This window comes from Amblyraja radiata, chromosome 1, assembly GCF_010909765.2.
Source record: "Amblyraja radiata isolate CabotCenter1 chromosome 1, sAmbRad1.1.pri, whole genome shotgun sequence".
Taxonomy (NCBI): Eukaryota; Metazoa; Chordata; class Chondrichthyes; order Rajiformes; family Rajidae; genus Amblyraja; species Amblyraja radiata.
In genome coordinates, this window is record NC_045956.1 from 42,733,369 (window position 1) to 42,805,457 (window position 72,089).

Consider the following 72,089-nt stretch of genomic DNA (forward strand, 5'->3'; position numbering starts at 1 on the left):
ATGTATACCACAATGACATGCAGCAAAATTATAATACAGTATCTCAACTCTTTTTACACATTGCAATGAATGCAATTTCTATTATTTCTTTCCACCCAAACAAAAATGTGGTTGGAATATTCAGCGTATGATCAACCTTGGTGAGACCTAGCGCAGGCTTGGCGATCGTTTCGCACAACACCTCCACTCAGTTCGCAATAACCAACCTGATCTCCCGGTGGCTCAACACTTCAACTCCCCTTCCCATTCCGAATCCGACCTTCCTGTCCTGGGCCTCCTCCATGGCCGGAGGCAGTGAGGCCCACCGCATATTGGAGGAACAGCACCTCATATTTGCTTGGGTAGTTTACACCCCAGCGGTATGAACATTGGCTTCTCTAATTTCAGGTAGTCCTTGCTTTCTCCTTCCTTCTCCTCCCATTCCCAGCTCGCCCACAGCTTACTGTCTCCGCCTCTTCCTTTCATTTTCGTGTCACCCCCCCCCGACATCAATCTGAAGAAGGGTCTCGACCCAAAACGTCGTCTATTCCTTCGCATAATAGATGCTGCCTTACCCGCTAGTATTCTCCATTTTTTTTGTCTACCAATGGGATCCCACCACAGGCCACATTTTCCCATCTCCTCCCCTGTCTGCTTTCCGCAGAGACCGCTCCCCCCGTAACTCCCTGGTCAATTCATTCCTTCCCACCCAAACCACCCCTTCTCCGGGCACTTTCGCTTGCAACACTTAAATGCTACACTTGTCGCTTTACCTCCCCCCTTGATTCCATTCAAGGACCCAAGCAGTCTTTCCAGGTGCAGCAGAGGTTCACCTGCACCTCCTCCAACCTCATCTATTGCATCCACTGCTCTAGGTTTCAGCTGCTCTACATCGGTGAGACCAAGCGTAGGCTTGGCGATCGCTTCGCCCAACACCTCCGCTCGGTCTGCAATAACAGATCTGATAAACAGATGCAATAATCAGTCTGATCTCCCGGTGGCTCAGCACTTCAACTCCCCCTCCCATTCCAAATCCGACCTTTCTGTCCTGGGCCTCTTCCATGGCCAGAGTGAGGCCCACCGTATATTGGAGGAGCAGCACCTCATATTTCGCTTGGGCAGTTTACACCCCAGCGGTATGAACATTGACTTCTTCAATGTCAGGTAATCTCTGCTTTCTCCTCCCCTTCCCAGCTCTCCTTCAGCCCACTGTCTCCACCTCTTCCTTTCTTCTTCTCCTCCCCCCCACCCTCACATCAGTCTGAAGAAGGGTCTCAACCCGAAACGTTGCCTATTTCCTTCGCACCATAGAAACATAGCAACATGGAAACATAGAAAATAGGTGCAGGAATGCATTCGGCCCTTCGAGCCAGCAACGCCATTCATTGTGATCATGGCCGATCGTCCCCTATCAATAACCTGTGCCTGCCTTCTCCCCATATCCCTTGATTCCACTAGCCCCTAGAGCTATATCTAACTCTCTCTTAAATCCATCCAGTGACTTGGCCTCCACCGCCCCCTGTGGCAGGGAATTCCTTAAATTCACAACTCCCTGGCTGAACATTTTTTTTCTCACCTCAGTCTTAAATTACCTCAACTTTATTCTAAGACTGTGGCCCCTGGTTCTGGCCTCGCCCCACATTGGGAACATTTTTCCTGCATCTAGCTTGTCCAGTCCTTTTATAATTTTATATGTTTCTATATGATCCCCCCCATCCCAGTTATAACGGGTGACTTCAATCTACATATAGATTGGGTGAATCAAATTGGCAAGGGTGCTTAGGAAGAGGATTTCTTGGAATGTATGCGGGATAGTTTTCTAAACCAACATGTAGTGGAACCAATGAGAGAGCAGGCCATTCTAGACTGGGTATTCAGTAATGAGGAAGGGTTAGTTAGCAGTCTTGTTGTGCGTGGCCCCTTAGGCAAGAGTGACCATAATATGGTTGAGTTCTTCATTAGGATGGAGAGTGACATTGTTAATTGAGAAACAAGGGTCCTGAACTTAAAGAAAGGTAGCTTTGAGTGTATGAGACGTGAATTGGCCTAGATAGACTGGCAATTGATTCTTAAAGGGTTGACGGTGGATGTGCAATGGAAGGCATTTAAAGACTGCACGGATGAGCTACAACAATTGTTCATCCCAGTTTGGCAAAAGAGTCCAGCAGAGGAGGACAAAGGGCTTAATTAGGACAGGGAAAATAGATTATGAAAGAAAACTGGCAGGGAACATAAAAACTGACTGCAAATGTTTTTATAGATATGTGAAGAGAAAAAGATTAGTTAAAACAAATGTAGGTCCCTTGCAGTCAGAAACAGGTGAATTGATCATGGGGAACAAGGACATGGCAGACCAATTGAATAACTACTTTGGTTCTGTCTAACATAAATAATCTGCCAGAAATAGCAGGGGACCGGGGATCAAATGAGATGGAGGAACTGAGTGAAATCCAGGTTAGCCGGGAAGTGGTGTTAGGTAAATTGAATGGATTAAAGACCGATAAATCCCCAGGGCCAGATAGGTTGCATCCCAGAGTACTTAAGGAAGTAGCCCCAGAAATAGTGGATGCATTAGTGATAATTTTTCAAAACTCTTTAGATTCTGGAGTAGTTCCTGAGGATTGGAGGCTAGTTAATGTAACCCCACTTTTTAAAAAGGGAGGGAGAGAGAAAACAGGGAATTACAGACCAGTTAGTCTAACATCGGTAGTGGGGAAACTGCTAGAGTCAGTTATTAAAGATGGGATAGCAGCACATTTGGAAAGTGGTCTAATCATTGGACAAAGTCAGCATGGATTTATGAAAGGTAAATCATGTCTGACGAATCTTATAGAATTTTTCGAGGATGTAACTAGTAGAGTGGATAAAGGAGAACCAGTGGATGTGTTATATCTGGACAAATAGAAAGCTTTCGACAAGGTCCCACATAAGAGATTAGTATACAAACTTAAAGCACATGGTATTGGGGGTTCAGTATTGATGTGGATAGAGAATGGCTGGCAGACAGGAAGCAAAGAGTAGGAGTAAACGGGTTCTTTTCACAATGGCAGGCAGTGACTAGTGGGGTACCGCAAGGCTCAGTGCTGGGACCCCAGCTATTTACAATATCTATTAATGATTTGGACGAGGGAATTGAATGCAACATCTCCACGTTTGCGGATGGCATGAAGCTGGGGGGCAGTGTTAGCTGTGAGGAGGATGCTAGGAGGCTGCAAGATGACTTGGATAGGCTGGGTGAGTGGGCAAATGCATGGCAGATGCAGTATAATGTGGATAAATGTGAGGTTATCCGCTTTGGTGGCAAAAACAGGAAAGTAGACTATTATCTGAATGGTGGCCGATTAGGAAAAGGGGGGATGCAACGAGACCTGGGTGTCATGGTACACCAGTCATTGAAAGTAGGCATGCAGGTGCAGCAGGCAGTGAAGAAAGCGAATGGTATGTTAGCATTCATAGCAAAAGGATTTGAGTATAAGAGCAGGGAGGTTCTACTGCAGTTGTACAGGGTCTTGGTGAGACCACACCTGTAGTATTGCATACAGTTTTGGTCTCCTAATCTGAGGAAAGACATTCTTGCCATAGAGGGAGTACAGAGAAGGTTCACCAGACTAATTCCTGGGATGTCAGGACTTTCGTATGAAGAAAGACTGGATAGACCCGGCTTGTACTCGTTAGAATTTAGACGATTGAGGGGGGATCTTATAGAAACTTACAATATTCTTAAGGGGTTGGACAGGCTAGATGCAGGAAGATTGTTCCCGATGTTGGGGAAGTCCAGAACAAGGGGTCACAGTTTAAGGATAAGGGGGAAATCTTTTAGGACCGAGATGAGTAAAACATTTTTCACACAGAGAGTGGTGAATCTCTGGAATTCTCTGCCACAGAAGGTAGTTGAGGCCAGTTCATTGGTTATATTTAAGAGGGAGTTAGATGTGGCCCTAGTGGCTAAAGGGATCAGGGGGTATGGAGAGAAGGCAGGTACAGGATGCTGAATTGGATGATCAGCCATGATCATATTGAATGGCGGTGCAGGCTCGAAGGGCCGAATGGCCTACTCCTGCAACTATTTTCTATGTTTCTATGTTTCTATCCTTCTAAACTCCAGTGAATACAAGCCAAGTCTTTTCAATCTTTCCTCATATGACAGTCCCGCCATCCCAGGGATCAATCTCGTGAACCTACGCTGCAGTGCCTCAATCACAAGGATGTCCTTCCTCAAATAGGAGACCAAAACTGTACACAATACTCCAGATGTGGTCTCAACAGTGCCCTATACAACTGCAGAAGAACCTCTTTACTCCTATACTGAAATCCTCTTGTTATGAAGGCCAACATTCCATTAGCTTTCTTCACTGCCTGCTATATCTGTAAGCCAACTTTCAGTGACCAGTGTACAAGGACGCCCAGGTCTCACTGCACCTCCCCCTTACCTAACCTAACCTCAATGAGATAATAATCTGCCCCATTGTTTTTGCCGCCAAAGTGGATAAACTCACATTTATCTATATTAAACTGCATCTTCCACGCATCTGCCCACTCACTCGACCTGTCCAGGTCACCCTGCAACCTCCTAACAACATTCTCTTCACAGTTCACACTACCACCCAGCTTTGTGTCATCCGCAAACTTGCTAGTGTTGCTCCTAATTCCCTGTTCCAAATCATTAATATATATGGTAAATCATTAATATATATGGTAAATTCGGCCCCAACACTGAGCCTTGTGGCACTCCACTCGCCACTGCTTGCCATTCTGAAAAGGACCCGTTCAATTCTACTTTTTGCTTCCGGTCTGCCAACCAATTTTCTATCCATGTCAACATCCTACCCCCAATACCATGTGCTCTAATTTTAGTCAGCAGTCTCCCGTGCGGGATCTTATCAAAGGCTTTCTGAAAGTCTAGTTACATTATATCCACTGGCACCCCTTCATCCATTTTTCTTGTCACATCCTCAAAAAATTCCAGAAGATAAGTCAAGCATGATTTCCCTTTCATAAATCCATGTTGACTTGAACTAATCCTTTTACTGCTATCCAAATGCCCCATTATTACCTCTTTAATAATTGACTCCAGCATCTTTCCCACCACCGAAGTCAGGCTAACTGGTCTGTAATTCTCTGTTTTCTCTCTCGCACCTTTCTTGAAAAGTGGGATAACATTAGCTATCCTCCAATCCATAGAAACTGATCCTGAATCTATTGAACATTGGAAAATGATCACCAATGTGTCCACTATTTCTAGAGCCACCTCCCTGAGGACCCTGGGATGCAGACCATCAGGCCCTGGGGATTTATCATCCTTCAGTCCCATTAGCCTAACCAATACTATTTCTCGCCTAATGAAAATTTCTTTCAGTTCCTCTGCCCCCTCAGATCCTCTGTCCTCCAGTACATCTGGGAGATTGTTTGTGTCTTCCTTAGTGAAGACAGATCCGAAGTACTTATTCAACTCTTCTGCCATTTCCTTGTTGCCCATAATAATTTCACCCGTGTCTGCCTTCAAGGGACCCACATTTGACTTTGCTCCTCTTTTTCCCTTAACATATCTAAAGAAGCTTTTACTGTCCTTCTTTATATGCCTGGCCAGCTTCCCTTCGTACTTCATCTTTTCAGTCCGTATTACCCGTTTTGTTTCCTTCTGTTGTCCTATGAAAGTTTCCCAATCTGTCTTCTGGCTACTCTTTCCTGTGTTATACATCTTTTCTTTTAGTTTTATTCTATCCCTAACATCTCTTGTCAGCCACGGTTGCCTCCTACTCCCCTTAGAAACTTTCTTCCTTTTTGGAATGAAATGATCCTGCGTCTTCCAGATTATGCCCAGAAATTCCTGCCATTGCTATTCCACCATCATTCCTGCTAGGATCCCTTTCCAGTCTACCTTGGACAACTCCCCTCTCATGCCTTCATAGTCCCCTTTGTTCAACTGCATCACTGACAATTCCGATTTAATGTTCTCCTTCTCAAATTGCAGATTAAAACTAATCATATTATGATCACTACCTCCAAGCGGTTCCTTTACCTCGAGTTCTCTTATCATATCTGCTTCATTAGACAACACTAAATCCAGAATTGCCTTTTCTCTGGTCGGCTCCATTACAATCTGCTCTAAGAATCCATCTCGGAGGCATCTTCAAACTCTCTTTCTTGGGGTCCTGAACAAACCTGATTTTCCCAGTCTACCTGCATATTGAAATCCCCCATCACCATAGTGGCATTACCTTTGTTACATGCCAGTTTTAACTCCTACTGCAACTTACACCCTACATCCGGGCTACTATTTGGGGGTCTGTAGATAACACCAATTAGTGTCTTCTTGCCTTTCCATTTCCTCAACTCAATCCACAGTGACTCTACCTCGTCAGTCCCTATGTTTTCCCTCACAAGGGACTGAATTCCAGAGCTACCCAGCCTCCTCTGCCCACCTGCCTGTCCTTTCTATAGGATGTATAACCCTGAATATTAACTTCCCAGGCCCGATCCTCCTGCAGCCACATCTCAGAAATCCCCACAATGTCATATCTGCCAACCTTTAACTGAGCCTCAACCTCATCTACTTTATTTCTTATACTTCGCGCATTCATATACAATACTTTTAATTCCTTAAGCATCTTCTTTTCAGATCGATCCCTATTGCACTTGGCCATACTCTCCTATCCCTTTGTGAGCTTCCTTTCCCATTAATTCTGGGGTCATTAACTATCCCTTTACCCTCTTTCCCTTTAACTCCATCCTCGACTATCCCATTTGACACCCCACTCCCCTTATTCAGTTTAAAACCACCCGTGTAGCAGTGGCAAACCTACCTGCCAGAATGCTGGTCCCCACCTGTTAAGATGCAATCCGTCCCTTTTGTACAGTTCCCCCTTACTCCAAAACAGATTCCGGTGATCTAAGAATCTAAATCCCTGCCCTCTGCACCAGTTCCTCAGCCACACATTCAGGTCCCGTATCTCCCTGTTCCTGCTCTCATCAGCACGAGGAACTGGAAGCAAACCGGAGATAACCACTCTGGAGGTCCTGCTTTTCAGCATTTTTCTGAGCTCTCTAAAGTCGATGCTACCTCACCCACAGAGTTTCTCCAGCATTTTTGTCTACCCATTCACACAAGTTCTGTTATCCCACTTTCCTCATCCACTCCCTACACATTAGGGGCAATTTTACAGAGACAAGTTAACCAACAAAGTCAATGCGTCTTTGGGATGTGGGACGAAACCCACACGCTTGCAGGGTGAATGTGCAAACACAGACAATGCCCGAGGTCAGGATCAAACACAGGTCTCTGGCGTGTGAGGCAGCCAGTCTACCAGCTGTGCCACTATATTTTGTTTTCCAACACACAAAAAATCATACGTTGATAACATTGGTTACTAAAAAAATGAAAATATCCATTTTCAGTTTTAAATCTCCAAGTGACACTATGTCCCTCTTTACAGCTACTGTATGTTTTAATTACGTTCAAGACTATGGGGCAGTACATTGGCCATAAAGTTGCTGCCTAAAAGTGCCAGAGACTCGGAATTGATCCTGAATACGGGTGCTGTCTATACAGAGTTTGCTCCTTTTCCCTTTGATCGCATGGGTTTTCTCCAGGTGCTCTTGTTTCTTTCTACATTCCAAAGGTGTGCAGGAACCTATTTCAGACCCAACCCAAAACGTAATATTTTCCTGTTGTCCAGAGATTCTATCTAACCTGTTGAGTTACTCCAGCTTTTTGTGTCTATCTTCAGTTTAAACCAGCATCTGCAGTTCCTTCCTACACACACAATACTATACGATAGAACTTTATTAATCCCAGGAGGGAAATTGTGTAAGTGTGTGTGTGTGGGTATATACACCAACACACACACATATATATATTTATATAGTTATATATTCATATATAAATATACACCGTTTTGTTTTCTCATTTATAACATTGTTTACAGTACTACCATATAATAACAATTACAGCACGGAAACAGGCCATCTCGACCCCTCTAGTCCGTGCCGAACACATAGTCTCCCCTAGTCCCATATACCTGCGCTCAGACCATAACCCTCCATTCCTTTCCCATCCATATAACTATCCAATTTATTTTTAAATGATAAAAACGAACCTGCCTCCACCACCTTCACTGGAAGCTCATTCCACACAGCTACCACTCTCTGAGTAAAGAAGTTCCCCCTCATGTTACCCCTAAACTTCAGTCCCTTAATTCTCAAGTCATGTCCCCTTGTTTGAATCTTCCCTACTCTCAGTGGGAAAAGCTTTTCCACGTCAACTCTGTCTATCCCTCTCATCATTTTAAAAACCTCTATCAAGTCCCCCCTTAACCTTCTGCGCTCCAAAGAATAAAGCCCTAACTTGTTCAACCTTTCTCTGTAACTTAGTTGCTGAAACCCAGGCAACATTCTAGTAAATCTCCTCTGCACTCTCTCTATTTTGTTGACATCCTTCCTATAATTAGGCGACCAAAATTGTACACCATACTCCAGAATTGGCCTCACCAATGCCTTGTACAATTTTAACATTACATCCCAACTTCTATACTCAATGCTCTGATTTATAAAGGCCAGCACACCAAAAGCTTTCTTTACCACCCTATCTACATGAGATTCCACTTTCATGGAACTGTGCACAGTTATTCCCAGATCCCTCTGTTCACCTACATTCTTCAATTCCCTACCATTTACCATGTACGTCCTATTTTGATTTGTCCTGCCAAGATGTAGCACCTCACACTTATCAGCATTAAACTCCATCTGCCATCTTTCAGCCCACTCTTCCAACTGGCATAAATCTCTCTGTAGACTTTGAAACTCTTCTTCATTACCCGCAACCCCACCTATCTTAGTATCATCTGCATACTTACTAATCCAATTTACCACACCATCGTCCAGATCATTGATGTACATGACAAACAACAGTGGACCCAACACAGATCCCTGTGGCACCCCACTCGTCACTGGCCTCCAACCTGACAAACAACCATCCACCATTACTCTCTGGCATCTCCCATTCAGCCACTGTTGAATCCATCTTGCTACTCCACCATTAATACCCAACCATTGAACCTTCTTAACCAACCTTCCATGAGGAACCTTGTCAAAGGCCTTACTGAAGTCCATATACACAACATCCACTGCTTTACCCTCATCAATTTCCCGAGTAACATCTTCAAAAAATTCAAGAAGATTAGTTAAACATGACCTTCCAGGCACAAATCCATGTTGACTGTTCCTAATCAGACCCTGTTTATCCAGATGCTTATATATATTATCTCTAAGTATTCTTTCCATTAATTTGCCCACCACTGACGTCAAACTAATAGGTCTATAATTGCTAGGTTTACTCTTAGACCCCTTTTTAAACAATGGCACAACATGCGCAGTACGCCAATCCTCCGGCACTATTCCCGTTTCTAATGACATTTGAAATATTTCTGCCATAGCCCCTGCTATTTCTACACTAACTTCCCTCAATGTCCTAGGGAATATCCTGTCCGGACCTGGAGACTTATCCACTTTTATATTTCTCAAAAGTGTCAGTACTTCCTCTTCTTTGATCCTCATAGTTTCCATAGCTACTCTACTTGTTTCCCTTACCTCACATAATTCAATATCCTTCTCCTTGGTGAATACCGAAGAAAAGAAACTGTTCAATATCTCCCCCATCTCTTTTGGCTCTGCAGATAGTTGGCCACTCTGACTCTCTAATGGACCAATTTTATCCCTCGTTATCCTTTTGCTATTAATATAGCGGTAGAAACCCTTCGGATTTACTTTTACTTTACTTGCCAAAGCAACCTCATATCTTCTTTTAGCTTTTCTAATTTCTTTCTTAAGATTCTTTTTACATTCTTTATACTCCTCAAGCACCTCATTTACTCCATGCTGCCTATAACTATTGTAGATATCCCTCTTTTTCCGAACCAAGTGTCCAATTTCCCTTGAAAACCATGGCTCTTTACAATTTTTACGATTTCCTTTCAACCGAACAGGGACATAAAGATTCTGTACTCTTAAAATTTCACCTTTAAATGTACTCCATTTCTCTTCCACATTTTCCCCATAAAACAAACTGTCCCAATTTACTCCTTTTAAATCCTTTCGCATCTCCTCAAAGTTAGCCTTTCTCCAATCAAAAATCTCAACCCTAGGTCCAGTTTTGTCCCTCTCCATAATTATATTGAAACTAATGGTATTGTGATCACTGGACCCGAACTGTTCCCCAACGCATACCTCTGCCACCTGACCCATCTCATTTCCTAACAGGAGGTCCAGTACCGCCCCTTCTCTAGTAGGTACTTCTATGTATTGTTGCAAAAAACTATCCTGCACACATTTTACAAACTCCAACCCATCCAGCCCATTTACAGAATGTGTTTCCCAGTCTATGTGTGGAAAATTGAAATCTCCCACAATCACTACCTTGTGCTTACTACTAATATCTGCAATCTCCTTACATATTTGCTCTTCCAATTCTCGCTCCCCATTTGGCGGTCTATAATACACCCCTATAAGTGTTGCTACCCCTTTCCCATTTCTCAGTTCCACCCAAATAGCCTCCCTAGACGAGCCCTCTAATCTATCCTGCCAAAGCACTGCTGTAATATCTTCCCTGATAAGCAATGCAACACCTCCCCCTCTTGCCCCTCCAATTCTATCACACCTGAAGCAACGAAATCCTGGAATATTTAGTTTCCAATCACAGCCCTCCTGCAACCATGTTTCACTGATCGCCACAACATCATACTTCCAGGTGTCAATCCAGGCTCTAAGTTCATCCACTTTTCTTACAATGCTCCTAGCATTAAAATATACACATTTAAGAAACCCACCCTCTCTTATTCTCTGATTATTTTCTTTTTCTTCTCTCTCCCCTACATTTTGGGTCAGAGTGCTACCATTCTCTGCCCCCTGCTTCACACACTGACTGCTAGCTTTCCCAATTTGAGTCCCTCCCCCCAACCATACTAGTTTAAAGTCTCCCCAGTAGCCTTTGCAAATCTCCCCGCCAGGATATTGGTCTATGTTTACTATGTTTACATATTCTGTTGTGCTGCTGCAAGTAAGGATCTCATTGTTCCAACTGGGACGTGAGAGAATAAAACACTCTTGACTCTTGACTTACTCCACTAATGTGTGGGATAGAACTAGTGTACGGGTGATCGGTGCTCGGCGTGGACTCGGTGGGCCGAAGAGCCTGTTTCCACGCTGTATCTTTAAATTAAACTAAAAACACTAAAACCAGAGAGAGTCGAAAGAAGGGTCTCTACCCGAAATGTCACCCAATTTCTTCTAGTCGAGTTGCTGGCTCCATGGAGTTCCCCCGCACAATTAAAGCATGGAATAGTCTTCACCCTACCATAGTTACCCAACCAGACGCAACTAAATTTAAGGTACCTCTTTTTTCCACAAGCACCCTTTTTTGTTTAAGTCCAAGTCAAGTCAAGAGAGTTTTATTGTCATGTATCCCAGATCGGACAATGAAATTCTTGTTTTCTGCCGCACAACAGAATATGTAAACATAATACAGAACAGGATACAAGGATACAAAGGATACAAAGGACATTTATTATCACATACACCAATTGGTGTAGTGAAATTTGACTTGCCATGCAGCACACAGATAAAGATAAGACACAACGTTAAAGAATTTAACAATAAACATAAAAACATCCCCCCACAATGGTTCCCACTGTGAGGGAAGGCACAAAGTCCAGTCCCCATCCCCATGTCCACCCATAGTCGGGCTTATTGAGGCCTCCGCAGTCGCCGCTACGGGGGCCGATGATAGTGCTCTCAGCGGCTTGGGATGTCTGGAACGGCCGCCTCCTTACCGGAGACCACGGCTTCCGAAGCCAACAGTTCCACCACTGGCGATCTCTCTGACCAGGTAGGGACCCTGTAAAGCATTTCCCCCACCCACACATAAAAAAGGCTAGAACTCCGAAAACAAAAACTCAATTAACTAAATATTAAAAAAAGAGAAGAAAAAACGGATAGCTGCAGGCTGGGCAGCAATACCCGTACAGGACGGCGCCCCCAAAGATAAAAGTTCAGTGTGTTTATATCCCATAGACCATATATATACACAATAAATAAACAGATAAAATGCAATAGGCTGTTATTGTTCAGCCCTTCACCACCTCCAGTTTAAATTCCTTTTAGAATATCTATGGAGGACCAGGAAACCATAAGCAAGAGTTACTCCAGGGAGTTACTCCAGATCCAGAGTCAGGGAACGATTCTGCGTTGGTTTTCAGCGGTCGCGGCGAGGCAGCGGCCGGATAGCAATGGCGGCCAGATCTCCCACAATTCAAAGCGAGGGAGAAAGTGCCCAGCGCCGACCAGTTGCTGTGGTGCATGCGCAAGGTGGCCGATGATGTGCTGGCTGTGGTTGTGCGCATTTGCAGGGGGGAGGATGTGCTGGCCGTAACAGTGCGCATGTGCAAGGCTGCCTGCCGTGCCAGCGAATGAGGAGCGAGCGGAGAGCGGAGACCCGGCAGCCCGGATACGGATGGCGGACGGAGACGGAGAGTGTCAGACAGAGAGAGAGGGATAGAGAGGGGGGCCCGCCCAGAGTTGAACGGCAGGTGTCCTGCCTTAGCCGGAGGCCCCCTAGCTTTCGAGGCCCTGGACTTCAGCCTATGAAGCCTAGTGGTAAATCTGGCTCTGCGAGGCCCCCCTAGATCTTGAGGCCCTAAGTTTAAGCTTGTCAAGTTTATACGTAAATCCGGCCCTGAGTAGAAGCATAAATGGCAGTGGTGTTCATGAAGTATTTAATTGGGCATGTGAATATTGAAGGAGTGGAGTAATATGAATCAACCGCAGGCAGATTGGATTAGTTGTATTTGGCATGGTGTTTGGCACAGACATCATGGGCTGAAGGGCCTGTGCTGTATTTCCTATGTTTTTTTACCTTTCCTGGCACGTCTCAGATTAGCTAAATTTTAATGCAGGCATTTAAACTGCGAATAATGGTGGAAAATGATAGACATCACCAGCAGGAAAATGTGGCTTGCAGAGCTGGGATTATTGACTGGAGTTTCCCTTGAACGTCTCCATTCTTCTTCATGTCCCCTACCAGCGCATTGGTACAAGATTGGGGGAGATGCTGTTTACAAGTTCACAAGTTCACAAGTTATAGGAGTAGAATTAGGCCATTCGGCCCATCAAGTCTCCTCCGCCATTCAATCATGGCAGATCTCTGCCTGCTAATCCCATTTTCCTGCCTTCTCCCCACAACCGTCTATCGCATTTGTCTATCACTGCCTTAAAAAGATCCACTGACGGCCTCCACAGCCCTCTGTGGCAATGAGTTCCACAGATTAACTCCCCTCTGAATAAAGAAGTTCCTTCTCGCCTCCTTTCCAATGGAGTGCCCTTTAATTCTGAGTCTCTGGTCTGAGACTCTCCCACTAGTGGAAACATCAACTCTATCAATGCCTTTCATTATTCTGTAAGTTTCAATGAGGTCCCCGCTCAAACTTCTAAACTCCAGCGAGTATAGGCTCAGTGCTGTCAAACGCTCATCATATGCTAACCCACTCATTCCTGGGATCATTCTTGTAAACCCCGTCTGGACCCGCTCCAGAGCCAGCACATCCTTCCTTGGATATGAGGCCCAAATTTGTTCACAGCACTCTAAATGCAGTTTGTTTCTGCACTGTACCCTGGATCAGGTGGTGTGGATGTGACCCTGAGTAAGGCCTTAATGCGGCATTTATCATTGTTGTTAATTAGGCGATAGGTCATTTGCTCTCTCCATAGATACTGACCTGGTGAATATATCCATCAATTTCTGTTTTTATTTATTATTATTATTGTTTTGTTCATGGCTGAAACAGTACAGCAAAGGTTGAGAACAAGGATTTGAAAGATAATTCTATTTTATATTCATAGAGATGAGATCAGTTAAATGACTCCCATCCATATTCAGTGAAATATGTAGTTGTTGCAAAGGGATTTATTTTTTTCTGTTCTGGAAAATTAAATAATCTCTTACGTGTGATGTATACTTTCAGTATGTGCTGCATGATCTGGGAGCCATTATTGACGTGCATTAATAGTGTTTTACTGCATGAAGCATTTATCTTTATGGAGGAGAAATGTTTAATGACTGCAGATAGACACAAAATGCTGGAATAACTCAGCAGGATAGCAGCATCTTTGGAGAGAAGGAATGGGTGACATTTTGCATCAAGACCATTCTCCAGACTGAATGTCACAGTGAAAGGGAAACGAGAGATATAGAAGATGATGTAGAGAGATAAAGAACAATGAATGAATGATATGCAAAAAAGTAATTATGATAAAGGAAACAGGCCATTGTTAGCTGTTTGTAGGGTGAAAATGTGAAGCTTGTGTGATTTGGGTGTTGGAAGGATAGAGAGAGAGGGAATGCCAGGGTATCCTTGAAGTTAGAGACATCAACATTCATACCACTGTGATGTAAACTGCCCAAGTGAAATGTGTGAAGCTGTTCCTCCAATTTGCATTTAGCCTCACTCTGACAATGGAGGAGACCTAGGACAGAAATATCAGTGTAGGAATGGGAAGGAGAATTAAGGAGTTTAGCAACTGGGAGATCAGGTTGGTTCAGGCAGCTGAAGGAAGGTGTTCAGCAAAACAATCGCCCAGTCTGCGATTGGTCTCACCGATGTGTAAGCCCACATCTTAAAAAACGGATACAGGATATGAGGTGGGAGGAGGTGCAAGTGAACATCTGCCTAACCTGAAAGGACTGTCGGGGTCCCTGGACAGAGTCGAGGGAGGAGGTGTAGGGACAGGTGTTGCATCTTCTGCAGTTGCAGGGGAAGGCACTTAGGGAGCGGGTGGTTAGGGTGGGAAAGGATGAGTTAACCAGGTAGTTGCAGAGGGAATGGTCTCTGTGGAAGACAGAAAGGGGTGGAGATGGGAAGATGTGAGTAGTGGTGGGATCCCGTCGGAGGTGGCGAAAATTTTGGAGGATTATATGTTGTATGCGACGGCTGATTGGGTGAAAGGTAAGGACCAGGGGGACTCTGTTGCGACTAGGGAGGGGGGGGGAGCAAGGGCAGAGTTGCAGGGTACCGAGGAGACATGAGTAAGGGCTTACCTATGATGGGAGGGGGGAACCCCTGTTCCTAAAAGAATTAGGACATCTCGGACGTCCTGGTATGGAACACCTCATCTTGGGCGCAGATGTGCCATAGACGGAGAAATAGAGAGTAGGGGATAGAGTCTTTGGAGGAAGCAGGGTGGGAATAAGTGTAATTGAGATGGTTGTGAGAGTCAGTGTGTTTGTAATAGACATATCGCTAGTCTATTTCCTGTGATGGAGAATGTGAGGTCAAGACTGTACCAGGTATAGATAGAAGGTAGTCACAAAATGCTGGCGTAACTCAGTGGATCAGGCAGCATCTCTGAAGAGAAGGAATAGGTGATGTTTCAGGTTGAGACCCTTCTTCATACCATTCTAGAAGATTTGGATATGTTTTTCTTTCAACATTCTGGATGTCTTCAATAGGTGTTACTTTGGGAACAACATAAAACGATCCTTGACTTCCTCATCGCCAGACCTCAATCAGTGCAGATTAGTAACAACATCTCTTTGGTGGTGGAGGGACATAGAATCTTTTAAAATCCTGGGCGTTAACATCTCATATGACCTGTCCTGAGCCCAACACATAGATGTAATTTTGAAGAAGACATACAGTACATTCAGAAAGTATTCAGACCCCTTCACTTTTTCCACATTTTGTTATGTTACAGCCTTATTCTAAAATGTATTAAATTCTTTTTTTTTTATCATCAACAATACCCCATAATAAAAAAGTGAAAACAGGTGTTTAGAAATTTTTGCAAAGTAATTAGAAATAAATAACTGAAATAACTAATTTACATCAGTCCCTTTACTCTGAACTATGTTGAGACACCTTTGGCAGTGATTACAGACTCAGATTACAGACAGAACGGAGCTGCAGTTGCCGACTTTGAGGGAACCCCTGTTCGTTACGGAACTGGAGCTGCCGTCTGTGAGGGAATCCCCGTTCCAGCGCAGGTCCGCAGAAACAGCAGGTACAGCAAGTACAGTACCTGGAAACAAAGGGGAAGCGTCCATTGTGTCCGGAAACGTGGCCGTCGGGCAGGACTTCAGGTCAGAATGAAGCGCAGGGGACTTCGGCTCCCTCTCCCAACTATCCTACTGGCTAATGTACAGTCCCTCGAAAACAAAGTGGAGGACTTAAGGGCAAGACTGCTTTATCAAAGGGAGCTGAGGGAATGCTCTGTGTTCTGTTTCACAGAGACATGGCTCACCCCCAGCTCCCCAGACTCAGCGGTCCAGCCTGAAGGGTTCTCCATCCACCGCATGGACCGTACCCTGGCATCTGGGAAAGGGAGAGGAGGGGGCGTCTGCCTCATGGTCAACTCTGCGTGGTGTTCCGACGTGGCAGTCCTGTCCAACTCCTGCTCTCCACACCTTGAACATCTGGCGGTGAAGTGCCGTCCCTTCTACCTCCCGAGAGAATTCACCTCCGTTATCCTGACCGCGGTCTACATCCCACCCCAGGCAGACGTCCGTCTGGCACTGGAGGAGCTGCATGCCGTGGTCAACAAACACCAGACGTCTTACCCCGAGGCATTTACCACCATTGCTGGGGACTTCAATAAGGCGAACCTCAAGAAATCACTCCCCAACTTCCACCAACATGTCTCCTGCTGCACCAGAGGACCTAACACCCTCGACCACTGCTACACCACCATCAAGAATGCCTATCGTTCTATCCCTCGCCCTCACTTCGGTAAGGCCAACCAAGTGCTGCTTCTTCCTGCCTACAAGCAGCAATTAAAGAGCGCACCCCCAGAAGTGAGGACAGCACAGAGCTGGTCGGGGGGGGGGGCAGAAGAACAACTCCAGGACTGTTTGGAGTCTGTAGACTGGGCAATGTTCAAGGACTCGGCAACAGACTTGAACGAATATGCTTCAGTCGTTACAGACTTCATAAAGAAATGTGTGGAGGACTGCATCCCTACAAAAACCTTCCGAGTGTTTCCCAATCAGAAACCTTGGATGAACTATGAGATCCGTACTCTCCTGAAGTCCAGACACAGGGCATTCACATCCAACGATACAGTGGCCTACATGAAGACCAGACACGACCTTGGTAAGGCCATCAAAAAGGCCAAAAGGGACTTCTGCTCCAAACTGGAGGACGAGACAGATGTTCGGCAGCTGTGGCAGGGTCTGAATGCAATCACCTCCTACAAGGCAAAACCAGGAGGCAGCTCGAATGCCGGTGTAACATCACTCCCTGACGAGCTCAATGCGTTTTACGCACGCTTTGACAGGGAGAATACTGATGTGCCTTCCCGATCCCCCATTCGCTGTGATGGCATTTCAGTCTCAGTCACAGAGGCCGATGTCAGGAAATCCTTCAGAGGGGTGAACCCCCGAAAAGCACCTGGACCTGATGGTATACCCGGCCGTGTTCTAAAAACCTGTGCGGACCAACTGGCGGGAGTTTTTACGGACATTTTCAACCTCTCACTTCTGAGGTCTGAGGTCCCCACCTGCTTTAAAAGGGCATCAATTATACCGGTGCCCAAGAAGAGTAAGGTGACGTGCCTCAATGACTATCGACCAGTGGCACTAACGCCGGTGGTGATGAAGTGCTTTGAGAGGTTGATCATGGAGCAAATCAACTCCTACATCGACAAAAACCTGGACCCACTGCAGTTCGCATACCGCCACAACAGATCAACGGTGGATGCGATCTCGCTGGCCCTCCACTCCGCACTGGACCACTTGGACAACAAAAACTCATATGTCAGGCTGTTATTCATTGATTACAGCTCGGCATTTAACACAATCATCCCCTCCAAACTGGTTACCAAACTCGCAGAACTGGGTCTCTGCGCATCCCTCTGCAACTGGATCCTCGACTTCCTCGTCCACAGACCACAGTCTGTTCGTATTGGTGGAAATGTGTCAGCCTCAATAACAATCAGCACGGGAGCACCTCAAGGCTGCGTGCTCAGCCCCCTGCTGTACTCACTCTATACCCATGACTGCGTAGCGAACCACAGTGCGAACTCCATCATCAAGTTCGCTGATGACACCACTATTGTGGGGCGTATCACTGATGGGGATGAGTCAGAGTACAGAAGAGAGATCGAGCAACTGTCCATATGGTGCCAGCGCAATAACCTGGCCCTGAACACCAGCAAAACCAAGGAACTGATTGTGGACTTTGGAAGGAGTAGGAGGGGGACCCACAGCCCCATTTATATCAACGGGTCGATGGTTGAAAGGGTCAAGAACTTCAAATTCCTGGGGGTGCACATCTCTGAAGATCTTTCCTGGTCCGAGAACACGAACGCAATTATCAAAAAAGCTCATCAGCGCCTCTACTTCCTGAGAAGATTACGGAGAGTCGGATTGTCAAGGAAGACTCTCTCTAACTTCTACAGGTGCACAGTCGAGAGCATACTGACTGGTTGCATCGTGGCTTGGTTCGGAAATTTGAGCGCCCTGGAGAGGAAAAGATTACAAAAAGTAGTAAACACTGCCCAGTCCATCATCGGCTCTGACCTTCCTTCCATCGAGGGGATTTATCGCAGTCGCTGCCTCAAAAAGGCTGGCAGTATCATCAAAGACCCACACCATCCTGGCCACACACTGATCTCCCTGCTACCTTCAGGTAGAAGGTACAGGAGCCTGAAGACTGCAACAACCAGGTTCAGGAATAGCTACTTCCCCTCAGCCATCAGGTTATTAAACCTGGCTCGGACAAAACTCTGATTATTAGCAACCACTTTCTGTTATTTGCACTACCAGTTTATTTATTCATGTGTGTATATATTTATATCATGGTATATGGACACATTTATCTGTTTTGTAGTAAATGCCTACTATTTTCTGTGTGCTTAAGCAAAGCAAGAATTTCATTGTCCTATACAGGGACACATGACAATAAACTCACTTGAACTTGAACTTGAACTTGAAGTCTTCTTAGGTATGATGTTACAAGCTTGGCACACCTGTATTTGGGTAATTTCTCCCATTCTTCTCTGCAGATCCTCTCAAGCTCTGTCAGGTTGGATGGGGAGCGTCGATGCACAGCTATTTTCAGTTCCCTCCAGAGATATTCAATCGGGTTCAAATCCGGACTCTGGCTGGACCACTCAAGGACATTCACAGACTTGTCCTGAAGCCACTCCTGCATTGTCTTGGCTGAATGCTTAAGATCATTGTCCTGTTAGAAGGCGAATCTCTGCCCCATTCTGAGGTCATGAATGCTCTGGAGCACATTGCTCCGTTCATCTTTCCCTCGATCCTGACTAGGTTCCCAGTTCCTGCCGCTGAAAAACATCCCCACAGCATGTTGCTGCCACCACCATGCTTCATCGTAGGTATGGTATTGGCCAGGTGATGAGCAGTGCCTGGTTTCCTCCAGACGTGACACTTGGCATTCAAGCCAAAGAGTTCAATCTTGGTTTCATCAGATAATCATGTTTAGGTGCCTTTTGGCAAACTCCAAGTGGGCTGTCATGTGCCTTTTACTGAGGAGTGGCTTCTGTCTGGCCATTCTACCATAAAGGCCTGATTGGTGGAGTGTTGCAGATATAGTTGTCCTTCTGGAAGTTTCTCCCATCTCCACAGAGGAACTCAGTGACCATTGGGTTCTTAGTCACCTCCCTGATCAAGGCCCTTCTCTCCCGATTGTTCAGTTTGGCCGGGCAGCCAGCTCTATGAAGAGTCCTGGTTATTTCAAAGTTCTTCCATTTAAGAATGACGGAGGCCACTGTGCTCTTCGGGACCTGCAATGCTGCAGAAATTGTTTTATACCCTTCCCCAGATCTGTGTCTCGACACAATCCTATCTCTGAGGTCTAGCAACAATTCCTTCATCTTCATGGCTTGGTTTTTGCTCTGACATACACTGTCAACTGTGGGACCTTATATAGACAGGTGTGTGCCTTTTCAAATCATGTACAATCAATTTAATTTACCACTGGTGGACTCCAATCAAGTTGTAGAAACATCTCAAGGATAATCAATGGAAAAAGGATGCACCAAAGCTCAATTTTGATTGTCAAAGCAAAGGGTCTGAATACTTATGTAAATGTAATATTTCAGTTATTTCTTTTTAATTACTTTGCAAAAATTTCTCAAAACCTGTTTTCACTTTTTTATTTTGAGGTATTGTGTGTAGATTGATGATAAAAACAAAGAATTTAATCAATTTTAGAATAAAGCTATAACGTTACAAAATGTGGAAAAAGTGAAGGGGCCTGAATACTTTCTGAATGCACTATACTTGTGCCTCTACTTCCTTGGAATTTTAGAGATTTGACATGCTATTTAGAAACAATTTTCTACAGATGCACTGTAGAAAGTGTACTGGCTGGTTACATTGTAGCCTGGTACAGGATTCCAATGCACAGGAACACAAGAGGATGCAGAGAGTGGCGGACTCAGCTCAGTCCAATACGGACAGGTACAGCATCTTCAATATTGACAGCATCAATAGATGAGGCACTGCCTTAAGAAAATAGCATCTATCATCAAGGATCTCCACCATGTTGGCCGTGCCCTCTTCTCACTGCTACCATTGCTGGAGACGCAGATGTCTGAAGTGCTACACCACCAGATTCAGAAACAGCCACTTCCCTACAACCATCAAATTCTTGAACTGGCCTGATTCCTCCTCAGCGATGGAACACTACCGACTACGTCTTGCACTACCGTAAACTTGTTTTCTAATTGTGTTTTATGCACAAATGTTTTGCTTTTTGCAGTCTTTTTTCTTTTCACTGCTTTGTATAATTATACATAATTTATGTAAAATGTATGTTTTCATGTGTTGTCTGTGGTGATGCTGTAAGCAAAAGTTCCATTGTATTATACCTCTCTGTGCTTGTGCACATGACAGTCGACTTGATCTGACATATAATTACAAACTTGATTCGACGCACTTGCAAAATACTTCAGAACATTTAAGATCTCTCTTACAAACTTTAAGCACATAAGATAACATACTTTGAAAACATCAATTGAATGTCCATGAATATATTTTACAAGATAAAATGGATATCCTCTTTACAATTTAGACTTTGGAGATGCAGCATGGAAACAGACCTTCGGCCCACCGAATCCTCGTTGATCACCGATCACGCCTACAGTGGCACTTTCCTACACATTATGGACTATTTACAACTTACAGACGTCAATTATTCTACAAACCTGTACATCTTTGGAGTGTGGGAGGAAAAGCGGGGCACCCAGATAAAACCTACACGGTCACAGGAAGAGCACACAAACTCCATACAGACAGCATCTATAGTCTGGCATTGTAAGGCATCAACTCTTCCACTGTGCTGCCTGGTACTCCACAGAAATTGTCAATAAACATGCTTTTTGATATATAGACAGGATCAAATATCCTCATTTTGAAAACAATCTATGCTTAAAAATAGAATGATATAAACAAGTAACATTGAAACCTTAAGAGAAGCAAGAATTGTAAATATCTTATGAATAATTTTCAATCAAGCAATATTATCACATGCTTTATTTTATCTAAAATTAATGCAATGTGCATGTCAACATCTGAGTGATATAAGAAAGTCATAAAAGTACTGAAAACAATGTAGGTTATTTAATCCTTTGAGTTTGTTCTACCATTGCGATGTAAAGCGCCTTGAGTATTAGAAAGGCGCTATATAAATCCCATCCATTATTATTATTATTACCATTCAATTACATTATGACTGATTAGTCGAGGCACTATAAAATGACTATACCATATGATGTATTCAAAATCAAAAAAGCAAAGGCATTATGAACATAGACCAATCGATGGTTATCTAGATATAATTGACGGAATGAATATATTATCAGTATGTATTAAAAAAAGTTGGTGATTTAAAAAAAAGCTACAAAAGCATTTGAAATTAGCCTTTTGAGTAGAGTACAACATTTGTTGTATTGTTAACAGTGAGGTTTTGACATTTACCATTATTCTGAGTAATGTCATACATTTATTACAAGGAATAAATGGAAGAGGACAAAGCTGAGCAACTCGACTGATCAACTTAATGTGGAGAAAGTTAACAGGTGAGAATCTGTGGCAATAAACCAATCATTTAGCTTTAGTTCAGTTTAGCAATACAGCTTGGAAACATGCCTTTCGGGCCCACTGATTCTAGGCCAACCAGAAATCCCCATATATTAACACTATCGACAATTTACAATTTTACCAAGCCAATTAACCTACAAACCTGTCTTTGGAGTATGGGAAGAAAGAGTCACAGCGAAAACCCACACAGGTCATGGGGAGAACGTACAAACTCCATACAGACAGCACCAGGATTGAATCCTGGTCTCTGTAAGGCAGCAACTCTACCGCTGCGTTACCTTGCTGCATCATTCACTGGTCATCGCTGACTGAGGAGAAAGGTTGGATTTGTAATTATGCTCCTAGAGCTAACCTCCCTTTGTCTAGTTCAGTAAAACACTGAGGCAAGCACTGGACCACTAAACTATTTTATGAAACAATAATGAACTCCCTATACAATACCTAACTGCCACGGGTCCGATCCTTGTCTCTGCATGTCCAAGCCCTTCAGCCTCGTGCAAGCAGATATATCCAAAAGGTTACGCAGTCATAAGCGCCCTTCCAGGAAATCGACAACAATCCCAGTGGGGGTCACCTTTTATAGGTCATCGGACCCTGTGGGGCAGAACTACATTGGGGTGGCAGCCCCTACAAACCAATCACAGATATTGATTACATTAAAGTGTTATTGATAGTTCCCCAATGCAATTATTAAGTGCCCCATTACAATGTTTCTACAGAAGCTTCTGGAAAAAAGTCAACTAACTAAGTAATGCAACATTTTCCCAGGGAATATAAACAATTCAACCAAGGCATCACACTTCAGCTAATCATCAAACAGCACCACAAACACCTTGCAACATTATTAACAGTATGTGCAAACCTTCTGCAGTCGGTCAATCATGATAATGCATCTGCAACACATCTGAGCTTCTCTGCAAAGTCCTCATACATTTTAACAATTGAGAGGACATCTGTACCTCACCTTATCTGACATATCAATCTAGGACCTCGACTCTCCGCACTGGCTCGCAGCTTGTAGCTTTACACAGAAAAAGACCAAGCAGACCTGGCAGATGCAAATATCCTCCATTTTATAATAACTCTAATTTAGTCAATATTAACAGATTCACCCTGAATAATTCTATTGGTGAGAAAATGTTCAGAAAAGCTATTTCCAATAATTAATGTGAGAGGGTACTAGCAAGACGGTATTGTCTGGCTTAAGTGCCATTATATACTTAAAGAAAGGTAACTTTGAGGGTATGAGACGTGAATTGGCCAAGATTGACTGGCAATTAATTCTAAAAGGGTTGACGGTGGATATGCAATGGAAGACATTTAAAGACTGCATGGATGAACTACAAAAATTGTTCATCCCAGTTTGGCAAAAGAATAAATCAGGGAAGGTAGTGCATCCGTGGATAACAAGGGAAATCAGGGATAGTATCAAAGCGAAGGATGATGCGTACAAATTAGCCAGAAAAAGCAGCATACCGGAGGACTGGGAGAAATTCAGAGACCAGCAGAGGAGGACAAAGGGCTTAATTAGGAAAGGAAAAATAGATTATGAAAGAAAACTGGCAGGGAACATCAAAACTGACTGCAAAAGTTTTTATAGGTATGTGAAAAGAAAGAGATTAGTTAAAACAAATGTAGGTCCCTTGCAGTCAGAAACGGGTGAGTTGATCATGGGGAACAAGGATATGGCGGACCAATTGAATAACTACTTTGGTTCCGTTTTCACTAAGGAAGACATAAATAATCTGCCGGAAATAGCAGGGGACCACGGGTCAAAGGAGTTGGAGGAATTGAGTGAAATCCAGGTTAGCCGGGAAGTGGTGTTGGGTAAATTGAATGGATTAAAGGCCGATAAATCCCCAGGGCCAGATAGGCTGCTTCCCAGAGTACTTAAGGAAGTAGCTCCAGAAATAGTGGATGCATTAGTAATAATCTTTCAAAACTCTTTAGATTCTGGAGTAGTTCCTGAGGATTGGCGGGTAGCAAACGTAACCCCACTTTTTAAGAAGGGAGGGAGAGAGAAAACGGGGAATTACAGACCAGTTAGTCTATCGGTAGTGGGGAAACTGCTAGAGTCAGTTATTAAAGATGGGATAGCAGCACATTTGGAAAGTGGTGAAATCATTGGACAAAGTCAGCATGGATTTACAAAAGGTAAATCATGTCTGACGAATCTTATAGAATTTTTCGAGGATGTAACTAGTAGCGTGGATAGGGGAGAACCAGTGGATGTGGTGTATCTGGACTTCCAGAAGGCTTTCGACAAGGTCCCACATAAGAGATTAGTTTACAAACTTAAAGCACACGGCATTGGGGGTTCAGTATTGATGTGGATAGAGAACTGGCTGGCAAACAGGAAGCAAAGAGTAGGAGTAAACGGGTCCTTTTCACAATGGCAGGCAGTGACTAGTGGGGTACCGCAAGGCTCAGTGCTGGGACCCCAGCAATTTACAATATATATTAATGATCTGGATGAGGGAATTGAAGGCAATATCTCCAAGTTTGCGGATGACACTAAGCTGGGGGGGCAGTGTTAGCTGTGAGGAGGATGCTAGGAGACTGCAAGGTGACTTGGATAGGCTGGGTGAGTGGGCAAATGTTTGGCAGATGCAGTATAATGTGGATAAATGTGAGGTTATCCATTTTGGTGGCAAAAACAGGAAAGCAGACTATTATCTAAATGGTGGCCGACTAGGAAAAGGGGAGATGCAGCGAGACCTGGGTGTCATGGTACACCAGTCATTGAAAGTGGGCATGCAGGTGCAGCAGGCAGTGAAGAAAGCGAATGGTATGTTAGCTTTCATAGCAAAAGGATTTGAGTATAGGAGCAGGGAGGTTCTACTGCAGTTGTACAGGGTCTTGGTGAGACCACACCTGGAGTATTGCGTACAGTTTTGGTCTCCAAATCTGAGGAAGGACATTATTGCCATAGAGGGAGTGCAGAGAAGGTTCACCAGACTGATTCCTGGGATGTCAGGACTGTCTTATGAAGAAAGACTGGATAGACTTGGTTTATACTCTCTAGAATTTAGGAGATTGAGAGGGGATCTTATAGAAACTTACAAAATTCTTAAGGGGTTGGACAGGCTAGATGCAGGAAGATTGCTCCCGATGTTGGGGAAGTCCAGGACAAGGGGTCACAGCTTAAGGATAAGGGGGAAATCCTTTAAAACCGAGATGAGAAGAACTTTTTTCACACAGAGAGTGGTGAATCTCTGGAACTCCCTGCCACAGAGGGTAGTCGAGGCCAGTTCATTGGCTATATTTAAGAGGGAGTTAGATGTGGCCCTTGTGGCTAAGGGGATCAGAGGGTATGGAGAGAAGGCAGGTACGGGATACTGAGTTGGATGATCAGCCATGATCATATTGAATGGCGGTGCAGGCTCGAAGGGCCGAATGGCCTACTCCTGCACCTAATTTCTATGTTTCTATGTTTCTATAGGGAGGCCAAACAAAGCCTGCCTAGAAATTAGGTGTAAATTTGACAGACACCGAAATTGCAGATGCTGGAACCTTGTGTAGAACACAAGGTGCTGGATTAACACAGCAGGTCAGGCAGCATCTTTGGTGGCTAAGGATAGACAATGTTTCAGTTTAGGACACTTCTTCAGCCCAGTCTCGACCTAAGAAAAGTCCCAACTCAACATTTTGCCTATCCATATATTCCAGAGATGCTGCCTGAGCTGCTGAGATACACCAACACGTTGTGTTCTATGCAAAATTTGGATAGCAGATAAAGCAATGCTTCTGCCCAAGACAATGTGCCCTGTCGTGTCAAACTTACCAAAAACGATAACAAAATAGAAACACACAGTACGGGGCGGCACGGTGGTGCAGTGGTAGAGTTGCTGCCGTTCAGTGCCAGAAACCTGGGTTCGATCCTGATTACAGGTGCTGGCTGTGTGGAGTTTGTAAGCTCTCCCTGTGACCTGTGTGGCTTTTCTCCGGAAGCTCCGGTTTCCTTCCACACTTCAAAGACATAGAGGTTTGTAGGTTAATTGGCTTCTGTATAATTGTAAATTGTCCCTAGTGTGAGGAGGACAGTGCCAGTGGATGGGGATCGCCACTGGTCGGCGTGGGCTCAGTGGCCGAAGAGCCTGTTTCCAAGCTGTATCTCTAAACTAAACTAAGCTAAAAGTAAGTCAGGCAGCATCTCTAGAAAGAGAACACGTATCCACGCTCTACAGACTCGGGGCAGAGGCCAATGAACCTACAAACTGACATGTCTTTGCGATGTAAGAGGAAACGAGTTCCTGAAGGAAAACCTCATAGTCACAGGGAGATTGGGTAAACTCCACACGGACAGCACCTGAGGTCAGGATCGAACCTAAAACTCTGGTGCTGTGAGGCAGCAGCTCCACAAATAATAGAAGTAAATAATGAGGATGGGATGTTCCATGCGTCTGTATGGATTTCAAAAGTTGCTTGTCTAATTTTAAAATGGTAAAGTTATTAGGAAAATTGAAGTATGTAAAATTGAAAGGATGTTGGTAGCATTGAACTAAATTAGCTAAGGGGTTGAAAGCAGAGAGCAATTGCATACAGAACTGTTTTTTTTTCCACATTAGAGGGAAGTATACAGTGGTGTTACCCAGGGGTAAACAAAGTAACCTTCATTATAGATCTCGGCTTGGGTATGAAAGGCGAAACTTAAACATTTGCATACAAAGCTCAAAAGTATAGTAACCAATAAAGATTGATTCAGCAGTTTCATCAAAGAGATAGCACAGCAAAATAAAATGATTAGCTGTCTTCTATGTTGCAATGTTCTGATTCGTTAATTTGAGGATATTATTTAATTTTGTTAAAATGTACTGATTCATTAATTGTAGAATATAAACAGTCCATTTTACATTGCGATAATACAACATATTCTACCAATCATTCTATGATACCTCCTTGCATGATGGTTTGGTTCAGTTGGTTTGTCAGAGGGTAGTGGGTTTTTGACCCATTGTAGCATTCCACGCCTTGACTGCATATTACAAGTGATTGAGGGTTTCATTGTTGGGTAAGATGTCTTTCAGTAAGATAGTAAATTGACTAGGAAGGATCTGCAGATGCTGGTTCAAACCGAAGTTAGACACAAAAAGCTGGAGTAACTCAGTGGGACAGGCAGCATCTCTGGAGAGAGGGAATGGGCGGTTTCATGTTGGGACCCTTCTTCAGACTGGTTAGGGATAAGGGAAACAAGAGATATAGACGATGATGTAGAGAGATAAAGAACAATGAATAAAAGATAAGCAAAAATGTAATGATGATAAAGGAAGCAGGCAATTGTTAGCTGTTTGGGTGAAAACGAGGTGTAGTTGGAGAGCAGGAGGATCACAGAGGGGGAGCAGCCAGAGAGAATGTTGCAGAACTCTCATTGGAGAGAGGATTGAATAAATTACTTGTATGTATACATACATGGCCACTAAATTTTATTCAATTCAATTCAATTCAATTCAATTCAGATCCTGTCTGGCAATATTATATGGACGTAAAATAACTCAAATGATATTTGAAGATAACCAGGAATTCATGAGAAACTGTTCTTGTTCAAGCCATGTTATCGAAAGGAGTCAGACATCGTTCAATCTTTGTGCTTTGCTCATCCATATATTCTGTTTGTGAGACATTGTTGCATGCCAATTGACTGCCACCCTTACTTACACAGGAGCAGTAACTTCTTGTCATTTGTTGTGAGGTGTTTTCAATGCATTCAATATGTGATGAAGCCAAATAAATAGATTTAATCTTCGATTTAATCTTTGTCCCCTCTTCCCGTGGGAAGATTCAGCAACATTTTTATATCCCAAAGGAAATAAATCAAATATATATTAAGGATCTGTGTGAAACAATTTGTATACCATCATTTAGTTGTCATGAAAACTCACAAAAGTCAAAGCACTTCATGGGATATAAATCATCCCATGACCGATGTTGACATTCTCTCTATATTACTCTTTAAATATTCAGTAGTTAAAATAATTCTACATAAATATTTCATATTAAGTTAGTTTCATTATATTTTGTTTTTGTATGAATATGGTATAACTTTTGAATGCGTATCAAGTATTTCACGTGATTTAGAAACATAATCTGAAGATATCATGTGATTTAGAAACATAGAAAATAGGTGCAGAAGTAGGCCATTCGGCCCTTCGAGCCTGCACCGCCATTCAATATGATCATGGCTGATCATCCAACTCAGTATCTGCCTTCACTCCATACCCCTGATACCCTTAGCCACAAGGGCCACATCTAACTCCCTCTGAAATATAGACAATTAACTGGCCTCAACTACCTTCTGTGGCTGAGAAATCCAGAGATTCATGATTTTCTCATCCCTTATCCTTAAACTGTGACCCCTTGTTCTGGACTTCCCCAACATCGGGAAAAATCGTCCTGCATCTAGCCTGTCCAATCCCTTAAGAATTGTGTAAGTTTCTATAAGATCCCCCCTCAATCTTGTAAATGCTAGCGAGTACAAGCCAAGTCTATCCAGTCTTTCTTCATATGAAAGTGCTGACATCCCAGGAATCAGTCTGGTGAACCTTCTCTGTACTCCCTCTATGGCAAGAATGTCTTTCCTCAGATTAGGAGACCAAAACTGTATGCAATACTACAGGTGTGGTCTCACCAAGACCCTGTACAACTGCAGTAGAACCTCCCTGCTCCTATACTCAAATCCTTTTGCTATGAATGCTAACATACCATTCGCTTTCTTCACTGCCTGCTGCACCTGCATGCCTACTTTCAATGACTGGTGTACCATGACACCAGGTCTCGTTGCATCTCCCCTTTTCCTAATCGGCCACCATTCAGATATGTCTACTTTCTTGTTTTTGCCACCAAAGTGGATAACCTCACATTTATCCACATTATACTGCATCTGCCATGCATTGCCCACTCACCCAACCTATCCAAGTCACCTTGCAGCCTCCTAGCATCCTTCTCACAGCTAACACTGCCCCACAGTTTCTTGTCATCCGCAAACTTGGAGATATTGCATTCAATTCCCTCGTCTAAATCATTAATATATATTGTAAATAGCTGGGGTCCCAGCACCGAGCCTTGCGGTACCCCACTAGTCACTGCCTGCCATTCTGAAAAGGACCCGTTTACTCCTACTCTTTGCTTCCTGTCTGCCAGCCAGTTCTCTATCCACATCAATACTGAACCCCCAATACTGTGTGCTTTAAGTTTGCATACTAATCTCTTACGTGGGACCTTGTCGAAAGCCTTCTGAAAGTCCAGATATAACACATCCACTGGTTCTCCCTTATCCACTCTACTAGTTACATCCTCAAAAAATTGTATAAGATTCGTCAGACATGATTTACCTTTCATAAATCCATGCTGACTTTGTTCAATGATTTCACCACTTTCCAAATGTGCTGCTATCCCATCTTTAATAACTGACTCTAGCAATTTCCCCACTACCGATGTTAGACTAACTGGTCTGTAATTCCCCGTTTTCTCTCTTCGATATTACAAAATAAGTCCAAGAGATAAGGTTACTCAGCCCATTAGAGCTTATCTCTTTGGTACCCTCATACATCTTAGCATCTAATTCTATTTTGAACATGGCTGGATTTGATAAGCCCCATAAATGGATATGGGGTTTATGATTCACATTAACCCTCACCTTTTGATTGCAAGTCAGGCAGCAAGCCAATTCATCATGCTGACTTATTTCAAGAGTTTTGGCATCAAGTAAGCATTAACTCTCCTGGTTATTTGCTGGGCACATCGGCCGGGAGGCAGTGTTGCAAGTGACCAATTCCAATGAATGTGGGGTTTGAGTTTGGTCTCCACCTTTTCGAGACGAGGTGTAATGTGTAGTTGTTACTGGCAATTATGTAGGAAGTGCATGATGTCGAAAGCATGACACAATATTGGAGACTGTGTGCTCCAAGCATTTTGGATTCAACACTGTAAACCCCGATGGAGGAGGTACATGGTGAAAGTGATGCCTTTTATCCACAGGGCTCTAGGAAATCTTCCGAACATACTCGGTACATGGTGCTGGCAGTGAGGCAGAATGAGATGGGGTTTGCAGGACAGTAGAAAAGTATGAAGGTTAATGGTAATTTTCATGGAATTGAATGCCACCTAAGTAATTCAGTGGCCTCACGTAACTGATTACAGGGACAGCAAATGCATTTTCAAGTGCCACATCTTTCAGCTACACGTATCATCAGACATTGTTCACTTCATAACACAGCCTAACACATTCACCTACCACGGATCTGTTAATTACTATTCTTACTTATCATTCGTAGAGTTCACCGTTTCATTAAACATTTAACTCTGTTGCAACCCACACTCACAGCTTGCTTGGGCCACGTGCTACTCATTCCGTTCAATCAATGCAGCTACATCACCCATATATGACACTCACTGACATGCCTCCAGCAAACGTAGCACATACAGTGGCTTGCAAAAGTATTCATACCCCTTGAACTTTTCCACATTTTGTCACGTTACAACCACAAACATAAATGTATTTTATTGTGATTTTGTGTGATAGACCAACACAAAGTGGCGCATAATTGTGAAGTGGAAGGAAAATGATACATGGTTTTCAAATTTTGTTACAAATAAAAAACTGAAAAGTGTGGCGTGCAAAAGTATTCAGCCCCCTTTACTCTGATACCCCTAAATAAAATCCAGTGCAACCAATTGCCTTCAGAAGTCACCAAATTAGTAAATAGAGTCCACTGGTGTGTAATCTAATCTCAGTATAAATACAGCTGTTCTGTGAAGGCCTCAGAGAACATTAGTGAACAAACAGCATCATGAAGCCCAAGGAACACACCAGACAGGTCAGGGATAAAGTTGTGGAGAAGTTTAAAGCAGGGTTAGGTTATAAAAAAATATCCCAAGCTTTGAACATCTCACGGAGCACTGTTCAATCCATCATCCGAAAATGGAAAGAGTATGGCACAACTGTAAACCTACCAAGACATGGCCGTCCACCTAAACTGACAGGCCGGGCAAGGAGAGCATTGATCAGAGAAGCAGCCAAGAGGCCCATGGTAACTCTGGAGAGCTGCAGAGATCCACAGCTCAGGTGGGAGAGTCTGTCCACAGGATAATTATTAGTCGCGCACTCCACAAATCGGGCCTTTATGGAAGAGTGGCAAGAAGAAAGTCATTGTTGAAAAAAAGCCATAAGAAGTCCCATTTGCAGTTTGCCACATGCCATGTGGGGGACACAGCAAACATGTGGAGGAAGGGTCAGATGAGACCAAAATTGAAGTTTTTGGCCTAAATGCAAAACGCTATGTGTGGCGGAAAACTAACACTGCACATCACCCTGAACACACCATCCCCACTGTGAAACATGGTGGTGGCAGCATCATGCTGTGGGGATGCTTTTCTTCAGCAGGGACAGGGAAGCTGGTCAGAGTTGATGGGAAGATGGATGGAGCCAAATACAGGGCAATCTTGGAAGAAAACGTGTTAGAGTCTGCAAAAGACTTGAGACTGGGGCGGAGGTTCACCTTCCAGCAGGACAACGACCCTAAACATACAGCCAGAGCTACAATGGAATGGTTTAGATCAAAGCATATTCATGTGTTAGAATGGCCCAGTCAAAGTCCAGACCTAAATCCAATTGAGAATCTCTGGCAAGACTTGAAAATTGCTGTTCACAGACGCTCTCCATCCAATCTGACTGAGCTTGAGCTATTTTGCAAAGAAGAATGGGCAAACATTTCAGTCTCTAGATGTGCAAAGCAGGTAGAGACATACCCCAAAAGACTTGCAGCTGTAATTGCAGCGAAAGGTGGTTCTACAAAGTATTGACTCAGGGGGGCTGAATACTTTTGCACGCCACACTTTTCAGTTTTTTATTTGTAAAACAATTTGAAAACCATGTATCATTTTCCTTCCACTACACAATCATGCACCACTTTGTGTTGGTGTATCACATAAAATCCAAATAAAATACATTTACATTTGTGGTTGTAACTTGACAAAATGTGGAAAAGTTCAAGGGGTATGAATACTTTTGCAAGCCACTATAATAGCGTGCAGTAGCAGTGAACTGGGCTCCACATAGAGAAATGCAATCTACCTGGATAATCTTTGCAAAATCCATGGCCAGCAGTCGAACTGAAACTACAAAAGGGGAGTATTTCCTTAAAAACCCTCCTCCCAACTCTGTTTCTCTCTCCACCTTATCTTGTGACTCCAATTACTAATGCCCCTATTGCATGGGTCCATCATGAACACACCCAGCATTTCCTTCTTCTCCTTCCTTCCGCTCTGCAACTATTTTATAAACAGGAAATGGTAAGGGCTCGATAGTGAAATTGTCATCATCAACAGAATGGAAGAGAAAATGTTCCACCTTTGTCGCCTCCATTCAATGTCAAGTTCACTCCAAACTTATTCATCAGCTAGTGTAAAGGCCTATTCGGTAACTGAGCTCCAAGGAAATGAGGAATCAGCCATAGGAAAACCTAACTATAATTGATGTTCCTCAACGTGATATAATATCCAGGAATTAGGTGTGATGCACATTAAATGCATTCGCAAAATCCACATGTAAAGAACAATGCATTTTTCGGATTTAGGAACACTTCACTCCGTTGTCACACCACCCCTCCTCCTGATCCATCTCCATTCTCTCCCCTTTCCCAGATCCTTCCAGCCCCTCTGTTACTATATTTCATCCCCATCTCCTTCCTGGATCCATCTACCTATATTTTTCATTTATCAGATTCTGCCTCCTACCCCAATCAGGTACTGGTTCTGATTCCCATTCCCCCTTCAATTCTGCCCTAATGGTTCCCAATGTAATCTTCCTTATTTATCAGATTTCAGGTGCAAGTAGCCTTTGTGTTCCTACTTATCACCCTCCTGGCTGTCTCCACCTACACCACTCTCACCTCTCCTACCTGGTCCCATCTAATCATCGTTCACGCCTGTTTGACCCATTTATCACCATCAGTCCCTTATCTCACCGCTTCCCTTCTCCCCTTTATACTGGCAATCTTCTTTCTTCATTCTTAGTCATGGCAGAACAGAGAACACCAAATAGTACAGCACAAGAACAGCCCACAATTACTGCCCCCAAAATGGTGCCAAGATTATCTGTTAGGTATCTGCACATAATCCATATCTCTCCATTCCCTTCATATCCATATCCCTATCCAATAGTTTCTTATATGCCACTATCCTATTTGTCTCACAGACAACCCCTGGAACACATTCCAACCTCTATGTTAAAAAAAATGGCCCATACATCTCCTTTAAACTTTGTCCCTTTCACCTTAATGCTGTGCCCTCTCGTATTTGATTGTTCCGTCGTGGGAAAAAGGTTATGACTGTCTACCCTAACTATGCCTCTCACTATGTTCTCGCTATCATCTCACTATGAGGCGATGCAGAGTTTCTTTTTGTTTTTTCTTTAAAAAAAATTTTTTTTTAAACATAAATCTTATTACATTTTGTTGTACCACTTCGTTTTTCGAGCTTTAAAAAAGGTAGAAATAAAAGAAGTAAGGAAAGTGAGCAAGAATCGTGAAGGTGCAGGAAAGTGTTGGGAGAAGAAAGCCCCTTGGGGAAGAAATTAGAGAAGGAAGTAAAGAAAGGAAATAAGACCCTAGAAAGAAAAGAAAAAAAAGGAAAGACAATCGCTCTATTGTAACACAAAACTCCGCAAAAAAAGATATACCAACCGTGTTTTAAATTTTTTTTATTTTATACCCCCCGTTACCAGATCCTGGTACCATTTATATTTTAAATTACTGTTGCACCTTATGCTTGTAATAGTTCCGTAAATGCAGACCACATCTTTTGGAAGTGGTCTGCTTTGCCTGCTAGGAGGAGTCTCATCTCTTCCAAGTGTAGTGTTTCGAACATGTTTGAAATCCACATTTTTATTGTTGGTATTGGAGCATTTTTCCAAAATTTGTGTATAAGTTTTTTTCCCATTATTAGTCCGTAATTAAGTAATTTCTTTTGAAACACATTTAATTCGGGGTTACCTTCCGATATTCCAAAAATGATCCATTCTGCTTTTGGTTCAAGTTTTATTTTAAATAATTATGTGAAGATTTCAAATATTTCGTTCCAGAATTTTTGAATTTTTATACAGAAAACACGTTGATCGAGCATTTATGCACATATAGTAAGTGTTTATCCCAGCTCTCTTTTGAAATTTTTAATGCTAGTTCTTGTTCCCAGTCTCTTCTAATACCATCGGTTGTAGGTATTTCTATATTTAAAATAATGTTGTATAAGTATGATATTAGATTTGCTGATTCAGCCTTTGTCTTCATGGCTTCATCCAATAAGTCTGGGGGCATGTTATGATAGTCTTTTGTGTATTTTTTCAGATAGTCACGGATTTGAAGATATTTAAAATATTGATTATTTTTCAAATTATATTTCAGTTGTAATTGTTGAAATTATAATCATTTTCCTAATTCATACAAGTCTCCGAGCATTTTGATTCCCATTCTTTCCCATTGTGTAAATGATTTATCTATAATTGAGGGTTTAAACGACGGGTTATTGACTATTGGCATTGAAAGAGATAGATTTCTTAATTTTAGATTCTGTTTTATTTGTTTCCAAGTTCTAATTGTGCTATGTATCATTGGATTTTTATTATAATTTTTGTTATTCAGATTCATTGGTGAGAGGAGAGTCGCTCCTGTATTACACGGAGAGCAGTCCTCTCTCTCGATTACAATCCAATCCACCTGCTGGGCAGAGTTGTCCAGCAGGTGAATCATATTTTTAATATTTACTGCCCAATTATAGTACATAAAGTTAGGGAGCGCTAGACCACCCATCTCTTTTGGTTTACTAAGGTGTGCTCTTTGTATTCTGTGGGATTTGTAATCCCATATAAAATTTGTAATGTCTGTAATTTTGGAAGATATATTGGAATTGATTGAAATAAATATAGGATTTGTGGTAAAAAGATCATTTTTATAGCATTTATTCGACCTATTAAAGACATCGGGAGCGTTTTCCAGAATTTAATTCGATTATTTAGTTTCTTAAGTAAGTAACATAGCGTGATAATTTCTAGTGATTTCAATTCCTAAATATTTAAATTTTTCTGTGGCTATTTTAAAGGGGAATTTCAAGAGATGTGTTGAGTCTTTCGGTTTTATCGACATAATTTCACTTTTATTCCAGTTTATTCTGTATCCTGAGAAAGATCCAAAGTCCTCAATTAGATTTAATATGTTTGGTATACTGATTTGGGGTTTTGTGATCGTCTGCGTATAAGGATATTTTGTTATTTGAATATTTTGTATTATAACCGTAAATATCCGGGTGTGTTCTAATTTTTTCAGCTAAAGGTTCAATTACCAGAGCAAATAACAGCGGAGATAATGAACATCCTTGTCTATTGCCCCTTGTTAATTTGAATTTCGTAGTTAATATTCTAGCCGTGGGTTTGTTATATAATAATTTTATCCATGCGATGAAGCTCTCTCCCATTTGAAATGTTTGCAATACTTTAATCATATAATCCCATTCTACTTGATCAAACACTTTTTCTGCGTCCAATGAAATGATAGATAACTCTTGTTCTTGAGGTTTGTGAGAGTGCATTATGTTAAACAGACGTCTCAGGTTATTAAATGAATGTCTCTTAGGTATAAATCCCATTTGATCATTTATTAATTTACTAACATATTGACTTAGTCTACTAGCTGGTGTTTTCGCTAATATTTTTTGATCCGTATTTAACAAAGCAATAGCTCTATATGAGCCTGGTTCTTCTATATCTTTATCTTTTTTAAGTATTAATGTGATCGTTGATTCTGCTAGTGTTTCAGTTAAGATTTGTTCTTTAAAAGCATATGTATACATTTTCCGTAGACGTGGTGTAACTATGTCGTAAAAACATTTATAAAATTCATTACTGAATCCGTCTGGTCCTGGTCTTTTTCCATTCTTAAGTGTGTTTATTGTGTCTTCTATTTCTTTAGCTGTAATTTGTGCTCCCAGTTCCTCTTGTTCCTTCAATTCTAGTTTTGGAAGGTTACAATTGTCCAAAAATTCTGAAACTTTATTATTGTCTATTAGCATTTTTGATGTGTATAAATTCTTGTAATATTGAGCAAATCTTTTATTGATATCATTAGGTAGTGTTAATAAATCCCCTCTATCTGATTTAAATTTTTAGATATATACTCCCTTGTGGGTCTTTCAGAATTTGCGAGTTAAACCTCCAAAACGATTTGTTCGTAGACATTCCTTCCAATTTTAAAACGAAAGTTAGCGGGGAGTGATCTGTAATTTTTATATCTGTATTTAAGAGTTCACTAGTTTTAGATTTCATATTACCTCTTTGTTTTTGCATCGATTTATCTAAGTACGGATCTAAAGCACAGTTGAAGTCTCCTCCAATTATAACATTTTGGTAGTTAAATTCTGCGATTGTATTCAGGATTTTATTTAAAAATTGAGGATTATCAAAATTGGGCGCATATATGTTTACCAAAGTGCTTGGCATAGCATGGATCTCTCCTGAAACTATAAGATATCTCCCTTCCTTATCTGATATAATGTTCTTTGATTTGAATGGTATTCCTTTGCGAATAATAATTGCGGTGCTTCTGGATTTCGAAGTATATGAGGAGTGAAATGTTTGGCCTATCCAATTCGCCCTCAATCTCATCTGATCTTGATGTTTAAGGTGCGTTTCTTGTAGAAAAGTAATGTCCGTGTTATATGATTTCAACTGAGCTAGTATTTTGCCCCTTTTAATTGGTTCATTAATACCCCTTATATTCCAGCTACACAATGTGATTCCTCCCATTTTCTTTTGTATATCATCTTGCATTTTCTCTGATTTTAATACCCTTATTTATTACGGTGCATCCATACCTCAGGACTCTGGATATTTGGGGGGCGTTTATATTATTAACTTCCTTGGTAGATCCCTTTTGCGATTTTCCTTGAAAAAAAAACACATAGTAGTGACATATTGTGATTTTAAAAAAATGGAACAAGTAAAATTACAGTGTCTGAAGTATTCGACACTGTAATACGTGTCCCACGCGTCTGTGGGATTCGACATCTATTCGACTTCCGAAGTTGATGTTGTACAATTAGCTCTGCTCCTTTTATTACTCTAAACCTAAGAAGGCGGTGCCATTTAAAAATCAATTATATTTCACCCAATTACATTATATATATATATATATATATATATATATATATATATATATATATATATATATATTTCATTCAGACTTATCACATCTGTGTTCAGCTACTGTGAAATTTATTTATCTAACACTTTCATCCACTAATTATTTATAATTAGTTATATCTTTGATAATAGTAAGCTGTTAGCTGTAAGGGTTAGCCAGAAACAGGCTCCTGGAATTATGCCAGGTGCCTGAGTCTCCTCCCTTCTCCACACAAACTACATAACACTTAACCTTTCAGTATTATCTACTTTAATTCTAAAATTTGTTATCTCTATATACGAGCTAGTCAGTCTTATTAGCAGATTATTACATTTTGCCCATTATATAGTTCAGGTTAGTTTCCATTTATATTTCTATATTAGTATTGTTAATTATTATTTTACTTCGGAGTCACGTGAGTGACTACGTGAAGAAGCCCGATAGGACGCATGCGTGTCATTGCGCTACACGCATTGCAACTCGTCATTGTCGGGAGGAAGGACGTTCCTCCCAAATGGCAAGATTTTTGAACCTGCAACAGTAGGTAAGGGAACGTCGTTTTCTTTGCTTACCTTTTTTCTACAGGAAGGCTGTTGAAAGCTGGAGGGGGAGGAGTCTGCAAGCAGCAGGCAGCCAGCAACGGCCGGTGGCACGACAGTCTCCCTTAGCGGGAGTTTGTGCGACTTTAGCTCCGGGGAGAAAACACCGACAAGGAAGTACTCCGGAGCCGTCAGTCCGACAAACTCGGACAACAGCCCCAAGGGCCTACGCTACATGGGTCCGTGGGGCTGCGGAAATCACAGCGGGAGGCAGGACGTTCCTCCCGAACGGCAGGTTGACAACCAGCAACAACAGGTATGATAAATTTTCCTTACCTTATTTCTTGATTGCAGAAAGGCTGCCGAGCTGCCGCTGAACAGCAGCAGGCAGCCAGCAACGGACTTCGGCACCACTATCTCCCATAACGGGAGCGAGTGCCAAACTTCACCCCAAACGGGTCGAGGAAATCGGAACCAACAACCCACAAAGACAGTGGGTTGTATTTGTGTTCTGTCCCCTTTTTTAAATTAGGGGACAAAAGGAGAAAAGCACCGGCAGCAGCAACCAAAGGCATGCTATCTCCCGTAATAGGAATAGCTGTGCCCGACTTTCTCTCCCGATTCGCTCCTGCACCGGGCCGGGCAGGAGAGGGAGCAAAACTAATGTTTCCCCGTGCTGGGTCTGTACAGGAGGGGAAGCTGGACAAAGGAGTGTCCACAGTGCTGCTAGTGAAGCTGGCTGGGGAAGACAGCAGAGTCGCAGGCAGCCGGCAGCAGCTGAAGGCACGTTTATCTCCCGCAATCGGAAGAGCAGTGCCGACTTTTGGTCCCGCGCCGGCCAGAACACCACGGCCGGGTGGGAGACCATTCAAATGGGGCCGTTGACTTGACCAGTCAATAACGGCAGCAGACGGGATGGAACGACGCTCACCCGTAGCAATGATTTTAACTTGGACCTGCAGGTAAGAGCTGCGGTCTTTTTTGTATTTCCATGCTGATTGCAGGTGCAGAAACAACGGGCTGCGACAAAGCTGGTGGGCTAGATGGAATCAGCTGTTTCAGATGTCCTCCACACCGGCCATATCCACTCCACGGAAGGACAGTAAGTACAAAGATGGAGAAGGAGGACCGTGGAGCAGCGGGCAGCGAGCAGCAACCAGCGGCACTTGGATCACCTGTAGTGGGATCAGCTGTGCCCGATGTCGCCTCCGCACCGGCCAGATCCACGCAGCCGGGCGGAAAGGCTAGACACAAAACAAACAAGGTCGTGGACTCAGAGGAGTCCGACTTTGAATAACCGCCGGCGGCCAGCGCCCGAGAGCACTGGAGCGGGAAGAAGCGGTGTATGGAGCTTTGCTCCAACGTGACAGACTCCGGGAGAGGAGTCGGGTCACTGTGGGCCCTATGATAAACCCACAGCAGTACCTCTTTCAGGGCTGCACAGTGCTTCTACCTCATCAGAGGGGAGCACTGCGGGTCAGTTCTGGGCTGACCTGGAAGAGGGGTCCGCAGAAGAAAAGACAAGTGTGCAGGTGGTGCAGGAACAAGAGAACCTACTGGAACCCAGCACCCCCACGCACCCACCAGCAGAACTGGTGAAAGCTCGAAGGACCGGTACCCACAAACATGAGTCTTTTAGGCCATGGCTCAGGCCGGCCTTCTTGGAAGATGCGGGACCTCCAACACCAACCAAACCAAAAATCCAGACCCCAGCGCTACAACAACAGCGAAGAACCTACAAAAAGTAAACCTGCGACTGGTAACTATAGAGGTAGGTGGGTCTGGTTCCCTACAATATACAGTGGGCACGGAGATTGGGTGGAGATTACACTCTTTTCTGAATGCATGAAGCATGATTAAGCAGTATCCAGGGATATACAACAGAGTTTATACACAAGTACAGCCCTACAGTTCAACATATACTGAACCGAATGTTCGTGCTTTCTGATAAAGGGAAATCAAAAGCGCAAGCTGAACTGAAGCGGCTTCACATAAAAGGTGTAATTGAGAAAACTGAACACGAACCATTAGAATTTTTGTCCAATATATTTATCAAAACAAACAAGATGATGGTCATCGCATCATCATAGATCTGACAAAATAGATACCTTTGTTACTGCTTAACAATTAATTCCCTAAGGTTACTTCAATGGCCAGCACCGATTTAAAAGATGCTTACCATTCAGTGCCTATACGAGGTGACCACAGGTGTTACTCAAAATTTAACTGGATGGGACAACTCTGACAGTATAAAGTACTGCCAAATGGGTTATCATCAGCCCAGGCTGTTCACAAAAAAATTTGAAACCAGCCCAAGCGTTTCTACGGCAACGTATACACATGGTCATGGCATATTTAGATTACATACTCATTATGGGCAAAACTTTGGAATTGGCCAAACAAACTGTAACAGCCACAAATAAAATAGTATTTGCTGATATCACAACAAACATGGAACACCAGATATCGATTTATTCGCATCCAGACTTAACCACCAGTTATCAAGTTATTTTACGCATTCCCGCCTTTTCCTGCCTCATCAGTCGGGCATTAAGGAAATACAACAAGACTCTGCATCTGGTATTGATAGTACCCGATTGTTCAAGTTCAAGTTCAAGTTCAAGTTCAAGTGAGTTTATTGTCATGTGTCCCCGTATAGGACAATTAAATTCTTGCTTTGCTTAAGCACACAGAAAAATAGTAAGGCATTTACTACAGTACAGATAAATGTGTCCATATACCATGATATAAATATATATACATATATTTGGCCTACACAACCATGGTTCCCAGTGGTATCAAACATGGAATCAGAGACATGAACATCCAATCTGTTCTGGAATATCTGGCAGGCCTCCACTATGATGAGGGGCTCAGTTACAGTGCCATCAACTGCGCCAGAAGTGCCCTATCGACTTACCTATGGCAGGGGACAGACCATTACACTGTTGGTACTCACCCACTGGTACAAAACCTATGAGGGGAACCAGATACTCCCTAATATTTATGAGATAGTAAGCAGAACAGAAAAGGGATCAGCAGGCCTCAATATACAATTAGGTCATACCCAACAGATAACAGATGACCGTCTGTGTATAACAAGACATCTGTCATTATACATGAAGAAAACGAATATCCTAAGAGGCAATGAAAAGGCACTTTTGGTCAGCCACTAGCAACCACACCAAGAGTGACGGTCCAGACCATCTCAAGATGGCTGAAACAGTTGCTAACACAGGCTGGGGTGGATACTAAATGTTTAAAATCTCTTTCCACCAGGGCTGCAGCTACATCGGCAGCATACAGTTGGATGTACCAATGGACCAAATCCTCAAGGCAGCAGGATGGTCTGGAGGGGAAACATTCCAATTATTTTGTAATAAACCAGTAATGAAACCTGGAACGTTTGCAGAAACAATTTTAAGTTCTGTAAATTAATTTAAACCCATAAAAAGGGGTTATAAATTTGTGTTAACAAATTTTATGATTTCAATGTCGAATTCATGTCCAAATTATGTTAACTCAATTCTTCCCACAGTCAAGGCAGACGTGATGCATGGACTCGTTCCACGGCATGAAATCACAGAGCTTTAAAATCTTCACGTAGTCACTCACGTGACTCCGAAGTAAAATAGTAAGATTAAACGAGAACTTACCAGTTTGAAGTTTGATCTGTATTTTATGAGGAGTTACGATGAGGGATTACGTGCCCTCCGCTCCCACCCTGATCATATACTTAACTGGTACCTCTTCTCTAATCTTACTATGTTTATTCATTACAGTTATCTGTGATTTCACACCGCTGCTTTGAAGAATGATACGCATGCGTCCTGGCGGGCTTCTTCATGTAATCCCTCATCGTAACTCCTCATAAAATACAGATCAAACTTCAAACTGGTAAGTTCTCGTTTAATCTTCCTATTAATTCTCTATATTTTGTAAAGCTGTTTTAAGATCTTAAACCGCCATTTGTCCTTGTGGTGTTTTCCACTTTCGGCTCTGCTGTTCATCTCTGCGTTGCTTATCAGTCTTTCCTTCATTTTGAACAAAGAATGTCCTTGAGTTGAATTCCAAAGCGTCCAAAGGAGATAAGGTGTCTAGACCATCGCACGTGGAAATTCTCTTCCATTTTAAACTTTTAGAGAATGGTGTTTCTTCCCTTATCTTCAGGTGTTCTCTGTGAAGTAATAAAAGGAAAGAAACTGTCCTTATCGTCCCGCTGCCATGATTAATCTTCTGTTTCTGCCTCAATCTCTTGGGCATATTTATAAAATGTGTCCGAATTAGTGAAAGTTTTCTCTTTTCCCTTGAAAGTAATGCGTATCCTGGCCGGATAAAAAACACCACATCTGACATCTTTAACTCCACAGAGCCTCCATATCCTTCCTCAGATTGTGGATAAATGTAAGGTTATCCACTTTGGTGGCAAGAACAAGAAGGCAGATTATTCCTTGAATGGTGTCAGATTAGGAAAAGGGGACGTGCAATAAGGCCTGTGTGTGCTTGCATACCAGTCACTGAAATTAAGCATGCAGGTACAGCAGGCAGTGAAGAAAGCTAATGACATTTTGGCCTTAATTGCGAGAAGATTTGAGTTTAGGAGCAAGGATGTCCTACTGCAGTTGTTAAGGGCCCTTGTGAGACCACACCTGGAGTATCGTGTGCAGTTTTGTTCTCCTAATTTGAGGAAGGACATTCTTGCTATTGAGGGAGTGCAGTTTAGGTCCACCAGGTTAAATCCCGGGATGGCGGGACTGACATATGATGCAAGAATAGGTCGACTGGGCTTGTGTTCAGTGAAATTTAGGATGCAAAGGGATCTTATAGAAATATATACAATTCTTAAGAGATTGGACAGGCTAGATTCTGAAAAATGTTCCTGATGTTGGGGGAGTCCAGAACCAGGGGTTCTGAAAAAAAGGGTTGGCCATTTAAGGCTGAGTTGAGGAAAAACTTTTTCATCCAGAGAGTTGTGAATTTGTGGAATTCTCTGCCACAAAAGGCAGTGGTGGCCAATTCACTGGATGTTTTTAAGAGAGAGTTAGATTTATCTCTTAGGGCTAATGGAATCAAGGGATATGGGGAAAAAGCAGGAACGGGGTACAGATTTTGGATGATCAGCCATAATCATATTAAATGGCGGTGCTGGTTTGAAGGGCCAAATAGCATACCCATGCACCTATTTTCTATGTTTCAATGTTTCTATGATTTGGAGCCCAAAATTGCTCACAATATTCCAAATGCAGCCTTGCCAGCGCCTTATCGAGCCTGATAGGATAAGATAGAAAAGATAAGATAGAATTGAAAGGATAAGTAAAACAATATTCATTTCTTGTGATAGGCACAAAGTGCTGGTGTGATGGGCCTGTCCCACTTAGGTGACTTTTTAGGCGACCGCAGGAGACTATGCAGTCGCCACAAGTTCGCTGGTGGTTGCCAGGGAGTCGCCTTCATGGTCGTGAGGAGTTCCCGCATTCTGGGAACTAGTCGCGGCCTCATTATGGTCACCGCAAATTTTTCAACATGTTCTCTTGCCGTAAGTGGGTCGCCAGGAGGTCCTAGGGGGTTGCCAGGAGGTTGAAGGTTCTCATAGGTTCTTGTAGGTTGTAGCCGGTGCTGACCGGTGAATTTCATTGGCTCATTGAGGAAAAAAGACGTGAGCAGTAGTTTTCAAAACCAAGGATAGCCGACTGGTAATGTTAAATGTCCGCCAAGCTTCACAGCCATTTATCTCTGCCTTCTTAAAAGTTGTCTGCCTTTTTAATAGTTTTCTCCACTCCACCTCCCTCCTTCTCTCCCCTCCCCCCCCCCTCTCCCCCGCCCCCCTTCCGCCCCCTACCCCCCCCTATTAAATGACTTATTGTGCTTTAGCCGTCTTAATTACATCACCAACCTTCCTGTTCATCGCTGTGTGTGTCTGTATCACCTTGGCTTTGCACCATGTGAATTTCAGACAGTGCTCCTCCCGGTTGTCCTGTCCCCTGCCTTTATGTGTTCCACTCTGACAGTCGCTGTTCCAGTTGCCGGTTTTTCAGGCGACTGCTGGCAACTTGACAGTCGCCGGCAAACACCTGAAAAATCGCCTAAGTGGGACAAGCCCATAAACCAGCGGGTCAGGCAGCATCTCTGGAGAAATATGATAGGTGACGTTTTGGATTGGGTGCACTGTTTTGGCTGCACCCATCCTTTTTCTCCAGAGATGCTGTCTGACCCACTATGTTACTCCAGCACTTTGTATCTATTTACGGTATATACCAGCATTTGCAATTCTTTTGTACATACTTCATTCCTTTTTTCCTATTCTGATGTCCTTCAATGAAAATGTTACACTTCCCTAATTTGAAAACTGATCAAATTCATCTCAGGCTTTTGTGTAAAAGCTTGCATCAGCACATTCAACTTCTGCCATCCCGCAATAAAAATGTAACTGTTACCTGTTGTTGAATTAAACATATTTTCCTCTTCAGAATGCCGACACGCAAATTGCACTTACTCACTGCACAATCAGTCAACATAAATCATTCTGTTTATTACGATGAGGTTGAATTAAGCAGCTTTTCAGCTGAAAGCCACAATCACAACTATGGTAAATGAAAATCAAGTATAATACTTCTCCCTATCACTTCCTTCCTATAATATATATTACTAACTGTTCATTTTCTGCCACTATCTTCTGAATAAAGAAGTGTTGGTTCCTGATCCTTCGACTGTGACTTTCAAATAACATTCTTAGATTGATTATCTTGAGGTATTCATTTACGCAGTGCGCTTGAGACTGGTACTTTGTTAGCCAGAGATGAAACACTGCGTGATTGCATGCATTAAAAGTCGATCAATGATCTATGTCCCAAAAGCCCATGTTTAGGCACGATTTGAATCATTTCTACTAACTGGGGAGGCAGCTTAAATCAAACACCTTGTTCAGAATATAAGGAAAGCTATTTAGTCAACCGAGTGTTCTGTTTCTTGACGCATTGATGCTTTGGTTTTTTTTTCATTAAATATTAAATATATTACATGATCCATCATGGGCACTGCCACCACCTCTCCACCACCCCCAAAACACCTCAGTCGAAAGCATCTACATGATGTGCTTCCTCAAGAAGGCAGCATCTATCATCAAGGAACCCCACCATCTGGGGGGCCATGCCCTATTCTCACTGCTACCACTGGGCAAGAGGTTCAGAAAGTGGAAGTCCTGCAACATTAGGTTCTGGAACAAACAAAACATGCTGGAGAAACTCAGTGGGTGAGGCAGCATCTATGGAAAAAAGTAGTAGACGACATTTCAGGTCGAGACCCTTCTTCAGATTCTGAACATTAGGTTCTAGAAACATAGAAACATAGAAAATAGGTGCAGGAGAAGGCTATTCGGCCCTTCGAGCCAGCACCGCCATTTATTGTGATCATGGCTGATCGTCCACAATCAATAACCCAGTCCTGCCTTCTCCCCATATCCCTTGACTCCACTAGCCCCTAGAGCTCTATCTAACTCTCTCTTAAATCCATCCAGTGACTTGGCCTCCATTGCCCTTTATGGCAGGGAATTCCATAAATTCACAACTCTCTGGGTGAAAAAGTGTTTTCTCACCTCAGTCTTAAATGACCTCCCATTTATTCTAAGACTGTGGCTCCTGGTTCTGGACTCGCCCCACATTGGGAAAATTTTTCCTGCATCTAGCTTGTAAAGTCCTTTTATAATTTTATATGTTTCTATAAGATCCCCCTCATCCTTCTAAACTCCAGTGAATACAAGCCCAGTCTTTTCAATCTTTCCTCATATGACAGTCCCGCCATCCCAGGAATCAATCTCGTGAACCTACACTGCACTGCCTCAATCACAAGGATGTCCTTCCTCAAATTAGGAGACCAAAACTGTGCACATTACTTCAGATGTGGTCTCACCAGAGCCCTATTCAACTGCAGAAGAACCTTTTTACTCCTATACTGAAATCCTCTTGTTATGAAGGCCAACATTCCATTAGCTTTCTTCACTGCCTGCTGTACCTGTAAGCCAACTTTCAGTGACCGGTGTACAAGGACGCTCAGGTCTCACTGCACCTCCCCCTTAACTAACCTAACCCCATTGTTTTTGCCGCCAAAGTGGATAACCTCACATTTATCTATATTATACTGCATCAGCCACGCATCTGCCCACTCACTCAATCTGTCCATGTCACCCTGCAACCTCCTAACATCCTCTTCACAGTTCACACTGCCACCCAGCTTTGTGTCATCCGCAAACTTGCTAGTGTTGCTCCTAATTCCCTCTTCCAAATCATAAATATATATGGTAAACAGTTGCGGCCCCAACACCGAGCCTTGAGGCACTCCACTCGCCATTGCCTGCCATTCTGAAAAGGACCCGTTCACTCCTACTCTTTGCTTCCGGTTTACCAACCAATTTTCTATCCATGTCAACACCCTACCCCCAATACCATGTGCTCTAATTTTAGTCACCAGTCTCCCGTGCTGGACCTTTCAAAGGCTTTCTGAAAGTCTAGATACATTACATCCACTTGCACCCCTTCATCCATTTTACTTGTCACATCCTCAAAAAATTCCAGAAGATTAGTCAAGCATGATTTCCCTTTCATAAATGCATGTTGACTTGGACTAATCCTTTTACTGCTATCCAAATGCCCCATTATTACCTCTTTAATAATTGACTCCAGCAGCTTTCCCACCACCAAAGTCAGGCTAACTGGTCTGTAATTCCCCGTTTTCTCTCTCGCTCCTTTCTTGAAAAGTGGGATAACATTAGCTATCCCCCAATCCACAGGAACTGATCCTGAATCTATTGAACATTGGAAAATTATCACCAATGCATCCACTATTTCTAGATCCACCTCCCTGAGGACCCTGGGATGCAGACCATCAGGCCCAGGGGATTTATCATCCATCAGTCCCATTAGCCTACCCAATACTATTTCTCGCCGAATGAAAATTTATTTCAGTTCCTCTACCCCCTTAGATTCCCTGTCCTCGAGTACATCTGGGAGATTGTTTGTGTCTTCCTTAGTGAAGTACCTATTCAATTCTTCTGCCATTTCTTTGTTGCCCATAATAATTTCACCCGTGTCTGCCTTCATGGGACCCACATTTGACTTTGCTACTCTTTTTCCCTTAACATATCTGAAGAAGCTTTTATTGTCCTTCTTTATATTCCTGGCCAGCTTCCCTTCGTACTTCATCTTTTCAGCCCGTATTGCCCATTTTGTTTCCTTCTGTTGTCCTATGAAAGTTTCCCAATTCTCTGGCTTCCGGCTACTCTTTGATGTGTTATACATCTTTTCTTTTAGTTTTATTCTATCCCTAACTTCTCTTGTCAGCCACAGTTGCCTCCTACTCCCCTTAGAATTTTTCTTCATTTTTGGAATGAAATGGTCCTGCGTCTTCCGGTTTATGCCCAGAATTTCCTGCCATTGCTGTTCCACTGACACCCCTTTCCTGTCAACCTTGGCCAGCTCCCCTCTCATGCCTTCATAGTCCCCTTTGTTCAACTGCATCACTGACACTTCCGATTTAACCTTCACCTTCTCAAATTGCAGATTAAAACTAATCATATTATGATCGCTACCTCCAAGCATTTCCTTTACCTCGAGTTCTCTTATCATATCTGGTTCATTGGACAACACTAAATCCAGAATTTCCTTTTCTCTGGACGGCTCCATTACAAGCTGCTCTAAGAATCCATCTCGGAGGCATTCTACAAACTCTCTTTCTTGGGGGCCTGAACCAACCTGATTTTGCCAGTCTACCTGCATATTGAAATCCCCCATCACCACAGTGGCATTACCTTTGTTACATGCCAGTTTTAACTCCTGCTGCATCTTACACCCTACATCCGGGCTACTATTTGGGGGTCTGTAAATAACACCAATTAGTGTCTTCTTGCCTTTACAATTCCTCAACTCAAACCACAGTGACTCTACCTCGTCAGTCCCTATGTCTTCCCTCACAAGGGACTGCATTCCATCCCTCACCAGCATAGCTACCTCCTCTGCCCACCTGCCTGTCCTTTCTATAGGATGTATAACCCTGAATATTAAGTTCCCAGGCCCGATCCTCCTGCAGCCACGTCTCAGTAATCCCCACAAAGTCATATCTACCAACCTCTAACTGAGCCTCAAGCTCATCTACTTTACTTCTTATACTTCGCGCATTCATATACAATATTTTTAATTCCTTACGCATCTCTCCTTTCACATCGATCCCTATTACACTTGGCCATACTCTCCTATCCCTTTGTGAGCTTCCTTTCCCGTTAATTCTGGGGTCATTAACTATCCCTTTACCCTCTTTCGACTATCCCTTTTGACACCCCACTCCCTTATTCAGTTTAAAACCACCTGTGTAGCAGTGGCAAACCTGCCTGCCAGAATGCTGGTCCCCCACCTGTTAAGATGCAATCCGTCCCTTTTGTACAGTTCCCCCTTACTCCAAAACAGATGCCGGTGATCTATAAATCTAAATCCCTGCCCCCTGTACCATTTCCTCAACCACACATTCAGGTCCTGCATCTCCCTGTTCCTGCGCTCGCCAGCACGTGGAACTGGAAGCAAACCGGAGATAACTACCCTGGAGGTCCTGCATTTTCAGCATTTTTCCGAGCTCTCTAAAGTCACGCTGCAGAATATTCATCCCCTTCTTTCCGACATCGTTTGTGCCGACATGCACTACCACTTCCGGCTGTTCACCTTCACCCTTGAGGATTTTCTGCACTCTGTCCGTGACATCCGGAATCCTGGCACCAAGAAGGCACCACACCATCCTCGAATCCCGTCTGTTCCTGCAGAAACCCCGGTCCGTACCTCTCACAATGGAGTCTCCAACTACAATGGCATTGCCTGACGTTGGCCTCTTTGGTTTTGGCTCAACAGCCCTTTTTGCTTCGCAAGCCAGTCCGCCGCTCAGTGTGATAACGTCTTCTGTCCCGACAGCTTCTAAGTCGGTGAACCTGTTCACAAGAGGTACAACACCCGGGGACGTTTGATTTCCATTTCTCTCTCCCTTTCTCACCGTCACTCACCTTCTCTCTTCCAGTACCTTAGGTGTAACAATCTTACTGTAGGACTTGTCGAGGAACGACTCAGTTTCTCGGACGAACTTGAGGTCATCCACTTGCTTCTCCAGTTCCCCAACACGGTCCTTCAGGAGCTGTACCTGGATGCACTTCTCACATTTGTAGCAGCCAGAGGCACCAGCAGTATCCTTGACCTCCCACATACTGCAAGCAAAGTTGTGGAGCAGTTACTTTGCTGCAGGTGCTAGAACCAACCCTAATCCTACCTCAAGCATGGAGAACTATGGTCCATTTCTTGCACTACTATAAGACTATGTGTAATTTATATATAATTTGTGTAGATTTGATTTTCATTGTACCTGCACCTCACTGCACTTGTGCATTTGACAATAAACTCAACTTGACATGGAACTTCATAAGTTATTTGACAAACTCACTGCAATCTCAACTCTGGCTCCATTTGTTTTCTATAAGAATTCCAAACTGACCAAGTCTCCTTTACATAAACATCCATCACAGTGAATCTCCAACACCTCCTCACTGTGATGGAAGGCAAAGTCTTATCTTTTCCCTTTGTTCTGCTCCCGCGGTCCAGCTTTCCAACTGCAGCGTCAAAGCGAACTGTGGCTCCTGATGTTAAAGTTCCCGGCGGGCGATGGTAAGTCCTGTGGCCGTTTAAGCCATGCCGGGCGATGTTAGGCCCCGCTCCGTGTCCTTTAAACCCCGCGATTCCAGCGGGAGAAGTTGCCGTTGCGGAGCTCCAAAAAGCGGTCTCCCACCAGGGACCAGGAGCTCCCGATGTTCCTGTCCACCGAGCTTGCGGCTGGAGCCTCCGAAGCTCCGAAGTTGGGTTGCAGCCGCGCGCCACCACAGCTCTTCCCGTTCCGAAGTCGGCCAGCACCGCGATGTCCGGTCCACAGGCTATCGTCTATATTTTGTGTAATTGTCTATCCATAGTCAATATTTTTATACTAAGTATCCACAACAGTTTTAGCCACATGTATTGTGCAAAAAATAATAATTTTGATTATATTGAGGTGTTCCTAGATTAATTTATGGGAATTAAATTCCTTCCATCTGGCATATAAATTCATGACAGTGAGATTTAAAAATCATGTTATATCGTGAATTCTTGTGTGAATGTGATTAGTTTGTTATTTGGATACTTAGGCTATTCAAAAAATAATAATTTTCTTATGAAATGGATAAATGTTTAGATCTAGTAATTGAATTTAGATGAATTTAATTGATTTGATGAAAGATGAATGAAATTTTTGTTGGGTATTTGCTATTTGTTTTAACATTTAACTTCATCATTTCTACCTTTTTTCTAAAACTGCAAATAATAACTTGTTTCTATTAATGCTGTTCAGTGTTTTTTTCCTTTACATTTTAAACAATGTTTCTTAAGAAGAAATGCAAAATTGTCAATCCAAATGCCCAGCAAAAGAGACTGATTTAGACAGCATTCGCAGAGATTATCCGAATTTGGACTACTCCAAATGTGATGGTCTACAGGACATTCTTGATGGGAAAGTAGTGGGCAGAAAGGCATGACATGCATGGTTTGAAGAGCAAAAACTTGTAGTTTACAATGTCATAATTGAAAAGTTGAGGAAAAACAAGGTGTACAGAGTTGCTTATTGGTTACAATCTGAGGAGTATTTATTTATTTATTAGTTATTTATTTCGGACAGAATAAAAGAATAAAAAGCAAATGTGAAACAGCATACAAAAAACAAAACACAAATATTTATAAAGTGTCATAAACAATATCTATAAATAAATGAAATCATATGTGTCCGAAAAGGAGCAGGGAGAAGCCAAAGCTTATTAATTCCCACCCCTTAGTATGATGATGCTACTGATTATAATATGCCAATGTACCAGCTAGCAACTGATCTTCTCCATAAAGACTTGGTCTATTGCTAGAAATTGTAATTTATTTACCTATCTGTTACAGAGTTACAGCATATAATACAATAATATTAAAGATCTGATCTTGAGAATATCACATTTTTGAATTTTGAAGGCTGTCTGGGTGTTTATTACTATCTGTGTCACAACGGTCAATTTTGTAATTAGCTACAATTAGGTAACTAACTAATTATATGCTTTAATTTCAGGTCATCCAAGTAAGATGTTTTATATTTGTTTCAGAATGCTTCAATCTATAATAACTGAACATTTCATTCAGTTCTCTTAATTTTTAAGAAGGTTATGGGCTTTTGACTGTCCTTGATCACAGCTTTTGTGTTGTCAATGGAAAAGCAATAGGGAACAAGATGCTAATTTCAGAGTATGAAAATGGCCATAACTGTTTTAATACTGAAGATATGAAAGTGAATTAGGTGACAAATTAAACTTTTTACGCTTTGTCTGATGGGATAAATTGCACTTGATTTTTATAATCTCAAAATGTTGTAACATTGCTTCACCAAGTGGTCTCAGGAGTGGAAGGCAACCTCATCTCCATTACACAGCTATATCTCTTCACCAGATAAAAGCTGACCAGGGTCTGACCTCCCCAGAGGAGCATGGGTGAAGCTCAACAGACTTTGTAATGGAGTTGGGCTTTTCAATGCCAGCATGTGGAGATGGGGACTCCGCCAGAGCCCATCTTGTGAATGCGGCACAGAACAACAGACAGCCAACCATGTCATCTTAGGGTGTCCACTCTACCACCCACCTAATGGAGCTCAGGGCCTGGCAGACATTGATGCAAGACAACAACCTGGCTGCTCAACACCCGGCTTAAGATCTAACTATTCCTTTGGTTTATGTTTCATTGGCAAGAAGTAAGATTTTAATAAGTTAGGCTTCCTGGGTGTGCTTGGTAGGCTGCCTGGAATCATGGGTCTGAACTATAGGGAAAGGTTGAATATGATTGGACTTTATTCCTTGAAGTGCAGGAGGCTGAGGGGTAATCTTATAGAAGTGTATAAAATCATGAGGGGGATAGATCGGATTTCCCAGCTTAGCGGGAAAAAGGACTAGAGGACATACTTTTAAGGTGAGAGGGGAAACCTGAGGGGCAACTTTTTCATACAGAGGATGGTGGGTATAAACAAGGAGATGCCAGAGAAAGTAATTGAGGCAGGTACAACAACAACATTCAAAATACATTTAGATAGGTACATACTGTAAATAGGAAAGGTTGAGGGGGAGGTGGGCCAAACACGGGAAACATTTGCTAGCTTAGATGAAGCATCTTCGTCAGCTTGAACAAGTTATGCCAAAGGGCTTGTTTCCATGACGTATGGCTCCATGACTAGACCTTTAAATTGTAGTAAATTGCACCAGATTATTTGCTGAAGAAACGAAGAATAGATATTGGTTTTAAATTGCATCACTTGTTCCTGTTCCAGCACAGGCATAACTGACCATTGTTGCATGTTTCTGTCACAGGTGTCAATGCTGCCTGTGATGTGGTATTGTAGTAAGGTATTTTGGAAGCAATTGTGTGCAAGATGAAGAGTGGAAAATACGATAATCAGGATATGTGGTGGTGTTTGGGTAGTTAGTAGTAAGAAGTATAAATTGAAATCAATATGTTTCATGCTGTAAGTGGCAGAGAAGAGGAATAATAGAAGTGACTGTATTAGTGGCATGTGGAGCTGGGGATGACGGAGTAAATTCAGAACCAGCAGAAACTATGGTTTGCGGCGGACTGAGGGACGGGGAATGGAGGGCAGCAAATCAGGGTTTGGAGGACAGATGGGGTTAGGAGATGGACTGGAGGTTGGAGGATTGGATGTCACAAAATGTGCAGTATAATGGGGAGGTAAACGATGAAAGTACATAATTCACTTACTTGGCATATAACCTGTCCATGCATTGGACAAACAGTTGCGTTAAGATGCAAAGATGGTCCTGAGGTGTTAGGGTGAAACATGTACAGACAGATGTAACCAGCCAAATTTGCAGAATGATGGAAAGATGATTCAGAGGTAAAAACAATTGGTTGACAGTGAAAGCAGCAACATTATACAACAACATTTTTAGGTACAAATCTCCAAACAGCCAGAATAGAAAAAAAATCTATTTATCTCAAAATGTAATTTATGTTATTTGAGCAAACTTTGATCTTATGTTGTCACTAGAACCTCAAAGCTTTAAATTAAACAGTGTTTCCCGAACATCTTCCTGAATGATTACCATGAATAAAAAATAGTTACTTTCTTCTTCATCGCTTCCATTCAATATCACAAAAACTTCAGTAAATCACTACCTTGTTTTCTATTTACATAAATGCCAACAGTTATGACAAAGTGATGTAGTGCAGGAGGTGACCAATCCCATCATATCCACGGAATGGTTTTTTTTAATCTCCACTTCCTACATTCTTTAATTGGGGCTTTACAGATTCTTTCCCTCCCCACCCCACTTCCAAATAATTATTTTAATCGCTGTTGAAAGATTTGTTTTTAGATCTTCTATCCTTTCAAGCTGTGCATTCCACAATGGCAGTATTAAAAACATCACCACATTTCACCTGTTTCTTTGGCCAATTACTCTGTTCGTGTGCTCTGATTATTGACATTTGTGTAAAGCCAATTAATTTCTCCGTATGCACTCCATCAAAACACTCAGTGATTTTGACGTCTGCATTAAATCTCATCATTACCTCCTCCAGTATGTGAACAACCTCAGTTTTCCTGCTTTCTTGACATCCTTTATCACCTACGTGCGGCATCTGTAATGGCTGGAACATCTCTAGTGGAGATTGGGGTTGTTAATGAAACAGCAGGCACAGAAAATTCACAACCAAGCACAGTCTCTGGCATATCTATTAGCACAGAGCTGAGAATATGAATCTTCCCAAAATTTAACCCTTGGAGCCCTGGTAACATAGAAACATAGAAAAATAGGTGCAGGAGTAGGCCATTCTGCCCTTTGTGCCAGCACCTCCATTCAATGGCTGATCATCTAAACTCAGTACGCCATTCCTGCTTTTACCCCCATATTCCTTAATTCCTTTAGCCCTACTAGCTAAATCTAACTCTTGAAAACGTCCAGTGAATTGGCCTCCACTGCCTTCTGTGGCAGAGAATTCCACAGATTCACAACTCTCTGGGTGAAAATGTTTTTCATCATCTCAGTCCTAAATGACCTACCCCTTATTCTTAATCTGTGACCCCTGGTTCTGGACTCCCCCAACATCGGGAACAATTTTCCTGCATCTAGCCTGAGCAATCCTTGAAGCATTTTATATGTTTCTATAAGATACCCTCTCATCCTTCTAAATTCCAGTGAATACAAGCCCAGTCGACACATTATTTTGTCATATGTCAGTCCTGCCATCCCGGGAATTAACCTGGCTAACCTAATAATTCAGTGAGATTTTAAATTAGTGCATAAGCTGGATACCTAAAATAAAACCAGAAAGTTCAGGAAATATTCAGTTTATTGATAGAGAAAGATGCACGTTTAAAGTTTCAGATCAACAACCCTCCAGAGTTTTGTGGCAAATCTTTTCTGTGGCATGCTCCAAATATCAGCTGGAAAATTAATGTGGTGAAATTCTGAGCTATGTGTGGGAGGTGTGATCATTTAGCTAATGAGTTCATGACAGACTTTGGTAAGCGGGTTCTCTGAAAGGAGGACCCAAGCAGGAATATACTGCTCTACGGAGCTCAAATGAGGACAGTCCGAAGGGTCTTTGAAACTTCCTTCCTCTTTTCAAAGATGCTGCATTAACTGCTGCGTGTTCACAGCACTTTCTGTTTATATTTGAGCTGAAACAAACTCAATTTCTCACTCCACTGATGTGGCCTGATCTGCTGAGTATTTCCACCATTCTCTGTCTTTTACTCCAAATTTCCAGCATCTGGAGACTTTCGCTGTTGAATCCCAGACTATTCTTTCATTAGATCTTGGAAAGCAAACTAAGGCATATCTACATGGACAGGGGCTTCTTGTGTGTCATTATGTGGATTTAAAGCGAAAGGGAAGAATTTTCCAGCAGTCTGACTGCATCCATGCAAGGAATAGTCTGATCATAAAGTCATAAGTGATAATAGAATTAGGCCATCCGGCCCATCAAGTCTACTCTGCCATTCAATCATGGATGATCAATCTCTCCCTCCTAATCCCATTCTCCTGCCTTCTCCCCATAACCTCTGACACCCATACTAATCAAGAATCTATCTATCTCTGCCTTAAATATATCCACTGACTTTGCCTCCACTGCCTTCTGTGGCAAAGAATTCCACAAATTCACCACTGATATTGTGCCTGGCCAACAAAATCCATTCTTAACTTTGTGAAACGGGGAAGGCACTAGGGCTTATAGTTTTATGATAAATTGTTGTAGTTTTTGTGGAGTACAGAATCACTACTGAACTGGTATTCAGCTGGAAAGGTTGCTCATGCAGTGCTGAATATTGCCACTGAGGCACTGAGGAACTCAACACGTTAACAGTTAATTGCTGCAGGAAGCACTTGCTGTTAATTTGGAAATTTGTTCTGCAGCCTGCAGTGAATTCTGAAACTGCATCGAGAGATTTTTTGTGTTAAAAGAGTGTCCTTTTAAGAGGCATGAGTTTTTCGAGATTCAGTATGGGAACAGGCTCTCTGAGCCCACAACGACCACCGACCACCCATTCACACTAGTTTTATATTATCCCACTTTCTCATCCACTCCCCACACGCTAGGGGCAATTTGCAGTTAAGCCTACAAACCCACAGGTCTATGGGATGTGGGAGGTCATCAGAGCACCTACGCAGGTGGGAGGAAACATGCGCAGGCACAGGGAAACGTGCAAACTCCATGCGGACAGCACCTGAGGTCAGGATTGAACCCAGATCCCTGGTGTTGTGAGGTAGCAGCTCTACCAGCAGCACCACTGTGCCACCCAACTTTTTAAGATATTTTGTGTCAATGCACCACATGGTAGTGAAAAAGTAGTGTAATGTGCTACTAGTTGCACCCAAAACCTCCAGTCAATGCCAACGGAATCGAGTTGCATTGGGAACCTGTGATGTCATGAAACATCAAAATAGGTGCTTTGACTCACAATGGCCATGCCGAACATTAAGTAGCCATCTATTGTTATCTCCTTACCAGCCCTTGTTCTGTAGCCTTGCTGATTCAAGTGGTCACCTGGATACTTCTTCAATATTGTGAGATTCTACCTCCATCATGTCCTCAAGCAGCATGTTTCAGATTAAAACCACCTTCTGGGTGAAAAATATCATTCTTAGATGCCCTTTCAACCTTTAACTCCTTACCCTAAATCCCTATCCCCTGGTTTTAAACATCTCAAAATACCTCCAAAGTAACTAAAAAAACAAATCAAGTTCTGGAACTCATGGAAGTTAATGTATTAAGCAAATAATTTTAGAAAAATCTGTGACTAATTTTCAGTTGTTGATAGTTTGCATCATCAAAGTTTTAAAGAAACTTTTACAGCACATGTAAGTTTTTAGGCGTAAACTTCCAAACTCTCATGATTCAAGAATTGCCCCATTAGACTCGAAAACTGAAAATATAAGCATTATTTAAAAAGGGTGAGGGTGAGAAAAATCAGGATATTATATACTTGTCAATCTAACATCTGTTGTAGAGAAGTTACTGCAATATATAATTAAAGACAATATAATTAAACATAGAGAAATCTGAGCTGATTAAAGAATGAAAATATGAATCCATTAAAAAGAGGTCATCTTACAGATCGATTGAAATTTTAGGGGATGTAACTAAAGTGGTAGGTAGGTAGGTAAACTTCCACAAAGCATTCGTTATTTATCCATATAAGAGAGCATTGTCTAAAACTAAAGTTCGGTGTACATTAGCTTAGTGGCTTAGTTCCTGGAGTAGCATTCAAAGATCTGAACTATTGATCTGGTGATGTGAGTTTGAACATCACCGTGCTAACTGGAGAATTTATATGTGAGTAAGTAAATGGACCTTGAATTAAAAAGTTAGCAGCTGTAAAAAGCTGGCCCTGAAACTGGTAACTAAACTGGCCCTTAAATTGGTAACTAAACAGATGTAAAACCTAGGCTGATCCACTGATGTTATTCAAGAAAGGGAATTTGCTGATTTTGACAGTTAACTGATCTGCAGCTCCAAATCCACAACTATGTTGTCTGACTCTTAACCACCTCTTGAAATGGCTCAGCAAAACACTCAGCTCATGGGCAATTAGGGATGGCAGCAAGCACTAAAGTTGTGTAAATTACCAAATCAAGTAATTGATGTGGTAAAAAAATTGGTTATACAGTCAAAATTGGAGATTTGGAATGAACAAATTGGAAGAACCTTTGTTGTGAATCATGCTGAGGACTCAATAATTTGCTATATTAATTAATGACTTATGGACCTGTCACACTTAGGCAACTTTTTAGGCGACTGCAGGAGACATGGTCGCCACATGTTCGCAGATGGTTGCCGGGGTGTCGCCTTCATGGTCGTGAGTAGTTCCTGCATTCTGGGAACTAGTCACGGCCTCATTATGGTCACTGCAAATTTTTCAACATGTTAAAAAATTAGCGGTGACGAGAATAAATCCGGCATGGAGAGTAGTGAGAATTCTCGTGCCGTAGGTAGGTTGCCAGGAGGTACTAGTGGGATGCCAGGAGGTCGAAGGTTCTCGTAGGTTCTCATAGGTTGTAGCCAGTGCTAACCGGTGAAATTCATTGGCTCATTTGGAAAAAAAATGTAAGCGGTAGTTTTCAGAAGCATGGATAAGCGACTGGTAACGTTAATGACCACCGAGCTTCACAGCCGTGTATCTCTGGCTTCTTTAAAGTTGGCTCCAGACCTTCTCCCCCCTCTCCCCCCTCTCCCCCTTCTCCCCCCTCTCCCCCCTCTTTTAAAGGACTTGCCGTACATAAGCTGTCTTAATTACAGCGCCAACCTTCCTGTTCATCGCGGTGTGTGTCTGTATCGCCTTGGCTTTGCACCGTGTGAATTTCACTCAGACAGCGCTCTCCCCACTTGTCCTGTCCCCCGCCTGCTTAACTGGCTGGTGAAGGAAGAGATGTGTGTGTGTGTTGCCAGCAGTCGCCTGAAAAATTGCCTAAGTGGGACAGTCCCATTAGATAACCGGATAGAGGACTATATATCCTGGTTTGCTGATGGCACAACTTGCTGGTGTAGTTGGTGACATAGACATAAGCATGAAATTACAAACAGTACTGATGGATTAAGTAAGAGGCCAAAACTGAGATCATCCATATACCTATAGAACCATGGAAGAATAAGGATAGCTTCAAGTATTTATTTGAATTATGAAAAGTTCAGAAAATGCCACTGGTATGCCACTAGGCATGTCACTGTTTTTAAACACATTTTTAGCTAAATTCGTACATTTTGCAAAGGGCTGGACTGCAAATTAATACTACAAGCAGCGCATCTTTGGCGAACCAAATAAAGGGAAAATTAATTGCTAGGCAACTCTATTATATTATATGCTTTGATAATAAACTGGAAAATCTATATGGTATAGATTTGAGTTAAATATGGGAAGGAGTGGCCTGTTAACTACTGTTCCAATTGTATGTTATACTTTAATAACATATCATCTTTTCAAACTATCACATGTTGGGAATATGTGCACCATTGCAGCTATTGTCATCTATCAAAGTGAAAGAATTCATAATGGCTTAAGAGATTGAAATGTGCCAGAAAGGCATGTTACAATGGAATTGAAATTGTATGCAATGGTGTCCATCATTTATATTCTACAATACATGAGATCCCAATGTCAATTGCTACTGGAGGCCTTTCATTCTGACCATTGCACAATGTGCCTTTTCCACTACCTCTTATCAGCGCAAGGGATGGAAGTTGCAAGATATGTGTGGACTGGGGATTAGTAAAAAGAACAGACAAGAGAGGAAGTTAGGAGAGAGAAGACTGGAGAAAGAGGAATCAATTGGTGGGTGTTTGGGGCAATTGGTCACGGAGTTTGGGATGGAGGTTTGCCAAGAAGGAGATGAGATATTTGTTTGAGGAGATAATTATGGGTGAGATTATTTAGTCAGAAAGATAACTTGAAGAAGGTCAGAGAAAGATTTGGGATAGCCCTAGAAATGCACATCAAGAAGATTGGATGGAACAATCATTAAAAATAGAACATTCAAGCAAAAACCTTTCTGGAATATGATTGGTGTCTTGGTCCCTCCAACAGTGATCCATTAAGGTTGGATTTCCTTTGAAAGAAACAGAAACTGGCCCCAACCTGCTGTATAGTTGTATTTGTGGGTCTCATTTGTGAAAAGTAATTTTGAAAAAATGAATTGAAAGTAAGCATTTCATGACTTTTGATATCTCTGGACACTCCCAGCAGCCTTTGCGTATGTGAAAACCCGGAACAAGATCCCTCAATATGCTTTTACATTAAATACCCAATTATAGTATTTATATAATTCTCTTGAATAGGTGCAAAAAAACATCACTGTAATTAATAGAATTTCTGAGCTAATTTTTCTTCACAGATAATGTTTCTCTTATAAGATATGGAATGTAAATCTGTGTACCTCTGCTTTAAAATATCCTTGCGCTCTTAGCACATTCCTAGCTGCTATCATGTAGTGCCATAACAGCCCAAAGCTGATGTTATATAATAAAAGTTTACGTGGATAAAAGTTACAAAAGATGCCACTACTGTTGATGACAGTGCATGAAGTTGATTAAGTGCTCGGCATACAAATGACTGTAGTATTGACAGTTACATGAGACTATCGGGAGGACGAGCCAGATGTTTCAGTATGAGTGCCAGCTGTATCCATCTATCTTGCATTAAACAGATAGCTTAAACAAATAAAATGATGCTTGTTTCAGACTATGATCATACTTTCATCTTGGTTTATGTAAGTAGAAAGTGGTTGGCATTAACATTTCACATGTGTGAATTACACACACCAACTTTGAAGTGGAATAGATGAAACCCAGTCTGTCCATTTGTTTGTGATATTCCATGTGGGCATCAAAGCAGTTGTGTTCCCCTCTGATTTTTCTTTTGATTATTTTGTGATATATTAAGACAATTAGCTGTTGATGAGTGAAGATCCACTATATCTTGGGTTCTTGGATGGTCGAGGGGGGAGGTAAAGCAACAGTCGCTTTACCTCCCCCCTCAACTCCATCCAAGGACCCAAGCAGTCTTTCCAGGTGAGGCAGAGGTTCACCTGCACCTCCTCAAACCTCATCTATTGCATCCGCTGCTCTAGGTGTCAACTGCTCTACATCGGTGAGACCAAGCGCAGGCTTGGTGATCATTTCGCCCAAAACCTCCGCACAGTTCGCATTAACGAACCCAATCTCCTGGTGGCTCAGCACTTCAACTCCTCCTCCAATTCCGTATTCGACCTTTCTGTCCTGGGCCTCCTCCATGGCCGGAGTGAGTTCCACCGCAAATTGGGGGAGCAACACCTCATATTTCGCTTGTGTAGTTTACACCACCTCTTCCTTTTTCTTCCCGCCCCTCCCCCCACCCTCACATCAATCTGAAGAAGGGTCTCGACCCGAAACATCACCTATTTTTTCGCTCCATAGATGCAGCCTCTCCCGCTAAGTTTCTCCAGCATTTTTGTTTACCTTCGATTTTCCAGCATCTGCAGTTCTTTCTTAAACATGCATTATATCTTGGATGGTTGGTGGATGGTTTTAATTTAGGATCTTTCTTTCTGTCAAGCCAATAGAAACAGGGGTGCTCTACCTGTATTCAGTCTTGCTGTTCATGCCATACTCCCCTCAATCCACTCCCACCCAATTTATTCACTGCTTGACCCAACCATTTACTTGATCTTATCTTTCCTTCTTCCATGACGGTCTATCATGAATACCCCCATCTCAAGAAGATGCATCTTTTATCAAGGATCCCCACCATCCGGGCTATACCCTCTTCATGTTATGACCATCGGAAGGGGCTACAGAAGTCTGAAGTTCCACACCACCAGGTTCAGGAACAATTACTTTCCTTCAACCATCAGATTCTTGAACCGACCTGCACACCCTAATCCAATCTCTACAACGGAACATTATGGATTACCTCTTTCATTACCATAAACGTATTTTCTAGTTGCGTCTTGCATTAATGTATATTTCTTTTCACTGTCATGTGTCTGTGATGCTGCTGCAAACAAGATTTTCATTGTGCCTGCATCTCACTGTACTCGTGCATATAACAATAAACCCGACTTGGTTTGATACATAATTATAGTATTAGCTTTAACGTTTGTGTACTATTCCCTATAACATGCATAAGGTGCAAATCACATTCCTAATAACATATCCCTGTTAACTTTTTATAATGAGCATATTGCACAAACATTCTGTTGAATATTACCCACTCACTAAGCTCTTGAATAACAACATTAATCAACTTTTATATTAACTTCTTTAGTACCTTGTCTTTACTCTTTTTTTTTTTACTCACTTGTGGTTCCCAACAGTTCCCAAACATTGTTTGTGTCTCTCACGAAAAAAAGTAGGCATAAATAATTGGTTAGATGTCATTGCCATTTCTTTATTCTCCATTATAATTTTTATCATCTGTTTGTAAGAGAGCTACATTTATTTTTTGTCATCCTCTCTTTTAAAAACCTTGTGAAATATTTGCAATATGCTTTTGCCTCTTGTTTGTTTACACATATCTTTGATCCACCATGATCATCTTTTGCTGAATTCTACAATCCCATCAATTTTCAAACCAATTCCTCTTCATGCATTAGCGGCAACATCTTTTAATCTAATACTGCATTTAACACTTGCTAGTCATTATTGGATTGCTTATCTCATTAGATTTTTATTTCTTAAGGGAATGCATGTTTATTGCAAACCATGAGCTACTTTTATTTTCCTTTGCCTATTCGCCATTAACTCTTTTTCATTTGGCCAATCAATCTATGCCAATCATTTCACTGGCACCCACCATTGCAGTTTTCATATTTTTCTTGAGAGCCCATTGATTCATTGCTGGTTTTCAGAGAATTGTCATTAATCCCATTCCTCCATTTATTTCCATGTAGCCTATTCTCTCTCACATGTCCATTATTATCTCCTCCTACAAAATGATGTAATAAAAGCAACCACTTACCTATCAGTCGGCATGTGTTTAGGAACTGGAATGTTTGCTTTCTTCAGAGTTAAGCCCCTGTCCCACGATGCGAGTTTACCCAAGAGCTCTCCCGAGTTTAAAAAAAAAATCAAACTCGCAGTAAGTACGTAGAATGTACGTAGCGGAGTCGGAGCTTGTAGATGTCTCGTAGCGGCTCGTAATGCCAATGGCAGGTACTCGGGAAATGCAGTAACTCGTGAAGTTTTTTCAACACTGTGAAAAATGTCCATGAGTAAAAAAATACTCGCGATGAAGTACCACGAGTTTGATTTTTTTTAAACTCGGGAGAGCTCTTGGGTAAACTCGCATCGTGGGACAGGGGCTTTATGACCCACAGGGCACAAATTAACCAACATATTTTAACAGCTTGCTCCTGTGCAGATTTTGCCAATTGGAAAGGCTTAAAATGATCTCACGTTTGAAATATGCAAGCTAGAATCTCTGTTTTCAACAACTGATGGTAATTGCTGTGCGCATTACAGGAGCGCTGTCTTTGCCAGAGTGAGATGCAAATGGGTGTATTTGTTGGAACCGATGTCATTCCAATTTGGAAATGTGACAATAGCCAACAATTTCAAAGGTTCAAAGGCTCAAAGATATTTTATTGTCACATCTATCAATTAAGGTACAGTGAAATTCGATTTACCATACAGCCAAACTAAAAAAAAGCAACAAGACACACAACTACATAAAAGTTAACATCGACATCCACCACAGCAGATTCCACATTCCTCACTGTGATGGAAGGCAATAAAGTCTAATCTTCTTTCCTCTTTATTCTCCCGTGGTCGGGCCAGTCGAACCATTCGCAGTCGGGGCGATCGAAGCTCCCACAGCCGGAGATCGAAGCTTCCGTGTTGTGGCGATCGAAGCCACCACATCGGGGCAGTCGAAGCTTCCGCGATTGGGGTGGATGAAGTTCCTGCGGTTTGGGGCTCTCGAAGTCGGTACCTAACCAAGGGACCGCGAGCTCCACATTATTAAAGTGCGCTGACTCCCACAGTTGGAGCACCGAGGTCAATCCTTGACAGGAACTGCCAGCTCCACAATGTTGTCCTGCAGGCTCCCGAGGTTGGAACTCCCAAAGTCATTTCCCAGCAAGAGGCCGCCAGCTCCACGATGTTACGCCGCAGTGCGGGCGGAGATACGATCAGGAAAAAAATTGCATCTCCATCGAGGTAAGAGATTAAACAAAAGTTTCCCCACTGCCCATATATAAGAAAGCTAAAGAGCACTAAAACATACATTTGACACATACTAAACATCAACAAGGAAGAAAGGGATGAGACAGACTGTTAGCGAGGCTGCCGACAGGAAGAACAAAGATTAAGTGAAAGTACCGGGGACTGAGTTGTTGGTAAGAAGTCTAATGCAACGATTTCCATTTTTTATAACATTCTTAATATAGCATGACTTCCTCCAGACCATGCAATATCCTTTGGTATGATGTCAAACGTGCCTCTAAAATGCTGTTGACGAGAGAACAGAAACAGAAATAAAATGTGTAGGAAGGAACAGAAATAAAATGTTGGGTCAGATAGCAGAGATGAAAGACAAAGACATAATAGAAATATGTGCCCTCCAGTTATTGATTCTTTGGCACCAGAAACAGATGATCTTTGTTTACTCCATCTAAACTATTCATGATTTCTATAAAGGTCCTCCCATGTTAATTTGTGCTTCACTAAATATGGTGTTATTGGTCTTTTTGCAAATACATCATTCATATTCAACATAATATCTTTTGTGTAGGAAGGAACCGCAGATGCCGGTTACACCGAAGATAGACACAACATGTTGGAGTAATTCAGTGGGACAGGCAGCATCTCTGGAGAAAAGAAATAGGTGACGTTTTCGGACGAGACCCTTCCTCAGACTCTGAGGGTCTGAGGTAGGATCTCAACGCAAAACATCACCTATTCATTTCCAGAGATGCTGCCCGATCCACTGGGTCACTCCAGCATTTTGTGAATATCTTTTTTAGTGGATTTGAGGCAAATGATCGGCCACAATCTTAATGATTGCCTGAATATTCACATAGAACCTGCTACTAATTTTTATTTTATTTTCTACCACTTTAATTATTAGCCTGGTATTCTACTGATTTTCCTTTAAAGATGTGGCAGCAGTGTGGTGCAGAAAGTAACGTTGCTGCCTTATTGTTCCAGTGACCCTGGTTCCTCCAGCCCTGTCTTTGTGGAATTTGCAAGTTTTCCCTGTGACCATGTATGTTTTCTCTGGTTGCTGAGGTTTCTTTCAACACACTAAGGACATGTGGGTTGGTCGGTTAATTGACCTCTGTAAATTTTCCCCAATGTGTATGTGTTGAATAGAAGCTAGGCAAGTTGAGGGGATAATGGAGAGAATAAAATTAGATTAGTATAGGATTGGTGTAAATGGATGGTCAATACAGACTCAATGGGCTGAAGGACTTACATGCAGTATTACACCATGACTCCAAGAGATTGGACAAACATTTTGTGGAATTTCAGCTTCATGATTGCTTTGACTGAATAAGACGGGACAGGCATCAAGTAGTTTCTTTGATATAAAACATGTTTCCGTCATATGGAATCCCTGAGCCAGACCAACAGCAAAACAGTTCAGAAAGAAAAATGGGCATGGTGTGTTAATGAAAAAATGTACATCATAAGCAGTAGAATTAGCCTATTTGGCCCATCAAGTCTATTCTGCCATTTAATCATGGCTGATCTATCTCTCCCTCCTTATCCAATTTTACTGCCTTCTCCACACAACCTCTGACACCTGTACTAATCAAAAATCGATCTATCTCTGCCTTAAAACTATCCACAGACTTGCTCTCTACAGCCTTCTGTGGCAAAGAATTCCCCGGATTCACCACCCTCTGACTAAAGAAATTTATCATCATCTCCTTCCAAAAAGAACCTCCCTTATTTCTTAGGCTATGACCTCTAGTCCTAAACTCTCCACTAGTGGAAACAGCCTCTCCACATCCAAAATATGGCAGTTACTGAAAGGAAAGTTCAAAATAGGAAAACATTTTTACAAATGATTCTGGTATTGTGTTATGATCCTCATATAAATATCTATATTACTAAAAGTCTCAACTTGACCACTTCCTGTTGCATTGCATATTGATTTTTGAAAAAACACGGCCACTTACGGCTGTGATTTTTGGCCATCTTACTCAGAGTCCCCCTCCGCTGGTCAGGACAAGAGGATTTTTCCCATCGATGAAAAATAAAAGACTTATTAATTTTTTTTAAATGTTGAGATTCTCGCTCCTGAAAGCAACGGCCCATCCGGAGGGACTATAAAACCCGAAAGTGTGGAGGTGCCTCCGTTCTCTGCAAGATGGGAGAGCGAGAGGTTGCAATTCTCAGTCTGAGCTGGGAATATCACTGAACATATGTCTACTAAAATGTGAGTGGTTTTACTGACCTGTCAGTGACCTGAAAATTTGGTTTGAGAATGCTAAAGATGCCTTGCCTAATTGAAAAGTTGGTTTGAGAATGCCTTGCCTAATTGAAAAAATTGGTTTGAGAATGCCTTGCCTAATTGAAAAGTTGGTTTGTGAAATCCTTGCCTAATTGAAAAGTTGGGTTGAGAATTCCTTGCCTAATTGAAAAGTTGGTTTGAGAATGCTAAAGTTGCCTTGCCAAATTGAAAAGATGGTTTGAGAATGCTAAAGTTGCCTTGCCTAATTGAAAAGTTGGTTTGAGAATGCTAAAGTTGCCTTGCCTAATTGAAAAGTTGGTTTCAGAATGCAAAATTGCCTTGCCTAATTGAAAAGTTGGTTTGAGAATGCTAAAGTTGCCTTGCCTAATTGAAAAGTTGGTTTCAGAATGCTAAAGTTGCCTTGCCTAATTGAAAAGTTGGTTTCAGAATGCTAAAGTTGCCTTGCCTAATTGAAAAGTTGGTTTGAGAATGCTAAAGTTGCCTTGCCTATTTGCAAAGTTGGTTTGAGAATGCAAAAGTTGCCTTGCCTAATTGAAAAGTTGGTTTGAGAATGCTAAAGTTGCCTTGCCTAATTGAAAAGTTGTTTTGAGAATGCTAAAGTTGCCTTGCTTAATTGAAAAGTTGGTTGGAGAATGCTAAAATTGCCTTGCCTAATTGAAAAGTTGGTTTGAGAATGCCTTGCCTACTTGAAAAATTAGTTTGAGAACGCCTTGCAAGTTGCCTTGACTAATTGAAAAATTGATTTGAGAATGCTAATGTTACCTTGCTGTCTATATAATTAAAGTCTAATTGGGACCACTGCCTGTTTGTGCTATATATTGATTTTAGGAAAAACGCTACCATGCACGGCTGTGATTTTTGGTTATATCACTCAGTCCCCCTTCGCTCATCGGTTGCTGAGGATTTTTCCCAATCGATGAAAAATAAAAGAGTTATTAGTGTTTAAAAAATGTTGAGATTTTCTCTCCTGTCAGTCACGCCATGAAGGCCACGCCCCTTCTGTTAGTAGGGACTATAAAATCTGGAAGTGTGGGCATGGCTCAGTCTCTGCAAGAAGGGAGAGGGAGTGGTCACGACTCTTGCACCCTGCTTGAAATGGTATGAATCTGTATTTGAATTTGGTGGCCTTGCACCCAGCTTGAAATGGTATGAAACTGCATTTGAATTTGGTGGCCTTGCACCCTGCTTGAAATGGTAGGAAACTGCCCTCGAATTTGGTGGCCTTGCACCCTGCTTGAAGTGAAATTTCAAGGAATAGCTGTGAGTCAACTGCCAGCACACCAGGCTTGAGTGACTGAGCCACCAGCTCAATAATCCATTTGGCCCACAATGTCCATACTAGCCCTCTGGAAACGAGTTCCTTTTGCCCACAACCCCCATACTAGCACTCCAGAAAGCCCCCAACAATATTGGAATTTGTGGAGAGGTGGAATATTGCGTTGGGGGACCAGCCCTCCTGTGTGAAGCTGGGACCCAACGGGTCCCACTTAGTCTAGTAGAATCTGCAGATCCAAAGGGATGGAAATAATCACTAATCTTGAAGGATTATTTTTCCCATCTCAACGTCGAACTCAAATCTGTACGCTCTGCGATCCATGCAAATACTTATAGTTTGTAGAAAGCTCCCGATACTGAATGAAAATCAAAAAAACATTACATGCTTGAAAGCTGAAATAAGATCAAAAATTACTGGAATTAACGGCGATTAACAAAATATGTAATTAGGTCCAGGGGATTCAGTAAAATTGGGAAAATGAAAATTTATCACTTACAATTATCTAGGATCTGAAGCTCCCACAGTTAGTCTTTCCAGCACTTCCTAATACTGTATACCATGCAGTATGGGTATGACAAGAGTCAAGTCTGAGGCAGGCTCCCAGATAATAACTGTACATAAAGAGTGATAAATTTGTGTTGGTCTATCAATAATCATAACCTGCAAGTTTATGAAACTTAGTCACTCTTATGCAACAAAATGTTAAGATTAATTTCTACACAGCATTGCAGTGAATAACTTGTTTTGTGGAGTTGCTGGAAGGATGACCTTGGTCAGAAAAATGCTCAGCTCCGTGTTCATGGTCTATTTATGCCAACCTGATTTCCACAGTTCAGTCTTAAAGATGACATTTCTGACAGTGAAATATTTCCTTGGTTCATGACCAAGCCTTAACCTGAAGTAAGCAAACATCATTCTTCAAAGCAGGAGCTGTTAATAAAAGTAGTTCAGTGATTTTGAAGAAAAAAAAGTAATTGTCAGTTATAATATTCGAAACAGAAATTCAGAATATTGCTAAGAACTTTTTTTTTAAGGTCAAATTGTCTTTATTTATAATTTATATCTATATCTCTTCAATGCTCTCTGTCATTATGTCATGTTTGCTGATGACCACCCCAATGTTTTTAGAAAGACCAAGAGTATACACATGATATTGTGTAGATTAATTGGTCTGTGTGTGTAATAAAAAAAAGCTCCAAATAAGTAGGGAGTGGTTGCGAAAGTGGGCTAACGTGGAACTAATGTCAATGCATGATCAATGTCGCTTGGACTGAAGGGCATGTTTCCATGTTGTATCTCTAATCTAAATTAAAACCAAAGGAAAATTGGTCACGGTGCCCTACAAAAATGTAATACGAGGAGCAAAAGTGTGTTGGCGGCACCTCGCAGCAGCGGCCCCTGCAGTCCATATGTCCTTTTTTTTGGTCCCGCTCCATGTGTAGTTTGCTGTGATTTTTATATTGTTTTTAACTGTGCATAAGTTGGGGGCGGGGCAGGGCAGGGCGGGGGGGGGGGGGATGGGGGAAACTTTTAAATGTCTTCCCTGCATGGGAGACCCGACCTTTTTCCCTGTCGGGTCTCCGTTGTCGTTGGGGCCTAGCACCGTGGAATGGCCTTCAGCCAGAACGACCTGGGGGCTCCAGTCACGGAGCCTGCAGACTTACCGCCGGGGGGCTGGCCGGCCTCGGAGCGTGGGAAACTGTGGTGGCGCACGGATGCGACCAGGCTTCGGGGCTTCGGAGGCTCCAGCTGCAGGACGGTGACATCGGGAGTTCACGGGACCCTGGGGGGAGCGCTTTTCCGAGCTCCCACGGCGGCAGCTTCTCCTGCCCGAGTTGCAGGGCTGAAAACGGAGCGGGGGCCTGACATCGCCCAACGCGGCTTTAACGGCCGCGGGACATGCCGTCGCCCTCCGGGGGCTCCAACATAAAGACAATGCCGGCGCGGCCTTAACGGCCGCGGGACTTACCATCGCCCGCCGGGGGCTTTAATATCGGAAGAGGATGGAGAGCAGGCGAGAGACAAGACTTTGTCTTCCATCACAGTGAGGAGGAGATTCACTGTGATGGATGTCTGTATGAATTGAGTTGGTTGTGCATCTTGTAAAATTGTTTATTTTTGTTGTATGGCTACAGAAACCAAAGTTCCTAACGGATAAATAAAGTTCATTGAAGTTGAAAAGGTGTCAGAATGCTGGGCAGAGTTTTTGGCAACCATTTCACTTCTCTCCTTTTTGACCTGCTCTCTGCCTAGATCTTGCTCTGTGCATTGGGTGCACTTTCGAGTGCAGGCTCTTCTTGTAGACCTCTGAACTAAGACATGTTTCAATCTCCAAATTGGTACTTACAAGTCCAAGGTAGAGGAAAAACCCTTGCCCAGAAAATTACTGGAAAACTAACTTTACCAGGTGTTTCCATCATATCCCCTGGCTCGTCTTGCTGAAAGACCTGTCAAAAACTATGGATGTTTCTAAAATATACCTGGCTTTCAGAAGCAATCAAAACATTCAGGAACTATTAAAAGTTAATAGAGGTGTTAAAACATCTATTACACATTGAAAAATAAATAATACATTTAAAATCAATTAAACATTTAACTAAGTAGCTAATTCAAATGTTAAAGGTTTTCTTTTATTGTTTAATAGTGCAATTAAAACCCTGATTAACTTTTCAATTACATGGTTAATTGCAATTAATTATTTTAATCGCTCAACAGCCCTGATTCCAACACTATCGTTTATTTTGCAATTGTTTGGTTAAAAAGCTTGAGTGCTTCATGGAGTGGGATATTCCTTCCACTCACCAATCTTGAGCAAGTGACTCTGTATGGATTACATATGTTTGGGGCTATGGATGTTTCTGAAATATACCTGGCTTTATTACCCAATTACAATTATCTGTACTAAAAGACATCTGCAGATACAAGCATATTCCCTCTTCGTGCCAGGATCTTTTTTCATTTTATTTTTTCTCATTTATGGTCCATATGTCTTTGCAAGATCACCGATGACAAGCATTGTCCCTAACACCGGTTCTTATGGGGCTCAGTACTCAGTGCCAACATGGAGCCTACCATGGCTAGACAATTACCCTATCTATTGTCCAGCTGTACTAAATTCTGTACAGCATCCTAACATGTTTTGATTTCTTTTAAGGGCATTTATATGGCACTTTGACAAACTTTCATTACAACATCCAGCCAGATAACCTGACCAGTATCACATAAAATTAACACAAGTAAAGTAAATGGTTAAGTTTATGAAAAGCTTCATTTTCTTTCATGGAGTTTCTCATTCTTATTAACATTAAACAATGCACTCCCTGGCTCCCTAGGAACAGATGCAACACCTGTCCTTATACCTCCTCCTTCTACTTCATCCAGGGACACACAACAGTCCTTTTAGGTGAGGCAGCAGTTCACTTGCAACTCCTCCAACCTCATCTTCTGTATCCGGTGATCCCATGTGTGGGCTCCGATATATCGGTGAGGCCAAGCGTAGACTTTTCGGTAAATACTGATGCTCAGCCTGCTTTAGTCTACATGATCTCCCGGTTGCCAAACATTTTAACCCCTTCCAAATTCTGATACTGACCTTTCTGTCCTGGGCCTCCTCCACTGTCAGAGTGAGGCTACACGCAAATTAGAAGAACAGCACCTCGTATCTCGCTTGAGGAGCTTACAACCCAACGGTATGAACATTTATTTATTTCATTCCAAGTAATTCCTGTATACCCTCCCCACTCTCTCCTCCCCTTCTCCACTCTAGTCATCCTACCAATTCCACTGTTTGTATCCTTGTATCCCTCTCGTTAGCACATCTTCTGCAGCCAAAAATGGGCCATTATGGATTTCACCATTCCTGAAGTAATCTTTTGCCGGCCCTATTTGTTCTGGCCGCCTCCAGTTTTTTGCATCCCCTGGCCTACCTCTGTCTTTCAGACTGAAGAAGGGTTCCGACTCACAACGTCATTTATTCCTTTTCTCCCAAGATGCTGCCTGACCCGTTAAGTTACTTCAGCATTTTGTGTCTATCTGGTAAAAACCAGCATCTGCCATCCCTTCAAACTCACTATGAACAAGGTTAGTTGATATCCATATCTTTATCACCCAGACTATTTCTTGGAATAATGGCTTGTTCTGTCATCTTCAGGTGTTAATTATCACATAATGTCTCTCAAATTGTAGTTTCATCCCAGGAAAAACAAAAGTAGGAAATAATGCTGTCATAGAAATAAGAAAAAACATATTCGCGACTTTGATCTGAGTTTCATTCTATTCATTTAGACAACCATCCAGATTTTCGGCTGCTTCAGTATATTATAACTTCTGAGAGTGCCAATTGTGCTTTAGCATTCTGATTTAAAGATGTGTGAAGCCATTACAAAATGTTGGAACAACTAACGGTCACTGTACACTTCCTGTTGTAGTAAATAAAAAGCATTTTGGTTTCCAAATACAGAAATGCTTAAGTAGAATGTGCATCAGAAAAAAATATCCTGCTTAGCAAACCTGTTTTTTTTTAAATATGTGCGATTCATTAGTGTTTCATTATCATTAAAGTCTTATACAGATTAATGGGTGCGATATGAAAGCCTTTTTGCTTTCTGATGAGATAAACTAAAAACAATTGGAAGGAAACAAATGCACATACCCTTGTCATATCCATAATAATAAAGTATAATTTGGATATATTGCTTACAGTTCACATCAATTCCGATAAGAAAAAGCAATCAAGCAGAAAATAAATGCAGTCTTTTAATTGGTCGTCCAGGTCTTGCATTCAGCCCTTTCATTTGTCACACAGCTCAGTATTTACAAATGAGACTCACTGAGAACTCTGATTAGGAACAAGTTTAACTAAAAGACATCATTCTAAATGGTGATTACAATAATATTTTCGGCTATTATTTAATTCTTTCTCTTCTGAGTTATTTTTCAATGTGACTATGGACATTGTATTTCTCCTTTGCTCCAGAGTTTAGATTCCAGCAGCAACAATCTCAAAAGGATTCAAAAAATATATAAATGTAATTTACCTCCGTTCCAGAATTTGATATGCACAGTATGTCAATATTAAAATGACACTGGATCAGCGAGGTCTTGTGATATTGGGACTAGCGTTAGGATATGGAACAGTGTGAGACAAGTATGAGGTCCAGGAGAATTACAGAAGTAGAGTTTAGGTTATGGGACCTCTGGGTGTGTCCTGAGGTCAGGTTGTAATAGGAAAGCTTTAAGGGCCTGTCCCACTTAGGCGACTTTTTAGGCGAGTGCAGGAGACTCTGCGCTAATCACATGGTCGCCACGTGGTCTCTGGTGAGTCTCCTTCATGGTCGGGAGGAGTTCCTGCATTCTGGGAACTAGTCGAAGCCTCAGTATGATCGCCGCAGATTTTTCAACATGTCTCAGAATAAAAGGATGTACCTTTAGAAAGGGGATGAAGGGGGATTTCTTTAGTCAGGGGATGGTGAACCTGTGGAATATGT